The sequence below is a fragment of the Silene latifolia genome, chromosome X (assembly GCF_048544455.1).
Source record: "Silene latifolia isolate original U9 population chromosome X, ASM4854445v1, whole genome shotgun sequence".
Taxonomy (NCBI): Eukaryota; Viridiplantae; Streptophyta; class Magnoliopsida; order Caryophyllales; family Caryophyllaceae; genus Silene; species Silene latifolia.
The window spans coordinates 63,196,974-63,269,062 of record NC_133537.1 but is presented as its reverse complement, the minus strand read 5'-3'; the positions used below and the strand labels follow the sequence as shown (position 1 = coordinate 63,269,062).

Sequence of the window (72,089 nt, the reverse complement as noted above, 5' to 3'; positions counted from 1 at the left end):
CAATTGCATGCTTAATAGTAGAAATCCTTATCTCATAATGTTTATTGTTAAAGTCACCACCTTTAGTAGTTTCCTTGTTAAAATAACCATGAATAGTGAGTAGTCTTTTACTATGACTCGGTTTGACCCGACATGAGTAATTTCACTAATTGATTCTCATAAAGGCTAATTGTTGGGGGAAATTGGTGAGGGTAGTTTAGAGGAATGACATGGTTTATGGATTAATTTTGGGTAGTGTCGATTTGTAACCCTTGTCCACCAACGAGAGTTGGTTAGGTTGTAAATTGGATACCCGAAAATTGGTCTTATGACTAACCTAGGTTGAGACCGAAAGGGAGAACCAAAGGAGGGTACCTCTAGCCTAGCGTTTGAAATCGACCTCCGAGAGGAGGAGTGGAATGACCCGGAATACGATGAGTGCTTAGTGACCTTGAGACCAATTACTTGACCACCTTGGCAAAATGCATGTTTTTGGGGTAGTTGGGTGTTGAGTTAGGGATTCCGACCTTCAAACCCGAGAGGGGGGTTGGTGGGTAGAGCTAGTGTCCAATTATGAGCCCGAGAGGGAGTTAGTAGGCGAATTAGAGCCATCTCCCCCTTACCTTTCTACCCCTTAAGATTAGCCTAGGGAATTGTTATGTGAAATTACGAATAGTCGTGGGAGAACCGAGTTCTAGCCTTTTCTATCATTTGATTAACTCTTAATCTCTTTTAGCTTGATTTTACTTGTCTTGTTTAATTGCCTCTTTATTTGCTAGTTTAGTGTTAGATTACTACCATTACCCTATTATCATTTGACTTAGCTAAACTAGGGAATTAGAACCATTAGTAGTCTACCAACTCCTTGTGGGATCGACCCTCAAAAGTGTACAACGACAAATCGTGCACTTGCGAGGTTTAATTTGATAACCATCAGTACCACACCGTTGTCGATGGCTTTTACAATCGTGGCAGGATATTCGGGAACGGAGATGTAGGGGCCGAAGTGTGGTTTGGACCTCCATCTAACAAAGGTGCTCGTCGATCATTCTCTTACGCTCCTAGCATGGTTTCTCAAATTGCCACCTAAATGAACAATGAACGAGGTGCACGACTAACTCTTGAGGAACAAATGCGCATCACTCAATAAACAGTCCGTCTCCAAGCTGAGCAGATGGCAGCCATGCAAAAAGCTTTGGCTCAGATGCAGCAATCTTAACCCCCTCTCTCGTGCTCGGGTTTCCCCCGCCCTTTTCGTAGAGACGGCTATGCGGATGACGGGCATGGCTTTGGAGGTAGTAATCAAGTTGAGCCTCTAGGTAATTATTAGTATCGTCGCCTATGTTATTATGTTAGTCTTTATCTTATGTTAGTATGTTAAGGCTTTATCTTAGGTTAGAAACTTATGATTGTAGCTTAATATTTTAGTTGGTATGTAAAAGACATTGTTTTATGAGACGTTGTACAAATCTGACCTTTAGTTTCTATGTAACAACTTCGTTCTTCCAATCATGTTCGGTTTTCTATCGATAATTTCGTTGTCTACTCTTGATTCCCGCTCCTACGGTCGACATGAAAATGAATTCTCGCTTGGCGGTCGATGGTTGTATATGGTTTTTTGCAGGTTTGGTTGTATTCGTTTGGGGTAAAACAATGCATATTCGGCATTGTGGCTGGGCATCAAGCTGCTGTTTCCAGCCACTGCCTATAATTTTCCTGACGGAAAATCTGTCAGGAAAGTCAATATTCTGTTAACTTTTCTGACGGAAAAACCGTCAGAAGTTTAGGAATTCCTGACGGATATTCCGTCAGACAGACAACAAGTGTTGACTTTCCTGACGGATTTTCCGTCAGGAAATATTATTTCCTGACGGTTTTTCCGTCAGAAAAGTCAACATTTTGTTGACTTTCTGGCCCATCCTGGATGAGGGCTTTGACGAAATAACCGTCAATAAGCCGTCAGAAATTGGAAATCCAAACGACAAAACCATCAGGAACCCGTTTTTCATGACGAATCGTAGTGACGTCGATTACTGACGGAAAAACCGTCAGGAACCCGTGTTTCTGACGGGAAAACGCGTTACTAACGGATTATTTCCGTCAGTTTCCCGTGTTTATTTTGTAGTGAACCGTTGTTGATCCTATTATTTGGCGTAGTGTTATTGGCGAAATAATTTGTAAGTAAGGTGTCGATGATGAGATTTGGGGGATGGAAGACGTCGATGATGATGATGATGAAAAAAGCGTAGAAATGTGGGACGAAGAAATGAGAACAGATGGAAGAGATAAAGAGATGGAAGATACTAGAATGCCGAGATGTAAGACTTTTAGAAGATACTAGGGAGTAGTATTTTACAATGTAGAATTAGTTTGGAATTTTTTAGAATTATTTAGAGAAATTTGTTGATTACAGCGTTTTAAAAACCACTTTTTGAAAATTACAGCCTTATATAATTATTTTTGAAAATTAAAATTACAATCAAAACATTAACTCCGGCGGGAAATTGATGCCAATTTGAATTTTTGTGACTTAACTTCATTTTTTAAGACCAAAATACCCTTACCTTCAACCTAGACCTGGCAAATCGGGTCGGGTACGGGTCGGGTCAGTTTGGGTTGGGTTGGGTCATTTCGGGTCTGTCAGATATTTCGGGTCGGGTTGGATCGGGTCGGGTCATGTTCGGGTTTCGAGTCAATTTCGGGTAACCTGTTGTCGGGTCATTTCGGGTCGGGTCATTTTCGGGTATGGGTCATTTTGGGTCGGGTTGCTTTTGAGCTAATGGCTAAGCACTTAAGTTAGTACTATTTTGGTTAAGAATACTATTTTGCCAATTTAACTATTTACAAGGGACCATTGTAACCAATGAAACTATATTTATATATATATATAATATTAATATGACTTAGTACTAGTCGTTTCAGGTCACTTAAAGTCATTTGGGATCAGGTCAATTATGAATCGGGTCTTTTCGGGTTGGGTCACCTCGGGTCGGGTCAACATTGGGTCAGACAATGTTCGGGTCGGGTCTGGGTCGGGTCGGGTCAATTCGGGTTTCGGGTCATATTCGGGTCAAGCAAGTTCGGGTCATTTTCGGGTCTCGGGTCAGCTTTTTCGGGTCGGGTCATTCGGGTCTGACCCATTTTGCCAGGTCTACTTCAACCTAACCCCTTATTGTTCATCCCCAAAATTAGATTTCCCAACTCATGCATCTTCTCTCTAATTCTCCATTTCTTTAACAATATCACCTAATCTTATTCATCCCTTTTATTCAAATTCTACCATAATAAATTTAATTGAATTCTAGATCTATATTATTATTTCCATTTTCTTTTGTAATTAATTAGTGTTCTTATTATCATCAATTTTCCCCAAATTGAAAATAATTAGGGTTCATCATCAATTTTTCCCAAACTAATTTTAGACATAAACCCTAAAATTCAATTCAATCAATTGAAAAACAACAAATTTGGTATTGATAGGTTGGTGCCCAATTATCTTGACCTTTAGATGAAAATGGTTTTAATAATGATTTTAATGTATATACCTTAATTTTGAAAAAGAAGTTTTTACATTTTACTCATATACTCCGTATGTATTAATATTTGGGTTTTCGCTTATACTCCACCCTAAGTCTTTTTCCTTTATTTGACTTTTAATTAAAATATATCTCATAAAGAATATAAAAAATAAATAGATTGTTGTGCGTAAGCGTTGATACCCTCTTGTTTGGCCTCCAATGTGTCAGTATCCACTTGTCAATAATAGTACGATACCATCCGCTTTTGGTCAAGCCCTTACGAATTTACTCTTAGGCTCATTCCCTAAAGGCTCGTACTATTATATTTGGTGGACACTATAAACCATGATCAAACTAGATGATCATAATCATATGATTGTATGATGATAATATTGTTAATTGAATAACAGTAAAGTAAAGATAGGGAGAGAGATAGAAGAAAAAAGAATTTTATTATTCAGAACTTATGATTTTCTTACAAAGGGAAGAGTATATATACTAGACTATTGAATCAATGTTTGAGTTAGTTATAGTCAGTTTTATGCTAACAACTTTCCTAACTAACTTTTATCCAATAGTCTATATCCCCCCCCCCCCTCTCAAGATGGATTATCTTGATAGAGCTTAATGCCTAGCTTAGAAACAAAAAATTGATGCTCTTGTTTACCAAGTGCCTTGGTCATAATATCAGTGTAGATACCCGTATCCGTCGATATTGGAATTTATAGAGAACCCGACAAACACCCGATGATGATAGGACACATGTATTCTTTAGTTGTCATTGTCATTATTTGGAGCTCGTTTTACGATGTAGAATGGGCGTCGTCGATGAAGTATTTTATTAATTTAAATGATATTTAAATTAATGTTTTTTTAAGTGAATTCATTTATTAATTTAAATGGTATTTAAATTAATGTTTTTTAGTTAGTTCATTTTTTTATTTTAAATGATATTTAAATTATGGTTTTTTGGAGGTGAATTCAATTTATTTTATTTTATTTTGAATTTATTTTCCCAAGTTTATTTTATTGAAAATAAAATAAATAATTGATTTGAAAAATCATTTAATGAATATATTTGATTTGAAAAATCATTTATTTTAATGTGTTAATTGATTTGGAAAATCGATTTTTAAAGCGAAGAGAACTCGTTTTGAACATGTGTTTTTGAGCTCGATTTTAGCTCGGTTTTTGAGCCCGTTTCCTTTACGAATTGGCACGAATCTCGAGTACACTAACCAACCTAAGCCTCTACCCATCCACCCTTGTTCGAACCCCCTATCCACGGCCCAAATTCCATCCCCAAACACCCCCCAACCAGCCCGCGCATACAAACAGCCCCCCTGTTTTGCGTGATGAATCCCGAGCCCAAAACCCGCTCCAAATACCACCAAAACCCGTACCCATTAATCCTAACCCATTCCCCATCAAGCCTTGTTTGTTTCGTTTGAATGTTGCTAGATCAATCAACCCACATGCTAAATTACAACTTTGACAAAGTTAGTTTAGTTGCGTCTAAAACGACATAGAAATTGTTGTCACATGTTAGGGTTTAAAACGATGTTTGCATATCATATATCGTAGTAGCTATGACCTTGTTTGAACTCCGACACTTGACTTAGTAGAGGCCGTTATTGACGGGCGGGGTTGGGTGTCCTTATGGCCTTCCCAACACGTACCCTCACCCCTTACTCAAGATCTATGGTTTGTGGATCCGTCTAAATACCATTGGATTACGAGAGTCATTCAAATCGAGTGATATAGGGTACAAGTCTTTATCTTTAATCACTCGTAGTCGATTGGCTTTATGCTTTTCGATGAAAGGTGTAAAGTTGACTTGAACGGTTCCAAGTTCCCAAAAAACTTGGTGGCGACTCTAATTTGTCTTAATTCGATTCGAAAGAACCTCGAGTCGATTATGCCTAGTGTGGATCCCGCGGACGCAGCTCCCGAGGGCCTTGTCCACGCTTTGGCGACTCCTGGGAAAAGAGGACTAGTTACACTTTGTTTCTAGGGTCTTTTCCTCCGAGGTGAAACTTGAAAAGAAAGCGTTGGAAAGTAAAACATTACTCATAGTGCTACGATTCATGCATAAACCCTTAAGGACTTGCCGGGCCGTCCCAAATGTTTCTTCGTGATGCGTGGGGGCGACGTCCCACTATGCTAGGAAGCTGCACATTGCTCGCTTCCACTTCGCCTCGCGTGGTTCTTGATGGTGGGGACGATCTTCTAGGTACTCTACCTTAAGACACCTTGCTCTATAAGACCGCAAAAGGATGAAGGGCATAGACCTTCTTGTAGAAGACTTGCCGAGACTTAGAGATGTCTAGGAGCATACATCCTTATAACATGAGAATGACAATGTGCAAATTGTTTTCCCGAGTCTTTTCGAAATTTTCCATGTCCTTTTCGAAACCGAACTTTCGAACAACTTACTTTCAAAATAGCATGGTTTTAAAAACACGGAATGCTGCCCAAATAGGACTAGAATTTTCGGCCCAAAATGAGCTTTTATAGCCGGCATGCTGCCCATTTCAAATCTCATTTTCGAATCAATCTTTCGTTTTTCAAATTCAATCCAAAATATTTCTCGAACCTCAACCAAGCATGAAATGCGTCGAGTCGTGTCCGGGTCATGGCCGTGTTAGGCCGGGTGTGTTTCGTTCTAAGAGTCTAGAACATGACCCTGTTGGGTCACCCAAGCTCACCTCTTGGGCTTTGAGTCATGTTGGTCGACCATTTGGTCTAGTATAGTCCACAGAAACGTCCAAGCTAGGCCCTTTAGGATGTTTCACCTGAACCCATGGGCTATGTTAGCCCAATCACGGGTTTAGTCACACCGAGTCCGGTTTAGAATCGTGCTATGACAGTTTGAGTCATGTCGTTTTGCCGAGTCTAAAGTGAACCAAGGTCTAAATCCAACCGTGAGTCGAACCTTTGGTTAGTCAATCTCAAGTCGAGCCTTTGTTTGAGTCAAGTTGGGGTCGTGTCCTTAAGTGTGCAGGGGCTCTTACTTTAAATATTGACTCAGTACGGGGTTTTCTTGTAGAAAGGCCGCCAAAAACCCGACGTCAAGCAATGGAAGATGCTGTTAACAAGCTTACTGAGGCCGTGAACCTCATGATGACCCGAATGGATGCAATCGAATCTAAGGCGGGTGAAGATTCCCTCCACCACCGATGATCCGGAAAAACGGTTCAAGTTCATCGAGGACCGTTTGAAGCTCTCCCCGGGGAAGAACATTCACTATGAGAATGCTAGGGCCTATGCCCCGATTCAGATAAGTTGCCCACGAACATGGTACTCACCGACATCCCGAAGTTCAAGGGCACCGAAGATCCATCCACCATGTTAAGGCCTATAAAGGGTACTTAGCACCAAGGGAGTACCTGCCGATATGCTCTCTGAAATTTTCGCCCAATCTCTGGGTGAACACCCGAAGGCGTGGTTCTATAATCTTGACCTCAAGAACTTCCCCACTTTCGAAGATATTACGGTGGAGTTCTGTAAGCACTATGCTGACAATGTTGAGATTCAAACCAACATAAGAACTTTGGAGGTTATGACACAAAAGGAGAAAGAGGGCTTTACTGAATTCCTCGCAAGATGGCGCGCTGAAAGCGTGAAACTAGCTAAGAAGCCTGATGAAGTTGAAATGGTAGATAAGTTCGTGAAGAATTTACGACCTGTTTACCGTAATGCTCTGAAATACCAGAATTTTGGTTCTTTCAAAGAATTGATAAGGATCGGGATAAAGGTAGAGGACGATGTCCGAATTGCTGAAGCTGAGAAGCCAAAGGGATACCAAGGGGCTTCGTCATCTAAAGCAAAAGCGCCCGCAAGCCCCACTTTGTTGAAAACTCGTCAATCTCTTAGATGGACAGTCAAAAAGGCCTCCGCGCCAGGCTCCGAGGGTATTCACCGATATCGGGTGCACTTACGCCTATGCTCTCCAAAGGCTCATAGCCCAAGGAAAGCTGAAGCCTATTGGTCCAACTCCGGACCCTCCCGCTGATCAACAAGGTAAATGGTATAAACCAAATGCCTACTGTGCCTTTCATCAAGGGAAAGGCCATGATACTGAAAGGTGCTATCGACTGAAGCACGAAATCCAAGACATGATTGAGAATGGAACACTCCCGATCCCAACTGTTAAACCCAATAACATCACCAATCCATTTGGCGATCACGCCAACTTTGTTTCTGTCGAAGACAATGTCGATTATTCCCATCTTATCCACCCATGTCACTTGAAAGGGGTGTTTATCGGGAAAATATTTGTGGATTGCTTTGAATTCTCGCCAAACCCGAAGAATGAAATTCAAGTCGGGAGTCTTGCTCTAGAATGTACTCCTCTCGTTAACGAAGTTAATAAAAGACAATTCAGTTCACCAACATTTATCATCATGTAGATCCTCGGAGGACTACCTCGGGATGGAGGCGGACCATCAAAGGGATCAAGGACCGAGCGGGCATCTAAGCCGACAAATTGAACAAGAGAAAGCTCAAGACCAGATTTGAAAATTATGAGTCGGGATCTGTTTTCTTATCTTAGTCGAGTCGAGTCTAGAACTTTGTTTTTTTTTGAATTTGAGTCGTTTGTTCCGCGATGACCTAGGATGTGTCCTAGGAATCGTTTCTTCGAGTTTGTTAAGCATTTCTCATTCCAATAAAAAAAGTTGCAGTTTCGTTTCCAAATATGTCTTGTTTCCAATCCTCAATCATTCCGAAACATGATAAAACGCACAACACACTCAAAGGAATCTGTGGGGTAGAAATATGTCCTTTTTCAAAGTGTAAGGTACACTAGGATCCCGTGTTTGATTCCTTTACCTATTCCATGTCTGGTGGTAGAAAACCTCCATCAAAACCAATGCTTAACACAAGCCTTTAGATGATTCTATGATGAACCCGGACTAGCTCCTGGTTTCCCTATCGATGATGGAAGGCAAGCCCATCCCCACAAAATCATCCCATCTCGAAGAGAGAAGATATCAACCCGTTCTAACAAGGAATTGTTAGTTCCTACCCAAATTAGTTGGCGAAGCCCAGTTTTCAAGGTGTATCCATTTATGACTAAGAGAATGAATAGAAGATCATTTTCAAGGAGAGAAAAAAGATGAAAAAAAATGAAAAAATGAAAAAAAATGAAAAAAGGAAAAAGAAAAATGATGAAAGAAAAAGAAAAAGAAAAAAAGATGTTGAAGTTGAAGTTATTGCATAACGCTTTTGGTTGAATGTCGAAGTTACGGAAGCCAGAAGTCAGTCAAGTACCCATAGTTGAAGTTCAATGGGCGAAGCCCAAAAGATTAAGCAGTAACCTCTTTACCCTCTAAGTCCTTCCTGAGACAGTTACAAAGGGATAGTCGGGAATTTTGAGAATTATTCCGCTTGTATTGTTACACCCAGCCTTTAGGGTCCAGACATGGAAATTTGAACCCACATCATTTTCCAACCCATTTTGTACTCGGGTTTCATCAAACCTGAGACACCATTTCCAACCACGTTATAAGCCATAGCCCTTGGCCTTAGCACCACAAAACGAACCTTTAGAATGATGGTTTACCTTGCGAACCTATTTTTACCAAGCTCCACATCCCAAAAGATCCAAGCCTTTTACACCTAACCCCTAACACGGGATTTAACGGTACCTTACAGGCTAGAATGGGATACGACATGATACCTTAGGTGAAACCTTCGAGTGTGTACACACAATCAAAATGCCATGTTTATGCACCATGATCGAACTACGTCGGATTTGATTTCGCTCCACGCGAATACGTAGGCAGTCCTTCTGAACAAGGGATTCAATCCACTCATCAACCAAGTTGTCATCTTGTCGGTTTCTTACGGGTCTTAACCAAGTCCAAATGAAGCCACCTTTGTTTGAGTCGGTCTTAGCACTCGATGTAGGCTAGGATAAGGATATGGGTTCAGATGAGTAGTGTCAAGTCTCGGAATGAGCTTTATCTAACGGTTTAGGCAAAGATGATGAGTCATATAGATGTGGGTTTGTATTGGGAACAGAAAATATGAAAAACCTGCTGAAAAGAAAGAAGGCGTGGAACAAAAAATAGTAAAAGCCCGCTGAAAAGAAAGAAGGCGGTGGCAAGAAATGATGAATACTCGCTGAAAAGAAAGGAGGCGAGGAAAAGAGTGACAGAATGTTCCCAACAAGAGTGATGTGTGATGTCTAAGTGTTCTCATAAAATCAGTCTGTGTTTAGTGTCTGGGCGAAGCCAACGTTGTTGCTCTATGAGTTTAATCCACCTTGTCAATGCCAAGTGATCTTGATTCCCATGTGCCCTTGGGAGCACGCCCATGCCATACGATATCTCTGTCTCAAATCCGATGGCCTTGTGATTCCCGTTTGCCATCTTTTGGCGCCAGAATGGCCAATTTACCTTTCTACCCCCAACAAGTCAATATTCGAATTAAAACCCGTGCACACTTGCGGTTTTATTTTCCTTTTTTGTTTTACGGTAGCGGGCTACGCCCACGTTGTTTACGGGTCATACGGATTGTCTGAGTCGTATTTCATGCTCACTCATCAAGGTTCGATTTCAAAAAATTTCAAAATTTCAAAATTCCAAAAACTTTTTGCGAATTATGGATAGATGATCCAAGTAGTGGAATCTTCTTGGGTCGATGACCCAATCTTTCGAAATTCAAAATTCAAAATTCAATTTTTGAAGGGCCGATGGCCCAACATTCCAAGTGATGTCAAATTCAAACTTCGGGTCGATGGCCCAATTATTCAAAATTTTCAAATTCAATTTTCGGGTCGATGACCCAATCTTTCAAATGATCTAATTTTAGGATCGATGATCCAAATGTGCTTATGTGATGATTATTGCTAGTACGTTTTTGTGTTTCAAATGTAGCAGGATATGCTTCAACTGGGGGCTCTAAAGTCTTCGACTTTAGAGCCATTCGATTCAATACAAGAGTATGAAATGGAAGAATTCCGTAGCTGAAAGCAAATGATGAAAGCGGCGGCAACCTCCTTGGAAAGTCCCGTCCCATTCGGACAAGTGCCAGCAGATGATAAATTTTGGGCAAATGTCAGCAGATGATGAGTTTTGGACATACGCCAGCAGATGATAAACTTTGGGCATGTGTCAGCAGTTGCCGAACTACGACGCGGGTTTGATTCCGTCAGAAACGGATACGTAGGCGCCTAAGGATAAGGTTCAACTCACCATATATGCAATTTATGGGTCGACGACCAACGACGATAATTTGATACAACAGAAGCAAGAGTCAATCCCCAACGAAGTTTCAGGTATGATCTCTTCTTATGGCTGGCGAGCTTATATACGCAAGTCTAATGGACTATAAACGACCAAGAATCCTCGGTCGAGAGGGACTGGGGTATACTTTGACTTTCGTCTTGTCCAAGCCTCGGTCAAAGTGGGGCTCAGAGATACCCGTATCCGTCGATATTGGAATTTATAGAGAACCCGACAAACACCCGATGATGATAGGACACATGTATTCTTTAGTTGTCATTGTCATTATTTGGAGCTCGTTTTACGATGTAGAATGGGCGTCGTCGATGAAGTATTTTATTAATTTAAATGATATTTAAATTAATGTTTTTTTAAGTGAATTCATTTTATTAATTTAAATGATATTTAAATTAATGTTTTTTAGTGAGTTCATTTTTTTATTTTAAATGATATTTAAATTATGGTTTTTTGGAGGTGAATTCAATTTATTTTATTTTATTTTTGAATTTATTTTCCCAAGTTTATTTTATTGAAAATAAAATAAATAATTGATTTGAAAAATCATTTTATGAATATATTTGATTTGAAAAATCATTTATTTTAATGTGTTAATTGATTTGAAAAATCGATTTTTAAAGCGAAGAGAACTCGTTTTGAACATGTGTTTTTGAGCTCGATTTTAGCTCGGTTTTTGAGCCTGTTTCCTTTACGAATTGGCACGAATCTCGAGTACACTAACCAACCTAAGCCTCTACCCATCCACCCTTGTTCGAACCCCCTATCCACGGCCCAAATTCCATCCCCAAACACCCCCCAACCAGCCCGCGCATACAAACAGCCCCCCTGTTTTGCGTGATGAATCCCGAGCCCAAAACCCGCTCCAAATACCACCAAAACCCGTACCCATTAATCCTAACCCATTCCCCATCAAGCCTTGTTTGTTTCGTTTGAATGTTGCTAGATCAATCAACCCACATGCTAAATTACAACTTTGACAAAGTTAGTTTAGTTGCGTCTAAAACGACATAGAAATTGTTGTCACATGTTAGGGTTTAAAACGATGTTTGCATATCATATATCGTAGTAGCTATGACCTTGTTTGAACTCCGACACTTGACTTAGTAGAGGCCGTTATTGACGGGCGGGGTTGGGTGTCCTTATGGCCTTCCCAACACGTACCCTCACCCCTTACTCAAGATCTATGGTTTGTGGATCCGTCTAAATACCATTGGATTACGAGAGTCATTCAAATCGAGTGATATAGGGTACAAGTCTTTATCTTTAATCACTCGTAGTCGATTGGCTTTATGCTTTTCGATGAAAGGTGTAAAGTTGACTTGAACGGTTCCAAGTTCCCAAAAAACTTGGTGGCGACTCTAATTTGTCTTAATTCGATTCGAAAGAACCTCGAGTCGATTATGCCTAGTGTGGATCCCGCGGACGCAGTTCCCGAGGGCCTTGTCCACAATCAGCGAGCTGCAACCTAGTCCGGACATGCTGAGTATAGAGAACCCCTTCTAATTGTTTGTCTCTTACAAAATGACAATCAATGTTGAGGTGCTTTGTCCTCTCATGGAAGACAGGATTTTGTGCTATGTGTTGTGCAGCTCGATTATCATAGTACAAGGGTATTGGTAGCTTGATAGAAACTCTCAAATCATGCAGCAAACCAACCAACCAAACAAGCTCACTAGTTGTGTATGACATGCTGCGGTATTCTGCCTCAGCAGAACTCTTGCTAATTGTCACTTGCTTCTTGGTTTTCCAAGAAATTAGGGAGTTGCCTAGAAAAATGCAGTAACCACTTAAGGATATGCTGCTGTAAGCACAAGTGCCCCAATCAGAGTCAGTGTATGCTTGGATGTTCAGAGAAGAGTCTGCAGAATAGAACAGTCCAGCATTCACAGTCCCTTTCAAATATTTGACAAGATGTTGAGCTTCTTGATAATGGGGCTCTCTTGGAGAGCTTAAGAACAGGCTTAAGTGTTGTACACTATAAGCTATATCAGGTCTTGTTAAGCTGAGATACAATAGTCTACCAATGAGCCTTCTATAGACCTCAGGTTCAGGTAGCAACTCTCCCTGATCAATAGACAGTTTCAAACCCTTTTGCATTGGAAAGGAAGTAGCCTTACACCCTTCAAAACCAGCATCCTTGATAATGTCAAGGACATATTTCCTATGATTTAAGAGTATACCTGTTGCATTTCTTGATATTTCTAAACCCAAGAAATATCTCATCTCACCAAGGTCCTTGATGGTGAATTTCGGGTTTAATTCCATTTTGAGTAATTCCAGAGCATTTAAGTCATCTCCAGTCAACAAAATGTCATCCACATATACCAACACAATAGCTAGTCTCTGAGTATACTTGTCTTCTTTAGTGAATAGAGAATAATTTTGTTTGGACTGGACATAGCCAAGCTTAACCAAAAATTTAGTTAACTCCAGGTTCCATTGTCTGGAAGCCTGCTTCAATCCATAAAGTGATCTAACCAACTTACAAACCTGATCCTTATGAGCCTTGTTGTAACCCAAAGGTGGCCTCATATACACCTCTTCTTCAATGAATCCATGTAAAAAGGCATTGTTTACATCAAGTTGAAATAAGGACCATTTCTTTATAGCAGCTACTGCAATTAAAGTTCTCACTGTTGCAAATTTTGCAACAGGAGAAAACGTATGCTTATAGTCCTTATCCTTGACTTGATTGAACCCTTTGGCTACTAGCCTAGCCTTGAACCTCTCCACTGTGCCATCTGACTTGTGCTTTATTTTATAAACCCACTTGCTACCAATTGCTTTCCTACTAGGGGGCAAAGTAGTTAACTGCCAGGTATTGTTCTTCTCTAATGCTAATAACTCCCGGTCCATAGCAGCTACCCATCTAGGATCCTTACAAGCCTGAGTATAATAACTTGGCTCAACTTCCTTAATAACATTTGTTAAAGAAGTAGTATATTGCTCATCAAAGTCTGTGAGTTGTCTTATCACATCAGAATGAAAAGCTGAAGATGTGCATTGATAATCAGCTAGCTTGACAGTCTTTTGTCTTGCCCTTGTTGATCTTCTGAGAGTAGGAGTGACAGACACAGGTCTAGTAGGTACTATATTAATATTACTAAGTTCTGTATTAGTCTTAGGTAACTCAGAAAGAGTATTATTTTGACTAATATCTGAAGTATTAGGAGTAAACAAAAACTGAGAACTTTCTGTAATATTAAGATCTGTTAGAAAGTCTTGGGATACAATAACATTACTGTCAGTCTTATAAGGAAAGCAGTGCTCATAAAAAACAACATCCCTATTGACAAATACATCATGTGTATCAAGGTCATAGAGCTTGTAACCCTTCTGAGTAGGAGGGTAACCAATAAAAATACATCTCCTTGCCTTAGGTAGAAACTTATCTTTGACAGTAGGTGGTCTAGAAGCATAACATAAAGTACCAAAAACTCTCAAATTATCATAACTAGGCAAGGTTTTGAACAAAAGCTCATGTGGGGTCTTCCAACTGAGGACAGAGGAAGGCATCTTATTAATAAGAAAAGTAGCAGTCAGTAAGCAGGCTCCCCAAAATTTTATAGGTAAATGTGCATGAAATCTCAATGCTCTAGCTGTTTCCAAAAGGTGCCTATGTTTTCTCTCGACCCTACCATTTTGTTGAGGCCTACCTACTATACTTCTTTGGTGAATAATTCCTTTAGATGCAAACAGCTCATTGCACTGTGACTGAAAAAATTCAGTACCATTGTCAGACCTAATTATTTTAACTTTAGCATTGAATTGAGTCTCAACAAGAGTTAGAAAATTCTTGATCAAATGTGGCACCTGGGTCTTATGTTGAATTAGAAAGGTCCAGGTTTTCCTTGAGTAGTCATCAAGAATAGTCAAAAAGGATTGAGCTCCAGACATGTCAGGGTGTTTATAAGGTCCCCATAAATCCATATGAATGAGATCAAAACATTGAGTTGCATAAGACAAACTCTTATAGAAAGACAAAGAATGATGTTTAGCCAAAACACAAGTTTCACAATACAATTTATTAACACCTTGAAGTACATTATTATTTACATGCCTCAATTTTTCAACAGAAGAATGCCCTAGTCTGGCATGTAATAAAGCAATATTAACAGTTTGAACAGCATTAGCAATAGGCATACAAGATGTAGATGAATGTTTAACAAGTTCAGATGCCCTAATTTTATAGAGATCTCCAATTCTGATTCCTTTAGCAACAATAGCCTTATTTGAATGGTCCTGAAAGAAACATGAATCATCCAAGAAGGTAAAGTTAACTTAGAACTGGTTATTAATTTAGCAACAGATAAAAGATTGGCTCTGAAATCAGGAATGAGAAGCACATTGAAAAGAGTAATTTCTTTTGTCAGAAAGACAGTGCCAGTGTGATAAACAGTCTTAACAGACCCATCAGGAAGAGAAACAAAGAATGGACATTTTAATTTTTTAATATCATGCAACAAGGAGACATCTGAGGTCATATGATCAGATGCTCCAGTATCAATGACCCAATCTTTGCTTGGAAAGAAAACTGCAGTAAATTTGGTAGAAGACTTACCTGCAAAGTGAGTGTAAGATTGAGGCCCTGGATCACCAGATGAAGAAGATGTCCTATCACTCAATGCTTGCAAAACTTTAGTCATAACTGAATCAACAATTCCTTGAACCAGATCAGGTGACATTTGTGAAGCAGCATCTTTTGCAGATGTTTGAGAGGGTGGAACAGCCAAGACAGATGGATTGTATACTGAGACAGCAGGAGAGACTGTTGGAGGATACCCAAAAGCAGTAGGGTAGAATGGATTGACATTAGCACAATGTCCAGACTGTGGGACAGAAGCATATTCAGCATCTTGATTGCCACACACTTCTGCATTATTGACAGGTTTCTGTGGTGGTTTAGCAGAATCTGCAGATTTTGTCTTTCCTTTGGCTTGTTTAGCCTTCCAAGCTTTGAAACTGTAGCAGTTCTCAATAATGTGTCCCTTAATCTTACAAAAAAGACAAGTCTGCAGCTGAAAACAATCTTCAACCTTATGATTGGTCTTACCACATTGTTTACAAGGTGGATAACTAGTTGAGCTATCTTTTGGACGTTTACCCTTTGGATTTGTCTCAGTATTATGAGGGTTGACATAACACTTTTTAGCAGCATAAGCAACAGAATCAAGAACAGCAGTATGGGTACTATCATTGATAGTCTTCTGTCTCTCAATCTTTTGTAAGACTCCTAAAGCTTTGTTAATAGGAGGAAGGGGATCCATGGAAAGCAATGAGGATTGGACTTGCTCATAACCAGCATGTAAACCCATCAAAAGTTATATCAGTTTAGCCTGTGTCTCTCTTTCAACAAGACGTTTCAAGAGACTACATGTACATTTAGACATGATACCACAAGTACAATGAGGAATAGGGTCCATGTGATCAATATTTTCCCAAAGACCCTTGATCTTAGTGTAGTAATCAATCAAAGATGCATTTTCTTGCTTAAGATTGACAAGTTCCTTCTTTAACTCATAAAGTTCTAACACATTCAATTGACCAAAACGTTCAACAATTTCTGACCAAAGATGTTTAGATGAATTTGCATATTGAAAATGATCACGTAATCCTTGTACCATAGAATTTCTAATCCAACGAGACACAAAAAGATCACAGCGAATCCAGGAATTGTACCTCTTGTCATTCTTTTCAGGAATAGTGCATTCTCCAGAAATAAACCCAATTTTATTCTTGGAAAGTAATGTCTGAATCACCTCTCTCTGCCACTGACGAAAATTGGAGCCATCAAACAGATTCTCCGTTAACCTCAACCCATGTTGCTCAGTTGTAGACAAGAAGAGGGGATCATCATAAGGTGAAAAAAGTGTTTTTTGATCAGTTGAATCAGGAGTAGCCATGTTTGATCAGAAGAATTGTGTGATAAAAAAAGATGAATGGATAAAGATTTTAATGGGAAGTGATGAATATATTCAAAGAATTAGCAATGAATATATGAATTTGATGATTGCGGAAGCGAAAAAATTGTGGATCGTTATACCACTGATACCATATAAACCATGATCAAACTAGATGATCATAATCATATGATTGTATGATGATAATATTGTTAATTGAATAACAGTAAAGTAAAGATAGGAAGAGAGATAGAAGAAGAAAGAATTTTATTATTGAGAACTTATGATTTTCTTACAAAGGGAGGAGTATATATACTAGACTATTGAATCAATGTTTGAGTTAGTTATAGTCAATTTTTATGCTAACAACTTTCCTAACTAACTTTTATCCAATAGTCTATAGACACTTATCTTTACACGGTCAATATGTGACATGGGTTGCACCTAATACAAATGATTGAGACGGGGGTATATTAATGAAATGATCAATTAATGAAGTATTTTGTGACAACTTTATATAAAATTTAGATATATTATTTCACGAACATAATAAGGCCAAACAAATTTCTCCAATGTTTATGATAGAGTTTTGAAATGTAGTTTCTCCCCACCTTGATCCATCTCATGCACCCATATGCAACTATTTGTCTTAATCTAGTTGATTGGTGCTTAATTTGATTTTTCTATGCTTTACCCTACTCACTTTTAATTTGATTTTCGCTAACAACTATCCTCGACGTGGTCGTTTAATTGCCATTCTACATTTCTACTCCCCATTAACTCATTATTTAAGCAATTAGTCTGGTGGTAGACGGGTATATCCGTTTAAATATATAGACGGGTTAAATATGTCACCACTTTCATAATAAGACAATCTCTACCATTCTACTTGTTGTTTGTCTTATTATGAAAGTGATAACATATTTGACCCGTCTACAACTTTAGACGAAATAGTGTTCGTTTAAAGTGAGATTTTGTGTTATTTAAGCTGCATTAACATATAGTGTTGCTCTGGCAATTTTATTGTCATATTAAATAAATATTGGTACATAATTGACAAGATATTAACTACGAGTATTGATTAGGGCGGAAATGGAGTAGTTTTGAAATGATTAACCACGCAAAAATCAACGGATTCTCCTAATTAATCAAAGAGATTCTCTCTGTACATGCATTTGATATTATTAGTGTGTCAGAAGGGAGATACAATAGAATCATGGGTATCAATAGACGATGGATTATCAATTCGACTTACCAAACACTTGATTATTATGTGCTTTATAGTAAAGATCGCGTTGAAATTTTGAAAATAAATGGACTAATGCATTATGCATGGAGGTTAATAACGGGGTTACTTCCAACTTCCAACTCACAACGGTTACTAACATAACTTCGGTGATAATACGGTTGTTGATAATTTGATTGGGACTTGCGAGTATTTTTTTCCGAAACATATTAAGTTAGGACACCTCTTAAATGGTCTAAGGATCTTCTTCCTTAACTGGAAAAGTCTGGTCCCTTTGGTACTTATTTAACAAAGGAACTAGGGGATGCAAAAATTATAAGTACTTCGTATTGTTGGGTTCCTTTAATTGATGATAACATGTCCATTTAATGTGTGCTATCTTAGTTTACTTTTTTAGGATTTATGATTAAATCAAGCTTGGATTAAGAAGTGTTGAATTGTTGATCACCCAATGTATTGAGTCCTAGGCATCATCTAATGTACAAGTTAGAAAGTAGAGTATTTTAAAGAAATAGAAACAGTCAAGGCCACTGTTACTTTCACAAGTAACAGCAGCCTGTACCGTTGCCTTGATTCATAACACCTGGAACTTCTTCTTATCTTTCAAAAGTCATTCACGTGTCTTGCATTTTAAAAGATGACTTTCAGATTTTTTGCAAGGATTTGGCCTTCTAGAAAAAGTGGTTTGAGTAATTATCATTTCAAATTGTTTCCTCTTTGTGCAAGTTTGACTCTTTGGTCTTTCATAAAATAAGGATTGATTTTTGCCATTTTTGTGAAAGCTTGTCATCATGTGACTTGTTTTCCACCCTTTGTTTTCTGAAAACTTATGATCTCTTTTGGATAATTTCAAACACTCTTTCTCTCCTTTGCCTTTTGAATAAGAACCCTCTTTTGTGCAAGTTTGGGAAGTTGTTGAACCTCATCACATGTGATGGTCCTTGATCCTTAAAACCCTAACAACCCACCTTGCTTACTCTCCCTATAAAAGGCGTGCCTTATCCCCTCAAAACCTTAAGACTTTTTCTGAGATTTCATCTAAGTTTGCAAAATTGTTTTCAAAGCTTAAAAACCGAGTCTTTACTTTGCAAAGCTTTTAAAAGTCTTCAAGTGTTACAATCATGGCTACTGTTACTTTAATATACTAGACTCTCTCACTTATGAACCGTTGATCTTGTAAAGTTGTCCATCTCAATTCTTTTTAAGAATAAGCTAGTGGAAACTTGATCCTTATAACGTTCTAAGTTTGTGTGTAGAGTTTAGGACGGAGTAGTCTTTAACTCTTTGGCAACCGGAGTAGGTTGCGAGTTGACTTGTTCTAGAACGGAGTAGTTCTTGAACTTGTGTCACAACCGGAGTAGGTTGTTGTCTTTTTATTGTACGGGTTTTTTAGTAGTCGGAGTAGATCACTAAAATTAATCAATAAAATGTAGATTGGACGTAGGCACTTGAGTTCTTGCCGGACCAAATCAAAAATCACGTGTTTGATTTTATTTGTTTTATTCCGCTGCTCTTTATTTCGTTTGCATTTCTTTTACTTAACTTTTGAAGTAACAGTTCCACATACTGTCACATTTGGTCTGCAGTCTGTACTTCATGAACTGAGACAAATAGCTACAGTCAGAACAATGGTTACTTTCATACTTCAGCAAACGTCCATTTTAATACTCGTTAAATTTCTCGATATTATTCGAAGTATTCTCCTATCTCCTTTCATCCTATAACTTACTTTAAATCAATAAAGTTAAACTTAAATTTTTAGATAGTACCTAATTCACCCCCTCCCCCTCTTAGGTACTTGAATCCATAAACTCAACACGTATTACCGTGTAGTCTCTTTGTATTTCGAGCACCGCTCATCATAGAGATAACAAGTTGAAGTCCACCATTAACAAAGTGCAAGAATTCTAGACACGGGCAACTACATTTGGTACTTGAATCCATAAACTAAACAATTGGTATCAGAGCCTCGTGCTCTTGATCGAGGCTAATCGCCTTAGAGTTTGATTCGTGGGTAATGGATTTCGAGAAACACTCTAAGATCCCGGTCTTTACCGGTGCGAATTTTGGATGGTGGAAACTCAAAATGGAACATTACATCAAAAGCATAGACTATCAATGTTGGAACATCATCCAAAATGGACCTCTTGTTATTGAGGAAACCGATATCTTAAACGGTTTCACCAAAACGAAAGAGGAAAAAGATTACAATGAAAATGACTTCAAACTTGCCGAAAAAAAACTCCAAAGCAATGTCGATTCTTGAACGTTGCGTTGGTGAGGGGGAAGTTAGTCGAATTTTTGGATGTCCTACGGCAAAATCTATTTGGGATTCTCTTGTACTTGCCTATGAAGGGACATCCCAAGTGAGAAAACACCGTGTTGAGCTTCTCATGCAACAATATGAGATGTTTAGAATGTCAAAGGACAAGTCCATAAATAGTTTTTCTTCACGTTTTTCTTGTATTATTAATGAGCTAAAGAGTCTAGGAAGGAATTTCGAGTCTGAGGACAACATTCGAAAAATCCTTCGTAGTCTAACCTCTAAGTGGCAACCCAAGGTCACCGCCATAGAGGAAGCTAAAGACTTGTCAACCCTATCTCTTCATGAACTAATGGGATCACTAATGGCTCATGAGTTTAATCTCGACAAGCATTCTAGTGAGTCCTCAAAGGGAAAGAGTCTCACCCTCACATCCTCTCCAAGTGATGGAGAAGATGAGGAGGAAGACGAGTTTGCTATGTTCTCAAGAAATCTAGCCGGGTTAGTCAATGGTCAAGGAAACAAAAGGTTCACTAATAATTACTCGAAAAAACGCTTTCCTAAGAAACGACCTAATTCCACCGTGGGATGCTTTTAATGTGGTGATAAAACTCACCAAATTAAAGAATGTCCCAAGTGGGATGACATCAAATCAAAGGAAAAAATAGAAAAAATTAAAAAAGACTATAAACATAGAGTCATGAGTGCTATTTGGAGAATGTCCGACTCCGAGGAAGATGAGGAACTCATCGAGGAGGAACTAAAGGCTAAAATGTGTCTTACAAGTCATCTTAAGGACAAAGTCTCAAAAACCTCAAAAATCGAACACCTAAGATGCCTCATGGCTAATCCCGATGACTCCGAATCCGATTCCGACAACGAGGTAAATCATCTAAAGGCCAAGGCTAGAACTTACTCCAAATAGAAAGTATGTAAGCTTCTTGACCAACTTTTTGATAAGTGTCGGTTTCAAAATGATAAACTTGAGGTAATGCAAAATGAGATTGAGGAAATTGCTCAAGAGAACTTTAACCTTAAAAATGAACTAAAAGCAACAGACAACGTCACTGTCACCTCTGAGGCTTATGATGAAGTTAAAAGAGTCAACAGGTTGAACAAACATTTGACTAAAGAATTAGAGCGTCTTAAGATGACCCCCACGGACGTCTCTGACCTTGAAAATGTCAACACTACCTTGGTGATGCAAGTTTCCTCACTAACCAAGGAGCGTGATGATCTTTTGAAGGACAAAGATGCTCTCGAAAATGAAGTCTATGACCTTGTGGTTGAGATTGTATACCTAAGAGAAACAGTGTCTGGGACTGTTGCTTCTGACAAACATTTAGACAAGTCCAATGAGAAAATTGAGTGTTTGGTCAATGAAAACAAGTGTCTAAAAGGTGAGGTAGTTAGTCTCAAGAAAGAAATAGAGGTTCTTCATGAAAGGCTTATCTTTCTTCAAAAGGGTATGCCCGAGTGTAGCACTTCTAGATCTACTCCTCATCATAGATCCGATGAATTCGTTGATCTAAACAAACGTCTTGATGAGATGACATCCAAGTATGAGGAGTCCAAAGAAAAGATCGGATATATCGTGTCTAAACTCAATAACCACACCCATGACTTCATAGTTGAGAAAAGGTTGTCTATAGAAAGTGTAAACAATTATGAACTCAAGAGGGAAAAAGAAAAGAATTTGCATCTCCTCTCTAGAGTCAATGACTTGACCAATGAACTTATAAATGCTAAAAACATCATTGAAAAATGGGAGGGAAGTCAAACTGCGTTAAACTTTCTCACGAGTCAAACCGAGAGATGTAGCAAAGTTGCTGGTTTGGGCTTCAAATGGAACAATCAGACAGACTGTTGCATCCAGAAGCCTAAAACTGATTTTAGAAGAAGGAAATACGTTGGTCTTCTCGAATACATTATTTACAACAATTGTGGTAAGAATGGCCATGTCTTCAGTGCTTGTAGAAAAAGATTTGATGACATTAACAAGAACATCAAAGTAATAAGGCAAATATGGATTAGGAAAGACACCGTAAGATATGTTGATCACAAAAGGGGACCCAAGTTTGTTTGGGTTCCTAAACTCAAAGTTTAATCTTGTGTAGGGCTTGGTGAGAGGCGGCCGCAATTGGTACTTGGATAGTGGATGCTCTCGTCACATGACGGGTGATAGAAGCCAATTCCTCTCACTTAAAGCATACAATGGTGGCACGGTAAGGTTTGGTGACAACAAAAAGGGTGAAGTAATTGGCATTGGAAAGGTTGGTAAGTCACCATTACTTTGTGTCGACAACGTGCGGCTTGTCAAAGGTTTGAAGCATAATCTCCTTAGCATTTCTCAACTTTGTGATAAGGGTAATATTGTAGAATTTAGTGCTAATGTGTGTCGAATAATTGATGCCACTACTCATGAATTAATCCTCGAAGGAAGACGTGTCAAAGACGTGTACTTAACTAATTTGAACACTCTATCCGGTCATACCATGTCTTGCATGAGTGTAATGAACAATGATCCTTGGCTATAGCATAAAAGGTTTGGTCATGTTAGTACTAAAACTCTTAACACCCTTAAAAGACTTTACTTAGTTGAAGGCATTCCCAATATGAAGTTTGATTTTGATAAGTGTGTGATGAATGTGCTAGAGGCAAACATGTTAGATGTTCTTTTAAATCCAAAAGAATTGTGAGTACATCTCAACCTTTACAACTTCTACATATCGACTTGTGTGGACCAATGAGAACTAGAAGTAGAGGTGGTAGTCGTTATGTGTGTGTCATTGTTGATGATTACTCTAGGTTTGTTTGGGCACTCTTCTTAAGCTCTAAGAATGAGGCATTTGATGAGTTTCTAATTTGTTTAAGAAAGATTCAAAATAAACTTAATTTAAAACTTGTTTCAATAAGAACCGATCACGGAACCGAATTTGAAAACTCATCATTTGGTGCTTATTGTGATGACAATGGTGTAGACCATAACTTCTCGGCTCCTAGAACCCCACAACAAAATGGTGTGGTTGAAAGGATGAATAGGACCCTTGAAGGTATGGCTAGAACAATGTTATTATGTAGTAAGTTGCCTAAGAACTTTTGGGCCGAAGCGGTAAATACCGCTTGCTACATTCATAATCGTGTCATGATAAGGAGTATCTTGAATAAAACTCCCTATGAACTACTACGTGGAAGAAAACCCAATATTTCATATTTTAGATGCTTTGGAAGCAAATGTTTTGTTCATAACAATGGTAAAAACAACTCGGGTAAGTTTGATCCACGTAGTGATGAAGGGGTGTTTATTGGGTACTCCGATCATAGCAAGGCCTATAAATTTTACAATAAACGAACCATGTTGATTGAAGAAAGCATCCATGTCATTTTTGATGAATCTAGTGTGCTTGGACAGGTACCAAACGTGGAATAAGATGATGATGATGATGAGTTTGAGATTGGTCTCGTTCGAAAAGATTTCGTGTTCGAGGAAATAGAAGCTCCCAACGCTGATTTGCAACAGCCATAGGAACTGTTACCTTCAAAGGAAAGCTGCAACTCAGGGGGAACACGTGGCACACCTGCTGCCGTTTCCTCTCTGGATGCAACAGACCTAACGACTGTTGCCTCCACCTCCAGAATTGATTCAACTCAAAACAGTGATGATGAAGACCACTCTAAGCAAATGGAAACAATCCACGAGACTCGATGTCACTGAGGGGGAACAAGAAACTATTGTTCCAAAGAAGTGGAAACATCAAAGCTCTCATCCACTCTCTAATCTCACAAGCGATCTCAACTCTGGAATTCAAATAAGATCATCCCTCAACAATCTCGCTCATATCAACGAGTATTGTGCCCACAATGCCTTCCTTTCTCAAATCGAACCCGCCAAAGTAACAGTCGCTCTGACTGATGCAGATTGGTTTCTTGCCATGCAAGAAGAACTCAATCAATTCAAAAGAAATGAGGTATGGCACTTATTCCCTAGACCGCCTAATCATACCGCCATTGGTACTAGGTGGGTCTTTCACAATAAGCTTGATGACTCGGGAGAAATTGTAAGGAACAAGGCTAGGCTAGTGGTGCAAGGTTATAATCAATAAGAAGGTATTGACTACGATGAAACCTATGCACCGGTAGCTAGACTTGAAGCCATACGATTACTTATAGCTTTTGCGGCTCACAAAGGCATTAAACTCTTCCAAATGGATGTTAAAACCGCTTTCTTAAATGGATATTTGGAAGAAGATGTCTTTGTAGAGCAACCACCGGGCTTTGAGGACAACGATTTGCCTAACAATGTTTTCAAATTAGACAAAGCTCTTTACGGTTTAAAACAAGCACCTAGGTGTTGGTATGATAGATTGTCTAAATTTCTTATTGAAAATGGTTTTAAAAGAGGCTCCTTTGACAAAACATTGTTCTTAAAGTCACAGTCAGCTGAACTGTTGGTTGTCCAAGTATATGTTGATGACATTATATTTGGTGCAACAAATGAACTCCTATACTTGTATTTTTCGGAACTAATGAAATCGGAGTTTGAAATGAGCATGATGGGTGAGCTAGGATTTTTCCTTGGGCTCCAAAGCAAACAATCAAAGGATGGAATCATGATTCATCAACAAAAGTACATTAAAGAAATGCTTAAGAAATTTAGGATGACAAATGGTAGGTCTCATGATACACCTATGGTAGCCGGGTCCAAATTGGACAAAGATGAACTCGGTAAGAATATTAGTGAAAAGGTGTATAGAGGTATGATAGGCTCACTTCTTTACTTGACCGCAAGCCGTCCCGACATTCTCTTTAGTGTTTTTTTATGTTCTAGGTTCCAAGCAAATCCGAAAGAATCCCATTTTAAAGCCGTTAAACGAATTCTTCGGTATTTGATTGGAACACAAGATCTCTACTTATGGTATCCCTTACATTGTCCTTTTGATCTCATAGGCTTTACGGATGCAGACTATGCAGGGTGCACGGTAGATAGAAAGAGCACCTCCGGAATTGCTACATTCTTGGGTCCTTGCTTGATTTCTTGGGGCTCAAAGAAACAAAACACGGTAGCTCTTTCAACGGCCGAAAGCGAGTATGTTAGTGCCGCACATTGTTGTTCTCAACTCCTTTGGGTAAGACAACAACTCCTTGATTTTGGCATTATTTTTGACTCCGTTCCCATAATGTGTGATAATACGAGTGCAATAAATATTTCCAAAAATCCCATTCAACACTCTAAAACCAAACATATTGATATTCGTCATCATTTCATTCGTGATCATGTGGAGAAAGGACATGTTAGACTTATCTTTTGCAAAATCGAAAATCAAATTGCCGACATTTTTACTAAGCCACTTGCAAGAGAACATTTTGAGAAATTTAGACTAGAAATTGGGTTAATTAATTGCTTGTAATTTTTAGTGTGAGTCTGACTAATTTCTCTAATTGATTAAACTAAAATGGACATATGTTATTAAGTGTTCTACGTGCATCCATATCATTTTTAGACCGAAAATTGACACCATACTCGTGAGTCGATAATCACTCAACCTCATATCTAAATTTACATTTATGTTATGCTACCTTGCGTTTGATTTCGAGTGATCAATTCAATTTATTGGGCCAACTACCCCTACTTACCTCATTTATTGATTGGGCCAATCATCCCTTTAACCCCCCGTCCAAAATCCCTCAACTCACAAAACCTTTCACCTTCCACTCCCTTCATTTCACCTACCCTATAACTCTTTTACCCACCATGGTCAAAACCTCTTTTAACACCGCCATTCCCATCAAACCCGTAAAAATTACCAATCCATCTCCATTATCTGACCCACCAACTACCTCCAAAACTATGCCACCTCAAAAAGACTCCATCCACAACTCCATTACCAACCCCTAACCCAGAACCTGTAAACCCTCATCCAACTCCTCTCGCCACTATTCCTCCAACCACGGTCCCATCTGACGACGTTCCAATCTCCACCATGGTTGGGCGTCGAACTCGAGGTGGCCGCAAGAAGGGTACTACAGTCTCAAGCTCCTCCACCGAAACCGTCACTGTGGATATTGATGATAATGAAGAAACTCCATGTGATCTAAGTGTGAATTCAACAAAACCTGCTGATTCCGTTCCGATTCCGGCGAAGAAAGTTAATAAAAGAAAAGCAACAGTTACTGAATCCTCTTTACCCCCAATTTCAGAGAGTGTCGAGCAAAGTGAAGTTGACCCCGGATCTACTACTCTCAATCAAACCATTGATCCACCAGTTGAACCATCCCTTGAACCCTCTTCTAAAAAATCCAAACCCTCAAAGAAAAAATTGGTGTATCTTTCCCCATCAGATTCAGTGTCACTCACCTCCAAATGGGACATGGCTCGTATTTGGGAACAACTTGAAAGCTTGGATCTTCCCACCTCTATCTACAAAAATTGTGAATGATTGATGTCCCCTAAAGCTATTCACTCTCCTCGGGTCTATAAACAGTCCTGGTTTGAGTCTCCTGCCTTTCACAATGTAAGAGACATGATTATGGCTCAAGGGTGGGAAAATCTATTGAAGCTTCGTGAACCCGTGTTTGTCAATGAAGTGGTTCAGTTATTTGCAACGGTCCGAGTGGATAAGTCGGGTGATTTTCTCATGGCTAAAGTTAATGGTAAACCGCTTAAACTTTTTCAATCTGATTTTGCTACTGCTCTTAATGTCCCAACCGGAGGTTATGACAATCTCCCTGCTGAAACCTGGGTAGCCCTTCCTTATGCCTCACCCTTAGCCGTTGCCAAAGTTGTTTGTCCAAAAGCCGTAACTTGTGGTCCCATTAGTAATACCTCCATACCCCCTCCTCTCCAATTAATCTTCAACATGCTTTGTCGTTCTCTTTACCCTTCGGGTGACCGGGGAAAATTATCCATAGCCTAACAATATCTCATATATCATATTGCAACTCATAAAAAGGTTAATTTGATTGGGTTAATGTTTAAGCGCTTTGACCTTATCTCGGCCAAACTCCGTAAACCCTCCACTAGTATGCTTCATCTACCCTATGGAATGTGGTTGTCAATTGTGCTTAAGGCACACGGGGTATTAGTTAGCTCTAGCATGGGGTCCTTGGACATGTGTGATATAATGAATGATGGTCAAATGGGAAAGATGCTTATCAAAGTGGATAATGATGAACTGATTTCTGTGAAAATTAAGTCGGAACCAGAGGGTGGGTCGTCTAGTCAAGTTGGAACGGGTAGTTTACGGGAAATTCTCCAAGCCATTGCAGATTTGAGTGCTTGGGACAAGCACGATGCTAGTCGAAAGGACGTGGCTCTCTCGGCTCTTACATCTACTATGGACGTGATTCGTGGTGAAGTGGATATTATTTCCACTCTTGTCTCAACTAAGGAGCATGGTGATGATGGTTTAGCCGACCCGTTGGATGATGACCCCTTGGGTGATGGCTCAGATGGTGACCAAGCCTCCTCTCCTTGAACCCTTTACCCGTTTAAACTCTTGCCTATCTTTGCCCTGCCTTTTTCTTTTGTCTCTACCGAATGATCACTCTTAATTTCTTGCTTGGTGGTGTATGTTAAACTACTTTTAGTCTTGGTGAACTATGGTTAGACTATGTTTAAACCGTATGTTTGTGTTGGCCTTGTTATCTTGTCACGTTTGTGTGTGTCTTTTTGTGTTTTCTTATGCGTGCTTGCTCTTGAATGCTTTTGACATCCCTGCCCTTTTGATGATGTCAAGAGGGGGAAAAGGTAAACTCATGCTCTTAATCTCATTGCATATTAGTTAACTCATAACTAGGCCTAACCTTCACACTTTTACTCTTGTTTTGGGGCAATGTAAATTTGCCATGGTAAGTTTGATTTAAGTCCTTGCTCCATAAGGTAATATAGTTCCTTCTCTCATATGATCTTGCTTGATTAAATCTTCAAATAAGTTGTTTACATTCGTTTTAGGGCTTGTCATCATCAAAGGGGGAATTTGTTGGGTTCCTTTGATTGATGATAACATGCCCATTTAATGTGTGCTATCTTAGTTTACCTTTTCAGGATTTATGATTAAATCAAGCTTGGATTAAGAAGTGTTGAATTGTTGATCACCCAAAGTATTGAGTCCTAGGCGTCATCTAATGTACAAGTTAGAAAGTAGAGTATTTTAAAGAAATAGAAACAGTCAAGGCCACTGTTACTTTCACAAGTAACAGCAGCCTGGACCGTTGCCTTGATTCGTAACACCTGGAACTTCTTCTTATCTTTCAAAAGTCATTCACGTGTCTTGCATTTTAAAAGATGACTTTCAGATTTTTTGCAAGGATTTGGCCTTCTAGAAAAAGTGGTTTGAGTAATTATCATTTCAAATTGTTTCCCCTTTGTGCAAATTTGACTCTTTGGTCTTTCATAAAATAAGGATTGCTTTTTAGCCATTTTTGTGAAAGCTTGTCATCATGTGACTTGTTTTCCACCCTTTGTTTTCTGAAAACTTATGATCTCTTTTGGATAATTTCAAACACTCTTTCTCTCCTTTGCCTTTTGAATAAGAACCCTCTTTTGTGCAAGTTTGGGAAGTTGTTGAACCTCATCACATGTGATGGTCCTTGATCCTTAAAACCCTAACAACCCACCTTGTTTACTCTCCCTATAAAAGGCGTGCCTTATCCCCTCAAAACCTTAAGACTTTTTCTGAGATTTCATCTAAGTTTGCAAAATTGTTTTCAAAGCTTAAAAACCGAGTCTTTACTTTGCAAAGCTTTTAAAAGTCTTCAAGTGTTACAATCATGGCTACTGTTACTTTAATATACTAGACTCTCTCACTTATGAACCGTTGATCTTGTAAAGTTGTCCATCTCAATTCTTTTTAAGAATAAGCTAGTGGAAACTTGAACCTTATAACGTTCTAAGTTTGTGTGTAGAGTTTAGGACGGAGTAGTCTTTAACTCTTTGGCAACCGGAGTAGGTTGCGAGTTGACTTGTTCTAGAACGGAGTAGTTCTTGAACTTGTGTCACAACCGGAGTAGGTTGTTGTCTTTTTATTGTACGGGTTTTTTAGTAGTCGGAGTAGATCACTAAAATTAATCAATAAAATGTAGATTGGACGTAGGCACTTGAGTTCTTGCCGGACCAAATCAAAAATCACGTGTTTGATTTTATTTGTTTTATTCCGCTGCTCTTTATTTCGTTTGCATTTCTTTTACTTAACTTTTGAAGTAACAGTTCCACATACTGTCACATTTGGTCTGCAGTCTGTACTTCATGAACTGAGACAAATAGCTACAGTCAGAACAATGGTTACTTTCATACTTCAGCAAACGTCCATTTTAATACTCGTTAAATTTCTCGATATTATTCGAAGTATTCTCCTATCTCCTTTCATCCTATAACTTACTTTAAATCAATAAAGTTAAACTTAAATTTTTAGATAGTACCTAATTCACCCCCTCCCCCTCTTAGGTACTTGAATCCATAAACTCAACACGTATTACCGTGTAGTCTCTTTGTATTTCGAGCACCGCTCATCATAGAGATAACAAGTTGAAGTCCACCATTAACAAAGTGCAAGAATTCTAGACACGGGCAACTACATTTAGAGACCGTTAAGACCATCCCCAAGCAAAAGGTCGACTTAATCGGGTCAATTATAATTTTTACTCTTAATCACCCCTTATTAACTTGATCCATTTTCACCCTCCCAAGAAGAAGGTCACGACCTGGGTCAATTAATCCAATCATTTTCCACTTTCCAACATTTCTAATCATTTCCAATCATTTCCCACATTCTCTACCCCACTAAAACCTCTCTCCCCTTTTCCAAATTAATCCCCAATTTTTTTCCCAATCAAGATCTGAAATCCTAATTTCTCTCCCTTCATGATTTCAATCGATTTCGATCCTTTGTTCATCAATCGTTCATTCCATTCTCAGCCAAATAAATCTAATAAAGATCTTTTGTTCAATCGTTCATCCGATTTCGATTTCGATTATTTGGGATTATTTCGATTTCAATCCTCCATTTCATTCACCAAATAAAGATCATTTATTTCAACCAAAAAACAAAAATACACCTTCATTTCTCTCGATTTGGGATTATTTTCGCGAGATTGATGAAGGTTGATCATTTTCGCCAGATTTTTGGGTATTTTTCGGTTGATTTTCACCAGATTTTGGATCGTCACCGTTCATCATCCCAATAAATCTTCATCTTCCCCAAATTAATTTCTTTGCCCTTCGATCTTCCCCATCATGAACCATCATTATCGTACAACAGGTAAGTTGAGTATGTTTGATAAGGAAATCAATTTTATATGTACTTAAATTTTAATTTAGACATATTAGATCTGAAATTAAGTAAGATTATTAAAAAAAAAAAAGTATGTCAAAATACATCAAAATTGAGTTTATTTTGTACACAATTAAAAAATATAGCCCTTTTTAAAATATTTGTATTTTTTTCTTGTTTTAATTTAATTTATAATCATAATTTAATTTTGTTATTAATTCATTCTTTCCTTTTCTCATTTTGACGGAAATGACAGGAAGCAAGGGATGCTTTGGCAGAGGATAAAGCATACATTTTCTTGCAATTGTCCTTTTTTGTGTGTCCAACCAACCAGAAGATGACACCTATTGGGTCACAAACGAGGTCAATTTGAACAAACAAGGGTCACAAACTGACCTTCACTCACCTTTTCAATCCTTGGATCACCCTAATCTTTTCCTTAAATGTGGATTAAGACGATCTTCCATAAATTGACCCCCCCCCAAATTGACCTTGCTTGGAGGTGGTCTAAGAACAATCACCAATTTAACAACTACTAACATATACTTCCTCCGTACCAGACCAATGGTAACACTTACTATAAACGGACGTACCACACCAAAGGTAACATTCCTTATTTGACCCACAATATTACCAAGTTATCCTCATACATATTTGATATTTACACAAAATGTCATTACATACCCCACCTATCAACCCATAATTAAACCCACAATTACATACCCCACCTATTTTTTCCCTCTTTACCCTTACTTTTTCCACTTTTTCTTAAATACTCCGTTTTTTCCTACATTACCTTTGGTGTGGTACGGAGGGAGTATAACCCAACAGAAGACTGATATTAGTCGTCAAATCGAATGTCGGGGACCTTTTACATTGACATCTAATTTTGAGTTGTAAAAAAAGGTAGTCTAATTAAAGAGAGCATCCTTCAAGGGGCTGACCGGGAAGCAAAACAAGCAAACAAGAAGAACCTTTATAGGTTTAGATGAGAATAAGATTGTAAGAAAGGAGATATGACACGACGTAAATTGGATACATACAGCATGGGAAATAGATATGCTTAGATGGCCGACTAATTATTTGGGCTTTATACAACAACTCGATCTCTCTTTTATAATAAAGTCTCACTTAAATTTCCCACCATAAACTTCTCATCAATGCAACGTTATTCCTTAATCAAAAATATTCACTAATTAAAATCTTTTTAATTAAACATCATCATCAACAACTATTCTTCTTCTTCTTCTCTATTATTCTGTTTGTCAGTCCAAGGGATTATTGCTTTGATTATGGGGACACAAATTAAATACACTTCAATTCATATGTTGCATTCTAATTTCTAAGGTGTACAAATTAAAGCCAAGGTTAGCTCATTAACTCACTTATCTTTTTGTAATTTATTTATGCACGTACACAATTTAGATGGCTAGGCTAGATGCATATACATACACACATTAATTAGTTTTGTATGAGACTACTATATGCACCCGACAAACTCATAAACCATATTATCAAATAAAACATACTCCTCCGTTCCAATCATTATTTTTTTGCCTTTTTTTATATTTTATTTGGGTATTTTTATTTTATGACGGAACAAGTAGGCGGTATTTTTATTACAGAGTATATGAGATGAGACACTTGTATTTACATATGGCAGTATATATGGTACATTCTGATTTCTGACTTACAAATGTCACTATATTATAATTTTAAAAGTAATACTCCTTTAACAACATAGATTTTTTTTGTATCTTTTCTTATGCACTAGAACTAGAATACATGCTGGGAGTCTTTAATTAATACAATATATTTAGCTAGTGATGTATTAATAACTACTCTATCTATACTTTATTGCTTAAAAAATGTTCATGTAAAAAACAGCTAAAAACACAATACTCTAGAAAACAAGCTTTCATATTGGATGATTATCTTTGAAGACCATTCCAAACTCAATTACTATGTGGTTTATTAGGGTCGGATAAGGAAATTAATTAAGCTATAGAAACAGAACTCTCTTCATTTCAACTAATAGTTCAAGTTTGTTTTATTCATGTTGGCTACCATAAAAAAAAAAAAAAAAAAAAAAAAAAAAAAAAAAAAAATAGTTAACCTTCCCTTAATTACCAGGTTCATTACCCATTTATATGGTTAATTAATTAATTAAAATAAAAGGCTAGGGCTGTAATAATTAGGGCTAAGCAAAAATATACAATACGGTTTTTTTTATACGGATACAATACGATACACGGTTCTTATTATACGGTTTTCCGTATATACGATACGGATTTCTGTATATACGATACGGTTTTTAAGAAACCGTACCATATCCAGTCGGGGAAAATGAAAACCATATATACGGTTTCAATAAACTAATCAATCGAAATGCTACACGGTACACCACACACAACTACATAGTACACAGTTTGGAGTTTATTATCCTCTCTCCCTCTCACTTCCCCAACCCCAAATTTTAGATCCCCAATTCCTCCGCCAATTCACAATCAAATCCCCAATTTATCAACCCTACTTGAGCAACTTCTGCCACACGAAGTCACAAATAGTTCTTTTATCAAGATTTATTGTTTGTTGTTGTTTGATTTCCGTTTATACTTCACTTGTTTTTTTCGTTTGATACTTTGATTTTTGTTTGTATTTCGATTTCGATTATTCGTTTGATTTTCGCTTTATTTTGATTTTCTATTGTAGCTTTATTTGATTTAAGCAAAACCGTATCCAGATTTCGTATATCCGGTTTAACCGGGTACCCGAAAACCGTATACCCGGTTAAACCGTATCGTATCCGGAACACAAAAAATGGTATTTTAAAAACCGTATACCCGATACGGTTTTCAAAACCGTATCGGATATACGGATTTGCTCAGCCCTAGTAATAATGTAGTATGGAGTGTGGTGTCTGATGGGCTTTGCATGGTGGTTATCCACAACAAATTCCCATGGCTCATGACTTGAGTCATGGGTTTGGTAAGTGGCAGTCCATGTGCTTTTCTTAACTAAGATATACTCCCTCCAATTTTCTATTATCTTCCCTCTTTCCTTTTTCACAAAAATTTAATTATCTTCCCTCTTTCTTTTTTTGGTAAGTTTCATTCATTTTTATTAATTTTTCTCTCCTAAAAAATCAACAACTTTCATTACTTATCTATTCTTTATTCATTATTCATTCTTTATCGTACTTGCTAAATCCCGCGCATTATTTTACTTAATCCCGCACATTTTTTCCATTTATTCCATCTATACCCCTCTCATTTCTCACCCACTGAGAAAGAAGAGAGAGAAACAAAAGAGAGAAAAACCTAAAAAATGAGAAACCCCAACCAGCATCCTAGCGCCGCCACTCTCCACCACCGTCCCAGCGCCGCTGACTACCTCTCAATACCCCTATCTCCGCGCCGACCACTCCTCCATACACTACCAATCGCCGCCGCCACAACCTTCACTACCAATCGCCGTCAACGTAAATGAGATGTACCGAATACTGAATGTTCAGTTCGGCATCTTCGAGTTCATTTTCAATCTCTGCTTGTGAGACCATCGTAATTGATATCTAGGTTATTGTTGTCAGGCAATCAGATGGGAAAGGGAGACTAAAGACAATTTGTTCTCATTTTTTGCATAAGAGTATACGAAGATTAACTCAAATTAATTAAATTTTGTATTGTTAACTGTTCTGTTGGGTCTTAGACTCTTATGGCAATTGAATTCTGGGTTACTGGCATGTCCTTGATGTATTTCTTGCAAATGTTCAATGACTTAATGGCGTGACTTTTGTGAGCATTCTTCTGCATTAATACTCAAAAAATACTGTTCTGCAAATGACACTAAAATCTATAACTGCGGTTAATCGACGTCCATCCAAACCCTAATTTTAAAAATAAACCGATTAAAGACGGTATTGAAAAAGTTGATGATGAAACGGAAAAAAACATGTGATATGCGCGAATTGCAAATCTGCAATCTATCATTGTTGAATTATTAACGAATTGGTTAGATTTTGAGAAAAAAGGGGAGAGAACTCTTTCTAATTGTCTTTTAAGAACAAAGGGCGATTATGGAATATTAGGAGCAAAATGCATTGGATTTAGTAAACTAGTGCGCGGGATTTAGCAAGTCCCTTCTTTATTATTTTCTCTCACATATAAATTTCACAACTCACAATACTTTATTCTACTTTATTCCTTCTTTCTTCCCTTTCTTAATTTTTGTGCCCAAAAGGAAGGGGAAAATGAAAGAAAATTGGGAGAAGTATACAACTAATGTTTTAAGAGAAATTAGCCGTGTATTATTAGTCTCATTAAAGTGCGATAACATCGGTCTATCTCTGTCATCAATGACGTAATTAAACTTTGATCCTAAGTTTTTTTTTTTTTTTTTTGAAGAAAACACCCCGAAAGGTATTAATTCATTAACGATAAATCATAATCCGCTGCCGAGTTTGCACACGGAGGTAACATAGCTGACCACATCGTTTTACCGACTGTTCTAGGAACGACATGAGCTAATGCATGAGCTACAGAGTTATTAATACGACTAGTATGAGACCAAACTACCGACTGAAAACTATTACAAAGCAATAAAATATCATCAACTAAAAGCGAAAAGGAGCTTCTCCCGCTGCGTTTGTCCTTGAGTGCATCTATGACTTGAAGACAATCGCTCTCCACCACCACTTGTTGGATGCCCCTCGTCTTAGCCTCCTCCAATCCATCGTGAACCGCCATCGCTTCTGCAAACTTGGGGTCCCATTCCTCCTCTCGAACCACCGTTAAACCCCACATCACTACCCCTCGATCATCTCGACATACCACCCCCGAACTCACCCCTTCTCCTTCCTTGACCCCCGCATCCACATTGATTTTGACGTAACCACCCATAGCCGGCCTCTAACCCTCGTTCTCTTGCTCCCTTCTATCCACCCCCTGCCTGCCCACCCTACCTTGCCCCTCAATTTCACCAGAAGCAATCTCAGCTAAAATGTCTCGCGTGCGTTGAACAATACGTGCCGGGTCCAACACTTCCTTGTCAAAAATCATTTTGTTTCTGTGCTCCCAAATAGCCCAGCACCCAACCATGCACTTCCCATACTCCCCTACCTCCAAACCCCTCCATAAACACTCCACTCATTCACGCACTGCCCCCGCACACTCCGCTCCATCCCCACCATCATTCAAGTCCACCCCCAACGCATCCCACACCCATTTAGCCACACTGCAATCTCGGAAAAGATGTAAACAAGACTCGGGATTATACGAACAAAAATAACAAGGGGTAAGAGACTCACCTCGCACTCGAGTTGCGATGTTTTCCAATGTAGCCAAAGCTCCACTACACAGTTGCCAGAAGAATAATTTGATGCGAGGCCAAACCCGAACTTTCCACAACCGATTCCAAAGCCACCGCTCCTTCTCCCAGTTCGACGGGCCACCCGACTCATATAAGTCCCCGACAATACTCGCATAAGCCGTCTTCACCGAGTATTCCCCTTCTCTATCCAAGAACCAGTACCACGAATCCTTCGGCTCATTGGGGCTAAGGCGAATATTAAGGATCCTCTTAACTTCAAACGGGAGAAACAGCTGATTTAACATCGTCACATTCCACCCCCTACCATGCGGCTCAATCAGATCCGCCACCATTATCAGCTCATTACCCGGTCCACAAGGTGAAATAACCTTCCCACTATTCGATCCCACCACCCAGGCATGTCCCCACACGCTCGTATCCTTCCCGTCACCAATTCGTCTACGTAGCCCCCGCTCCAAGACACTCCGAGCACCCATCATACTCCTCCATGTGTAGCTTGGCCTATACCCCATCCCCGCACTCATAAAATCTCCGGTATGATAGTAACGAGCCTTCATGACTCGAGCCCACAAACAGCCCGGGTCCGAGATGAGCCGCCAAGCTTGCTTTCCTAGGAGCGCATCATTGAACAGCTCAAAGTCGCGGAAGCCCATCCCCCCTTCACATTTCGGCCTGCAAAGTTGCTTCCATGAGACCCACGAGATACCTCTCTTCCCTTCTCCATGCCCCCACCAAAACCGAGAGACCATTGACCGGAGCTCGTTAAAAAAATTCGCCGGGATTTTGAATACACTCATTACATAGGTAGGGAGTGAATTGGCAACAGCCTTTATAAGAACCTCCCTACCAGCCCTAGACAATGTTTTCCCACGCCAACCTTGTAACCTTTTACTCAACTTGTCACGAATGATATCAGTGAGAACTTTTTTGGATCTCCCGACAACCGTAGGCAAGCCTAAATAACGCTCCTGGACCTACACCTCGCTCACACCCAACTTACCCACAACCCCGTCTCGTCTCGCACGTGGAACCCCTCTGCTAAATGACACCGTGGTCTTATCCAAGCTGACTAGTTGCCCCGACGTAGCTTCGTATCTCCTCAAAATATCACTCACCACCTCCGCTTCATCCTCCGTTGCTTTCACAATGAAGATGCTGTCATCCGCAAAGAATAAATGAGAGATAGTAGGAGCTGTAGCTGCTACCCGCAGCCCATGCAGAGAGCCTTATTCAATAGCCCGTCGCATAAGATTAGATAATGCCTCCGCGCACAGAATAAACAGGTATGGGGACAAGGGATCCCCTTGGCGTAAACCACGCTCAGGCCGAAACCCCTCCATCTGAACTCCATTGATGAGAACCGAAAAAGAGACAGATGAAACACATTTCATAACCCGACTAATCCACCCGTGGTCAAAACCCATCACCTCCAGAACCCGTCTCAGAAACCGCCATTCGACCCTATCATAGGCCTTAGCCATATCAAGCTTAATCGTCATGTGCCCCTCAGCTTGTCTTAAACTCTTCATATGATGAAACATCTCAAAAGCAATGAGTACATTATCAGTGATAAGACGGCCAGGGGTAAAAGCACTTTGATTTTCGGACACAATTTCACCCAGAAAAATTTTGAGACGGTTTGCTAGAACTTTTGAGACTAGCTTGTACACCACATTACACAAACTAATAGGTCGAAAATCTCGAATTTTATCCGGCGCTTTCTTTTTAGGGATTAGAACGATATTAGTCTCATTAAAATCTCCCGGATCCAATTCTCCTCTTAAAATTCCCAAAACCGTGGCAATCACATCCGACCCAATAATATGCCAAAAATATTAGAAAAATAAAGCATTCATACCCTCCGGTCCCTGCGCTTTTAAAGGATGCATTTGATTCAAAGCTTCGACCACTTCTTCTTCTCGGTATTCTTGTCTCAAAATCAGGTTCATACGCTCCAAAACTCGTCCCTCCAGCCCTACTAACACATCATCAAATTCACTTGGTTGTGTCGAAGAGAACAACTGCCTAAAATAGGCCGTAGCCACCCCCGCAACATTATCGTGTCCAGCCCGTTCCACCCCATTATCATCAACAAGCATGCCAATATAATTTTTCCTCTTCCTCTCCCCCGCCCTATTGTGGAAAAATTTAGTATTTCGATCTCCATCCGCTAGCCATAGAGCACGTGATCGTTGTCGCCAATACTGCTCTTCTTGTCGCCAAAGAGTAGCAATCTCAGCAACAAGTTTTTTCCTATGTCGAATCTCCTCCTCAGACCGATTACCTGCAGTTAAACGAGCCAGCTGACGATTTTTGCGTTCGATCATGTACCCAATTTTCTTGATGCTTGATTTTTTCCATTGGTTTAGTTCACGGGTGCAAGCTCTAATCGCTTCCCCCAATACACCACACCCTTTATCCACCCCACGTCTCACTGCCTCCTCACATCCCTCCTCCCCAATCCAAATCTGCTCGAATTTGAAACCCCGCCTAGCTGTCTGTGCCGCCACTCGGTTATCCAGGCACAGCTTGATTGGAGCATGGCCAGACCACTCCCGCGTTAAATGGAACAACTTCGCGTAAGGAAAAATATCTAGCCACGAGGTCGTGCGCATCGCCCTGTCAATCATACTCTGCCTGTTAGCTTCTCCCGCTTGCCCATTGTCCCAAGTAAATTGGTACCCCTCCCAACCAATATCCTTGAGCCCACAATCACTCACAGCTTCTTGGAAGTTATTCATTTGCCACTGCGCTCTACTCCCTCCTTTCATCTCAATCGAATATAATACTTCATTAAAATCACCCATACATAACCACGGAAGATTAGATTGCCTACCCAGAAGTCGAAATAACTCCCAAGATAAGTGTCTATCCGATACAGATGGCCATCCATAAAAACCCGTAACTCGCCACTCCCCCCCCCCCCCCTTCTCTAACCGTCATATCAATGTGATGGAGTGAAGCCGTCATGAGCGTACAATCTACCTCCTTCTTTCACATAAAAGCAAGACCACTAGCCCTCCCCATACTATCAACCTCAATCCCATAATACCCATCCAATTTCTCTCTCACTCTCCTCATATCACGACCACACAACTTAGTTTCGCACAAAAAAAGTATGGTCGGGGCCTCCCTCCGTACAAGAGCACGAAGATTATTTACAGCATCGGGGTTGCCCAAGCCCCGACAGTTGAGACTTAGGAGATTCATTGGGCCCGGCGGGGTTGAGCTCCCTCAACCTCCGCCTCAGATATCAAGACGCCCTCGTCTGTAGTAATTTTAAGTTTCTTGCTACCAGCCTCTCCCACTCCCTCACCCCGTACTTTTTTCCCTATTTCACATCTCCCACCTCCTTTACTCATCACAATAACCTCCCTCGCCATTCGCGTCCACTTCCCAGTCCCCTTTTCCCCCATTTTACTTCCAGTTCCACCCCCCCTCTTCTCGCCTGAGCCCCGTTACCTGTACACCCGTGGTGTCCTCCAGCCGTACCCCCTGCACCTCATCTCCTCCTAAAACATCATACCCCATAGTTGCCCCATCTCGGTCTAGAACAGTATCAGCCTCTGTTTCCATACCCGCAGGAAGTATCACCCCTCTCTCCCCTCCCTGCTCAGATTCAGGCACCCTCTCCCCCTCCCCTTCCTTCCCTCCATGCGCCTGATTCTCTGCAGAAACCCCATTCCTTTTCATTTTGAGGTCAATTGCAATTGCTTGAAGCTTGTCAATCATCTTTGCTATATCGAATTCGCTAGCTTGCTTTTTTTCTGATTCGAAAACAGTGCTCAAGTCCCTCCTTGCCCTACCCGGACCCTTGCTGGTTGTTTTCGTTACCTTCCATGGGGATGCTCTCAACCAATCCCCAAAGCGCAACTCCCCTTCCTCATATGGCCCCTCATCGCAATCCTTCTCGCCATGCCCAATGTGCCCGCATCCATAGCAATATAATGGGAGTCGTTCATATTTTACATCGAACTCAACAACCCTACCCCCCTTCATTTTAATTGGCACGGTCGATTTCAAGGGGGCACGAACATCCTGCAGCACTCGTATACGTACCGCCCTGTCAAGTTTGTTATTCGGCCCTACTTCCATGGCAATATAGGACCCTAAAGCAGCACCTATTTTCTTTATATTTGTCTCACTCGATCTCCCCGCAATTGGTAAGTCATAAACCCTTGTCCAAATTGGGAAGAAAAATAGCGGGACATCAGTAATCTTACCTTCACAATTTGGTTCATTGAAGCACCATAAGAATTTGTCGAAATGCCATGGTTGCCCCTCGAGAACGTTTGCCTTATCTCGCTCACACCCAAATCGAAAGACGAAAACTTTCTCCTTTGCATCGATGATATTTCCTGCCATAGGTTTTGTAGGGTTCCAAAGTCTAATCATAGATTCAATGGCAGCTTTCGCGTTGATCGACTTAGAAGCCCAAATTTTCCCGACAAGTAGCAGTTTCTCCTCCCCCTTTTCATCGTCGAAGCCTTCTTCCCATTCAAATATACCATCCTCTCCCTCCGTTACCTCTCCCCTCGGCCGCTTTCCGTCACGAATGAGGCCTCGCATCGAACTTTCCATCTGTCCCTGTATAGAAAAACAAAAGCACAAAGAAAACAAAGCAAAATCCTTCTCCCTGCGATCGAAATCGAAAGAAAAGGCCTCGAGTAAGAGGAGAAATCTAAGGAAAACGATAGACGAAACCCTAGGATTCTCTAGGAGCCCTAACTGTAAAGTTTTTCCCTAACTTTGATCCTAAGTTTTGATGAAACATGGAGTATGTACGTACACTAACAACTTAATCTACGTAAGATTCTCCTAGGTTGCACGTACGTAACCAGTTAAGACTTACGACCGCGTGCCATTAACAAACATAATTGCTCGTATACTCCACCTTTTCATCTATAAATCATTAATATGGAGTGATTTAGAATTTTAGATGCTAAATAGATAATAGATTAGTTTTATTCTTATTGAAAAATGCTTTTAAAAACTAGAACCGATGGATATAAAAATTGGTTCTTAAAACTAGGGTTAATTGAGTTTCAGTTTAATTTGGGTTTAAAAATAAATTGGTTTTGTTTAGATTGAATCTGAACAGATTTTTATGATTGATGCCCCTTTCTAATCCAAAACAGTTTGAACCATACTTATCTAACTTAGGGTACACCATACTTATATATGCCTTAATGAGAGTTCGAGTGACATAACATTAATATTACCACACATATTAAAACATTATCATTTTATATAATAATTAAACTATAAGAGAATCTACATATGTCACTGTTATTTGACATTGTATATAACATCACTAATTCTCATATAAGTTATGTCTAATATCATATCCCCTACACTCCGTACATAAAATTTACAAAAACTTAGTAGTATGTAATTGCTATATACTCCCTCTCATCCAAACCAAAAGTTACATTTAACTTTATTACGCTTACTGAGGCGCGTTTTGCAACGTGAATATCTTTAGTTACACATTATTAAAAATTATAAAAATTTGATATTCTTATAGCATTCATGACGATGAATTAAACAAGATCTCGCATGACTATGTTTTCTCTTATACATTACTAATAATATCAAAGATTCTCTACAATCATGAATAGTACCAAAAAGTCAAATGTAACTTTTGGTTTGGATGGGAGGGAGTATTACACAAGTTTTTACCATATCCTACACACTTTGTCAATTTTTTCCAATTCTACCCTTTCTTAAAAAAAAAAAAAAAAAAAAAAAAAAAGCAAAAATCCTAAAACTACCCAGCCCCTTCCCCGAGACCTTTCCCCTTCCCCTAACCACCTTGACCACCCTTCACCCAGCCCCAATCCCTCGTGCACAACCCCAGCGCCGTCGAGTCGTCGATCGCACCGCCTTCCCCAACTCCCACGCATTACCCTAATTTCATTCTCCAATTCCTGCCCGTCTGATCGGTGGTCTACGGACCCGACCCGAGTCATCGCCGGTGGTCTGTGGGCCTAACTGTCGCCGTCACCATTGTGTCGTCGAACCCACCCTCGTTCCCAACCCCTTGCAAGTCGATCCTACTCCCCTGCCTAATTCCCGCGCATCGGATCGGTGGTGGTTTGCGAGTCGTCGCCTGTGGTATATAGTCATATATCATCGTCGTCGCTGGTGTCTTGTGGGTGTGTGCTTTCGCTGGTGGGCTGTGGGCCCGCGCCGTTGTCTGTGGTCTGTGGCTGTGCGTAGTCGCCGTCGCACGGTGGTCTGTGGTGTCCGCTTTATCTCTATTCTAAACTATTGTTGGGTTGTGTTTTAAAATGAGAAGGATAAAGTAGAAAAAGACGGAAATTTTGTGTGGGGTTAAGTAAAAGCTTGTGTAGGAAATAGCAACTCCCTTTACAAATTCAAATGTCTTTCGTCCATCATACTACCATTCTTACACGTACGGAAGTAATTTTAAAAGTAAACATCATCTAAAATGATTTTAGAGAAAAACATCATAAAATCATTGATTAAAACCGTTTATAAACAAATCCATAGAAAAATTTAGCACTTTAAGACCATTCTCAAGCAGAAGGTCAAGCTAACTGGGTCACCAACATTTTAGCCCTTAATCACATTTTAATTATCTCGACTCACTTACCCCTCCCAAGCAAAACGTCACCACCTAGGTCTTCAACCCAATCATTTTTCACTTTCTAATCATTTCCCACATCCACTAAAATTTCTCTCTTACTTTTTCAATTAGTACTTTTACTAAACAAATTAGTTGACCTACCAATGAGATGTGGACACCTATTGGGTCACCAAAGAGGTCAAGGTGAGCAAAAAAGGTCATAGATTGACCTCTTTTTGCTTTGGCCTCTTTTTGCTTTGGCCATCCCTAGGTAGCACCAAAACGGACACGGACACGACACGGACACATGACACGACATCTCTTGAAATTTAGGACGTGGGACACGTCATTTAAATTTAATAAAATATATATTTTATAGTTATTTATGTGCGATTTTATTTTTGAAAAAGTATTTGAATATTAAATTTAAATAAGTGAAGGTAAAACTTGACGTTAATTATAACTCATTCTCATTTCCAAAACCAAAACCAACTTATAATCAATCTATTTCGACTTCTCATTACTAGTTTAAAGAACATCATTTAACGCTAATTCAATTTATTTCCCCACCAAATTCAACCATATAACAATTCACACCATTTACCTTAAATTCAACTTGATTCCGTTTGAAGGTGTGTCCAAATAGCATGGACACAGCTCAAAATACCATGGACACGTGTCGGACACGCGCCCAAATAAAAGATGAAAGTTAGACACGGCTTTACAAGTGTTCGACACGTTTTGACGTGTGTCCGACGAGTGTCGTGTCCGACACGGGAACGCCGATTAGGAGGAGTGTACGTGCAACCTAGGGCTATCCCTTAGGACTGCTAATTTATTGCCTTAATCATAATTAAGGTGACCTTATCCTTATTGGTGACCTTACTTGGACATGGATTAACATTACCCTAATATATGAAAAATGATAAATACAACCTAATGGGTTGTATTTAAAGAACTAAATGAGAAAAAAAATTCTTAATATATGCATTAATTGTATTGCCTTATCTGTAACTTAATCTTCAATTCCTAAATTAACACCAAATATAAAAGATATTAAATGTTTAAATATAGTCTATCAAGTTGTATTTAACATCAATTAGTATTCTCTCCATTTTCCAAAAGAAATGGAGGGTCCATCTTTTATCAAGGGTCAAGATTTCATCTCACGCTCATCTAACGGTCTATGTTTTCAATCGATAAATAAAGGAAAAATGCAATAGAAAAAGAGGTCTAATATTATATTGTAATGTGAGAGGAAATGGACAAGAAATGAAGAGAAATAGAGAATGAAATGGAGAAGATCTTTGCTCATTTAACATTACCATATACTCCCTCCATTCAACTCCACTTTGCAAGTTTTTCTTTTGCGCACTATTCACAAGCGGACATTCAACTTCAATTTTCTCTCGATATATAAGTGAAAATATATTCATGTGGGATCTTATTTGATTCGCCTTTAAGAGTACATTAAAAATATCTAACTTTTATAATTTTTGCAAATACACAGCTAAAGATATTTATCGTGTAAAAGCTGCGTTGACAAACGTGATAAAAGAAACTTGCAAAGTGGAGTTGAATAGACCGAGTATGTATCACCATTCTCGTGACAAGTTCAGCATGTCTCATACTCACATGAAAAACCACAAACAACAATAACGTACTTTAGAATTTCCAGTTAGTCTTGCTGAAGATGGGTCCGAACAAGTGACGGGTAATGTCACTCACAAAACGGATAGGGGGGACAAGGTGGGGGCACTCCCATCTGCTTCCCTCTCTTCTCTATTTGGGTCATTTGTGAGAGAAAATGGTATCTATCACTTCAAAGTGACGGATACGTGTCGTCTTCAATGAGATTTTGTGTAGAATTTCATATGACATTTTACAAAAAAAAAAAAAAAAAAAAAAAGTTTCACATGACATTACTGTCATCCTCCGTACAACATTTGTTTGTGTAAATACAGAAGTCTGAAAATTATTTACCTGAATTAACATAAATCAAAGAATGTTTCAAGATAACCATACAAGTATATGAAAAGACACCCTCCATTTTATTTCTAGAACTGTCAGTAATTTACAGTACGGCAATCTGAAGCAAATTTTTAAAAATGAATTCCAGTACAGATCTACAGCTAAATAACTCCATTAATGTCTTATTTTTGATTAATGATGAAGAACATGTTAATTACAATCTAAACTTAGATAGTTAGATATGATTGTTTCTTAAATTATAGTTTTTGCATGAACAGTTTATTAGTTTTAAAAATTTTAATTTTGCTCAAAACCCATTTAATATTTGCACCTTAATTGAATAAGGAACCCAAAAAAAAAAAAATCAAAATTAGTTGAGTTTTACCCAATTTGAGATTAGGGTTTTGAGAATTGGGAATTTATTAGTGATAAGGGAATATACCCAATTTGAGATTAGGGTTCATAAATTTGTGGGTTTTTAATTGAATTGAAGTACATTCATCCCCCTTTATTCATCAAAGAACTTTCCTTTCTCCGCCATTTTCTCTCACTAATATAGTTCAATGCAAAGCACTTGAAGGTGGTAAACTGTGAGGTGTTTGTATTTTAATGGTTAAGAAATTTTGGGGAAAAATTAATATATTTGACTTTAATAAAATCCCTCAATCATAGGAGGGTCGGTGCTGTTTTTTATGGATTTCTGCAAATCCGAGGTAAACAATTACCCCCTTTGAACTTGTTTCTTGTTGGTTCATCTTTTAATGTCTTAATTAGTGCATTACACTTCAATTAGTGTTCATACATATCCGTAATTATTGTGTAAGACTGTCCTACGGTATAAAACGATCTTTTTTTATACTGTACATATTAATACTCCCCTGATACTGTAGTAATGTGTTTATTTATATATATGTTCCAATTTGTTTATCAAGTTTTCGTCATTGGGATCTTACGCATAAAAAGAAGCTTTAGAAGAGCTAAACATCCTCTTAAACACTGATTAGTAGTTTAATTTAAGTGTTCAATTTTTTTTGTAGACTCTGGGAAATATACCGCGGGAGAGTTGCCTGGTTTTCTCCTGGATTTTAGTAGAGAAATCTGGCTTAAATGTTGGGATTTTGTAGGCAAGTTGCTATATTTGGGGGGTTGTATTTGAATTTCAGTGACATATAAGTAGAGCAAGAGTTCAAATTTGATTTTGAGGTGGGATATAAGAAAATAATGGAAATGCAAGACGTAGTTGAACGTGCTGATGTGGAAGATGTGTTCTTTGATTCTCTAGATCTCTTTTCAGCTGAAGATAATCCTAATGTTCATAATAAAGCATTGAGGTATGAATTTTGGAGGAATGAGTTGAGGAGTGTCAAGGAGCGGCGAGATAGTTTCTTGTCGGAAATGGGATTTGTTGAGTCTAGTCCATTGTCGAGTATTGATGATTCTAATTCAGTAGAGACCGGTTTAGAGCCAATGGTGGAAACCGGTGAGTCTATTTCGAGCTCTTGTTCATCATCCAGAGATCAGGCTAAATTGGTTGTAGATGAACCAATGAGGCATGATATGGGTGTTACTGAATATGAAGATGATACTTTGTTGCCTTCAACATCTAGTGGTAAATCTCACAACAAGAGAATCGGGCAATGGTGGAAAGAAATGACGAGGAAGAGGAACGGGATGAGTGGAAGGTGTAAATCTAAGGTGGAGAACGGAAAATACATGAAAGTCCATTTGAACAAAAAAAGAGTGAAAGAGCTTAGTGCCTTGTTTGAAGCACAGGAAATCAAAGCTCACAAGGGGATTATTTGGAGTATGAAATTTAGTCCAGATGGTCAGTACCTTGCAAGTGGTGGCCAAGATGGAGTTGTCCGGGTATGGCGGGTTAAATCCGTTGATTCATGCCCTGATCGATTTCCGGAGGAGGTAATCACCAAAAGGGACGGAAAAGTTGGATTCGGAAGAGTTAAGAAAGTGAAAGTGCCAGTTGTAATTCCTGATAAAATGTTTCAAATTGAAGAACATCCTTTGCATGAATTTCATGGCCATGATGGCGATGTTTTAGACCTGGCTTGGTCTCATTCAAACGTGAGTTTTTTTTTTTTCCAACTTGGTATTTATTGAATTTAATAAAGCTTCTTTCATTTGCATTTCTATCAATAGATATCTTAATTCTTAACTGTTTTTCTGACATGATGTTCAGTATCTCCTTTCATCATCCATGGATAAAACCGTCCGGTTGTGGCATATTGGATCAGATACATGTCTCAGTACCTTCCTTCACACTGATTATGGTGAGTACGGTGTTTGTGGTAGCAGTGCGTCTTGTGTGAGTCAGTCTTACCAACCCGAATACTTGTTTATTCCTCATTGGTGAGCTGGTCTCATGCATAAGACCGTCTCATCTAAGTTTTCGTGTATTCTTTCACACTAATGTTGCTAATTAAGCTGCTTTATTGGGTGATAACAGTGACATGTGTCCAATTCAATCCCGTTGATGATCATTATTTCATCAGCGGCTCCATAGATGGGAAAGTCCGTATATGGGGAGTGTCAACAAGGAGGGTCCTCGACTGGGCTGATGTCAAAGATGCCGTCTCAGCCTTGTGTTACCAGCCTGATGGACATGTATGTTTCAACTTGTAAAAAAATCCTAAATTTGTTCCCTTTTAAGTATGAAATTCTTCCAGAAATTAATCTGTCCATCCTTTTTACCTGCAGGGATTTGTTGTAGGTTCTCTGATGGGCACCTGTCAATTTTATGAGACAAAAGGTATATATTCCACCATCATAGAACTCAACTTTAATCACTTTCGCTGCCCACGACTTGTGGAATGTGTCCGATCATACGTATCTGATATTCTGCTGGATGCTGTTGTAGGTAATCTGGTGGAGCTCAGTGCACATATTCAAATTCACAGTAGCAAAAGATCATTCACCAAAAGGATTACAGGGATACAGGTTCGTATTAAATTAGAATACCTTTTGTTCTTTTCAACTTTCAATGATTTCTCATTATTCCCGGTCCATGATGTTCTAAACTCATTATATCTGGTTTCTGCAGTTTTTCACTGAGGATTCGCAGAAAGTCATGGTTATGTCAGAAGATTCTAAACTCCGGATAGTTGACAAGAGTGGTCTCGTCTGTAAATATCGAGGTAGGGATCCGACATATTGGTGTCTCCTATTATAAGGTTGAAAATGCTTTTTCATTACACTTCTCATTGGAAATGAATTTGTGGGTATAACTAACGAATAAGTATAGTTTGCATCTTATGTCATTTATTTCTAATAGGCAAGAATAGGAACCCTGAATTGACAGTTTAATTCCATGTACCTTCTTTTCCTGGCACACATCATTATAGTTTTTTCCAATCAGCCTCTTGAAAGACGGTGTTTTGTTTGTATTATATTGTGAGGCCATCTATACATCCATAAATCTACTAACTGAAAAAGTAACTACCTCGACCTGGTTAATTTTGGGATTAAGCCTCAGTTGTGATGAGTCTTATGAAGGTTTGTGAATTCCTAAAATGGAAGATACGCGAGTAATGTCCCAAATTAAGTTATCAGAATCGCTTTGGTAGTAAATAACTAAATACTGATATTGATAGGCTAATCAACTCATCTAAATTCTTTGAAATTTCTCATTTCAGGTATTCCCAAGTCAGGTGGTCAAACCTCGGCATCATTTTCAATCAATAGAAGACATATTGTTTCCATGGGAGAGGATTCATCTGTTTACATGTGGAATCATGATGAACCAAACATATCATCATCATCATCAAGGCATAAGAAATCTAATCGCTCTTGTGAACGCTTCACCTCTGAAGGCGTTTCTGTCGCAGCATCGTGGTCTGGTACTGAAACCAAAGCAGTGGGTTCAGCCGTGTGGAGTAGTGAGCATGACGCTTCTTCTACAGCCCAAGCAGCACTTGGTTCATCCTTGAGTAGTCTGTTCTCAACGAAGAGTTCTGCAATATGGCCTGAAGATAGGCTCCCCATCTTCAATGTACCACATGAGGAAAGTAAAAGTCCAGCAGCTGTTTCTTCGGCTTGGGGGCTTGTGATAGTAACAGCAAGCTGCGATGGGATGATCAAAACATTCCATAATTATGGCCTCCCTGTCAAGGTTTAGAAACGTTTGAAGGTGCAGGACGAACCAAACCCGTGTTATTTGTAAAATATGGTACGTGCGACGCACTTCGGTGTCAGAGTTACAGTTGTCTTATGGAGCCATTCCATCAGCAAATTTAGTGGGTAAAGTCATTGAGCGATGTTATTCAATCTTCCCTGGACGTACGTCACCACAAAAAAAGAAAAAACAGTTTTGGGAAAATATTTATGTTTATGATTTCTGGATATATTATATCATGTTGAAAGTAGCGTCTGTCGAGGCACACAGCTGTAATTCTGCGATGTAAAGGGTGCTTGGGTTGTTAGTGGACAGAGGACTGATATGTCCCGCAAAACAACCCATCCTCAGAAAAACTGTTAGGCAGATAGTGTAGAATGTAGATATCTTCTAGCTCGTCTTCATTTTTCTAGAAATTTGCAGAAGTGAGACGAGTTCAGTGTTTATACATGGATTTTACTGATATGTTGTGTATAAGCTAGCTGTACGTACACCTGTCACCTTGTATATGCCAATTAAGCAGTGATGTTACATGTATGAATTCTTGTGCTCGGTTTTGTGAACTTCCTCAAAAAAATTTAGTGGATTCTCAACATATAAATACTTTAGTATATTCAACACTTTAGTATATAATACTTCTCACTTGACATTGTTGAGGCCATGATGAGCTCCTATTTCTACACTTGTTTGGCATCATTTGGAGCTCATTGGTAACGGTTTTTGACAATTTCAACGTCATTTGACCAATTCCGAGTGCTTTATCATTTAGCATGGTTTCTAATGAAGACTGAGGTGCCAAGATACGAAGAGAAGCATCATAGGAAGGGGCAAGAACAAGCATTGAAAAAACATCATGAGAAAGCCTTCCAAGGATCAAGAAAGCAACGATTGACAAACGCGTTCCAGGGCCTTTCTCGCACGGTGCGAGTTTCCAGACTCCGGAACTCGCACGGTGCGAGTTTTCTGGGTTGGTTCTGTTTTGTGTTACGGGCTTTGCCCATGTTAAGCCCATGATTATTAGGTTATGTTAGGCTATATATAGGATGTTTTCCTCTAGGTTAAGACATCTTATGTGCATTTTAATTAATCAAGTTGTAATTCTGGGAATTATTCATCTTTTTGATTGGGTTAGATCTACTATGGAGAACTAATCTCCTATTCTTAATCCGGCTCAAAGGTGTAATCTTTGGTTGTAAGACTACTTAATCTTTCCTTAATTTTCATTATCATTATTAATCCTTTGTGTTTATTGTTTGAATTTTGGAATCCTTGTTTATATTGAGTAATTAAGTGTAATACCCAGGATATTCAAGGACTCTGTTGACCGACCCTGTTGACCAAGACAGACAGTAGGGATGAATGGGTGAGGGATCAGGCTTATAACATGAGCTTTATAGGATTGCTTACTCGACCTAGCAGAGGCTACTCGGCCGAGTATCCCCTATACTCGACCGAGTAGAGCCTACTCGGCCGAGTACTCCAGTACTCGACCGAGTATGGCTGCTGTCGACGCGTTAAAATAAAACGCAAGTTCGCGAGATTCATTTCATTTTCCATTTCTTCGACAGTCTCTTTCTCTAACCCTAGCCTACCTCCCTCTCCTATCACCCCATCTCTACACACTCTAATGTATATAGCCTAAACCTCCACCATGGGAAGGACGAGATTCGCTTAGGAAGGATGGCGTGCGTGGTTGTTATCTATGTCACCGTCGAGGCGCGTTGTTAGGTAAGTTTCCGCCTTGTGTCTCTTTTGGGTAGCTCATTGAGGATAGTTGTGTAATAGGAAGTGGTTATCGTTGTAGGATGCGTATTGGAGTCTTGCTTGGCTGTATATGGATGTCTTTCATGGCTTGTGACGAGGTAGGGTTTCCCTACTCAGTACTGCTAATTGATTGAGATTGTGATTGTTTCATAATTATTGTTATCTGCTGATCATCGAAGTATGGGTGTTGGTGTGACGGTGTTGGTGTGGAGATGTTGTGGCAGCTGTGATGCTGTGTGTGTTATGATTGTGGTGGAGTCACTTGCGGGAGTGGCTTCACACCCTAGTTCGCCCTCTATAGAACCCGCCACGGGAGGGGATGTGCACATTAAGGGACAGGGATTGTCAGTCGCTCGTTGATGAGCTGGACTAGGTGGGATCGGCTGCGCACCCACTGGCGGCGAGGATTACCTGTTGCGATGGGTAATCTGGCAGGGCTACACACTTCGGTGTGTAGTCGGTTACTGGGTGAGATCGGGAGACTGGGTTTGGAGGATGATCAGCTGGTTACATTGTTTCTTTGTTCTACTTTTGATTATTCAGTACTGACCCCGTGTTATTTTGTGGTATCTGCGGTGATCCATTCGGGGATGGTGAGCAGTTGGCTTAGCAGGTGCTGTTCTTGTGGCTGCTAGAATTGGAGGGATCGAGTCATCACGCTTTTGGTCTAGAAGTGTTGTAATACGAGTGTAGTAGTTCTTATCTTTATAGAAGGATGTGTGCAGTTATTGTAATACTCCGTATTTATGAGTCTTCGGGTACTCTATCGAGTAGGCCTTACTCTGTCGAGTAAGGGTAAGTTGCGTTTTAGAAAAGTTTCTGACCTGTTGGGTACTCGATCGAGTAACTAGGATACTCGATCGAGTAAGGGGTACTCGATCGAGTACCTTGGGTACTCGATCGAGTAGCGGTTTTCTGAGGAGTTTTCTCGGGTTTTGTTAATTATGCGATTAAGATATATAACCTTCCGCCATTGTTTCTAAATCACTTTTGCAAAACCTAATTTACTGTTTAAGAGAGAAAGCAAGCAAGTTCACCATCTTAATCGCATTGTTAGCAATTCCCGGAGTTTGGAAGGTCAGTTCTCATCGTTGATTATACCGTTGAGTTCCTTGCGTCGAGGGTAAGATCTATGTACCCTTTTTATTGTCTTTCCTTTGTTTTGGTTAAACCCTAATTTAGGGATTTGGGGGTTTATGTGTAGTATGTGATTTGGTAGCGTTTGTATGTTGTATGATAGGAGGAGGTTTCATAGAGGAAGCTTTTTGATACAGCAGTAGAGATCGTCTGATAGTGTGCTTTCCAGGTAGGATTTCCTACTCAGTATTAGTCCCATAATGGGATGATTGTTGATGTGTTGAGATTGATTGTTTGATATAGTAATTGTATTATGATTGTGATTGTGATCGTTGTCTATGGTTCTCGAGGCGTGTCCTCGGCTGAGTGGGGTCACTTGCGGGAGTGGCTTCACGCCCTAGTTTCGCCTTCTGTGGAACCCGCCACAGAAGGGATGTACACATTAATGGACAGGGTTATCGCTCACTATGTGGAGCGGGGATTTGGTGGGTACGATGCGGTCCCCCACGCAGCGGGGCCGGTCCAAAGTGGACGATCGGTGATTGAGATGATTGGATTTGGCGTGATTGTGTGTGTGTGACAGTTAAGCTGTTTGTTTATCTTATTGTTAATATATATTGAGTTGTGTGATTAGTCGACCCGGTGTTGTTTTGTAAACTGCGGTGATCCATTCGGGGATGGTGAGCGAGATATTGAGCGGTATGAGATGAGTCTTGGGATAGCTGGGATTGCCACGACATGATGATAGGAGTCTTCCGCTGTAGCTTATTAGTTTATTTACATTTCAGTTAGAACAGTCAGTTTGAGAACATGTATTACACTTTTGGTTTGGTTTTGAGAATTGTAACTCTTCGCTAAGTATTTATATTTAAACGTTGTTTCTTCATTGTTTGTTTGATTATCATTGCCTCGGGTAACCGAGATGGTAATGTCTTCATACCTGAGTGGTCCTGGTAAGGCACTTGGAGTATGGGGGTGTTACAAATGGTTCACTGTCCTGATGAGATGAGAGTGGAACAAGTTGCGTTCTATCTGAGGGAGGCAGCTGGCAAGTGGTGGGATACAGTGAAAGTGAGTGCTAAGGAGATATATACAAACCAAGGTTTACCTGCTATACCTTGGGAGGAGTTTCGTAGGGCTGTGAGAAAGGAGTTCGTACCGGAGCATGTGAGGAGTAAGTTGAGAGAGGAGTTTGACAGTTTTAAGATGACCGAGATGTCTGTGGCCGAGTACTACGAGCAATTCAATGAGAAGTCTAGGTATCTTTGAGGATATGGGTTTGAGTGAGGAGAATCTGGCGTTGAGGTTTGAGAGGGGTTGACCCCTAAGATTATGGATAAGTTACCCGTGAGAATCCTTACGATGTTAAGGAAGCTTATGAGAGGGGGTGGGAGAGCCGAGAGGTTGGTGGAGATGGCTCGGGAGAGGTCGGGTGGTGAGAAAAGGAAGTCGAGAGCGAGGTGGAGGCCGGTCTAATCACAAGAAAGGCAACCACAATCGATCTAAGGGGTTTTCTTAAGGGTCGGGGTTCGATCTTTGGGGCTTCCTTTGGGCGTGGCCGTGGAAGTGTTAGTAGTAGTTGGGGAGTGACCTGCTATATTTGTGGTGGTGTAGGTCACAAGAGACATGAGTGCACAAGTGCACCGGATCTTTCCGGAGACTGCGCAGCTACGCGAGCAACGAGACCGGCCGGGTCATGGCCAAACCGGGAAGTCGAGTTACCGAGTGGAGGCAACCGCAACGGCGGTAATTCTTATCAGAAACCACCAACGAACAACAACAACAATCAAGGGTCGGTGCTAAGCCGACCACATCGCAAGATCTTGTCCGGGAGGTGGACGGAAGACCAGTGGAAAGTTATTCATGATGGAGAAGAAAGCAGCTGAGGAGGATGCTCACGTTATCACCGGTACTTTCCTTGTTAATGGTATTCCTACCTTTGTTTTGTTTGATTCGGGGGCTTCTCAGTCGTTTGTGTCTTCAAGTCATGTTAAGCGGTTGGGTTTGAGGGTATATGAGTCTGTTAGTGAGCAAGTTTTTATACCTTCGGGTGAGTCTGTATCATGTAGGAGGTTGTTTAGAGATGTATCTATGATAGTTGGGCAAGTTGATCTACCTGTAGACTTGCTAGAATTTCCTTTTGACGGTTTTGAGATGATAGTCGGGATGGATTGGTTAGGAAAGTATAAAGCTAGGATAGACTGTCATCAAAAGAAAGTGTCTTTAAGAGGTCCTAAGGGTGTTAGTGTGTCTTATCGTGGGTTTCTAGTCAAACCCAAAGTTAAGTTGATTGCAGCTGTCACCTTGAAGTCTTATCTGAGGAAGGGATGTCCTTTGATCTTGTGCCATGTGTGAGATGACCGGATAGAGAGTCCGACAGTTGATGAGATACCAGTGGTGGGAGAGTTTGCCGACGTTTTTCCTGACGAGATTCCGGGGTTGCCACCGAAGAGGGAGATAGATTTCACCGTTGAGTTGAAGCCAGGGACGGGGCCAATCTCTAAGGCACCGTACCGTATGGGTCCTAAAGAGATGGAGGAGCTCAGGAAGCAGTTGGATGATTTGATAGAGAAGGGATACATTCAATGTTGTCAGGATCGGGATTTTACTTTGGATCGATGGGGAGGGTAGGATCGAATCGGTAGAATCGGATCGTAGAATCGCAAGATTCTACAAACTCACTAAATATAATTTTTTATTTGGTAAAAACATATAATTGAAAATCAAAACACTTATTTATTACTTCCTCCGTTCTCATATGATCTACCCATTTGTTGAATATATGAGTGTAGTATTTTAATGAAATGGGTAGATCATATGAGAACGGAGGAAGTAATACTTATTCATAAAATATTGGTAATTAATGATTTTTGTATCATTGTATGAACAACTTACACGAAATTGGGGTTTTACGCTGTCATTATATAAAAATATATATTATTTTTCTTATTATGGAATCGGATCGTAGGATCGTAAAATCGTAGGATCGTATTATGATCTCATCTCTAGAAATTTTCAAATTAATAGGATCGTAAGATTCTACAACTATGATAGAATCGTAGGATCCAGGATCGGTCAAGCATTTTTGGATCGTAAAATCGTAGAATCGTTGGATCGAATTGCGATTCTGACAACAATGGATACATTAGACCAAGTGTATCGCCGTGGGGAGCACCAGTTCTTTTCGTGAAGAAGAAAGATGGGAGTCTGAGGTTGTGCATAGATTACAGGGAGCTAAACCGAGTGAAGGTGAAGAACAAGTACCCTTTGCCAAGGATAGACGACCTGTTTGATCAGTTGAGTGGTGCATCAGTCTTTTCTAAGATTGATTTGAGGTCGGGGTACCATCAGGTGAAGATTAGAGTGGTGGACATACCAAAGACAGCTTTCACGTCGAGGTATGGCCATTATGAGTATGTGGTGATGCCGTTTGGGTTGTCTAATGCACCGGCAGTGTTTATGGATTTGATGAATAAAATCTTCAGACAGTTCTTGGACCAGTTTGTAGTGGTATTTATCGATGATATCTTAGTCTATTCTAAGACTAAGGAGGAGCATGAGGAGCACCTGAGGATCGTGTTGCAAACGTTGAGGGAGCATGAGTTGTATGCTAAGCTGTCCAAGTGTGAGTTCTGGTTAGAGAAAGTTGCTTTTCTGGGGCATGTGATCTCTAAGGAGGGAGTGGTTGTGGATCCGGCGAAGATTGAGGCAGTGACAAAGTGGGAAGCACCAAAGAATGTTGCTGAGATCAGGAGTTTTCCGGGTTTAGTGGATACTACGGACGGTTCGTGAAAGATTTCTCCAAGATAGCTAGACCTATGACAGCGTTGATGAGAAAAGAGAACAGGTTTCGTTGGGATGAGAGTTGTGAGACGGCGTTCCAAACATTAAAGGAGCGTTTGACCACAACTCCTGTCTTAGCATTGCCTGAAGGGAGCGAGAACTTTGAGGTTTATACAGATGCCTCAAAGAATGGGTTGGGATGTGTGTTGATGCAGAATGGTAAAGTGATTGCCTATGCTTCTAGGCAATTGAAGCCTTATGAGGAGAACTACCCTACTCATGATCTGGAGTTGGGTGCGGTGGTGTTTGCTCTCAAGATTTGGAGACATTACCTTTATGGGGCGACCTTTAAGGTATTTTTCGATCACAAGAGTCTCAAGTACATCTTCACTCAAAAGGAGTTGAACATGAGACAGAGGAGGTGGATGGAGCTGATTGGCGATTATGACATGGAAATCATCTACCATGAAGGGAAGGCCAATGTTGTTGCTGATGCTTTGAGTAGGAAGAGTGTACATTCTCTGCGTATGCACTCTATCTTTGATGAGGCGAGAGATGAGGTAGCGATGTTTGGGATACATATGATGCGAAAAGGAGATGCCATGGGTGATATGACAAGATACAGCTTGAGTTTTATGATGACATTCGAGGTAAGCGGACGTTGGATCCTAAGATAGTTGAGTGGAGAGTTGGAGTAGAGAAAGGGATAGTGTCCCGATTTTCTATTCATAGAGATGGTAGTTTGAGGTTTGATGGTAGGTGGTGTGTTCCTAATGATGAGGAGTTGAAAAAGACAATCATGACGGGCGCATTGTACACCATACTCGGTACATCCAGGTGGTGACAAACTATACAAGGATTTGAAGAAAACGTTTTGGTGGCCTGGGATGAAGAAAGAGACAATGAGTTTGTGTCCGTTGTTTGACATGCCAGAGAGTTAAAGGGGAACAGCGACGACCACAGGGTAAGATTCAGTCTTTAGAGGTACCTGAGTGGAAGTGGGAATCCATTTCCATGGATTTTATCGTGGGTTTGCCAAAGAGTCAACAAGGTAACAACATGATTTGGGTAATAGTGGATCGACTGACCAAGTCAGCTCACTTTGTTCCAATGAAAGATACATGGACTAAGGCACAATTGGCTATGGCCTATCGAAAGAACGTGCTTAAGTTACATGGAGTCCCTAAGGACATAGTGTCTGACAGAGATGCGAGATTTATATCAAGGTTTTGGAAGGAGTTGCAGGAATCGTTGGGAACAACTTTGAAGATGAGTACAGCATTTTATCCTGCGACAGACGGACAGACTGAGAGAACAATCAAGACTCTTGAGGATATGTTGCGAGATTGTGTGATGGACTTTGGTGGTAGCTGGGAACAGAGGTTGGACTTGATAGAATTTTCTTATAATAACAGCTATCACACTAGTATTGGCATGGCACCGTTTGAGGCTTTGTATGGGAGGAGATGTAGGAGTCCAATCTATTGGGACGATAGTGCTGAGGCAGTGGTTTTAGGACCAGAGATGGTGCATGAGATGGTGGAACAGATTAAGATGATCAGGGAACGGATGAGAGCAGCTCAAGATAGGCAAAAGAGTTATGCAGATCTACATCGCGGGACATAGAGTTTCAAGTGGGGGACAAGGTTCTTTTGAAAGTGTCTCCTATGCGTGGGGTTATGAGATTTGGGAAGAAAGGCAAGTTAAGTCAGAAGTTTATCGGGCCTTATGAGATCTTAGAGCGAGTTGGGGAAGTTGCATATCGTCGGCTTTACCAAATGCGTTAGAGAGAGTGCATAATGTGTTTCATGTATCGCAGGTGCGGAAGTATGTGAGTGATCCGTCACATGTGTTAGAGGCGAGAAACTTAGAGCTAGATGAGTCCTTATCATATCTTGAGGTGCCTAAGCAGATTCTTGATCGAAAGGTTAGGAAGACTAGGAGTGGTGAGACAGTGTTGCTTAAGATCCTTTGGTCTAACCACGAGACTGAGGAAGCTACATGGGAACCAGAGGAAGCTATGAAAGAGCGATACACGTTTCTGTTTGATCAGGTATGTATTGTTACGGGGACGTAACCTTGTTTCTTTTAGGGGGTTAGGAGATGATCGCAAAGAGTTTTAAACCGTTTTTATACCCTTTTTGTATGTTGTGTCGGTATGTTTGTCGGGATGAGTTGGGTTAGTACCATGTTTTATGTTGGGTTTTGTTTTGCTAGTGAGTCGGAAGCGTTGGGGGAGTACCTTTGTTTAGTAGTGGTTTGAACTTCGGGGACGAAGTTCTTTTTAAGGAGGGAAGACTGTAATACTCCGTATTTATGAGTCTTCGGGTACTCTATCGAGTAGGCCTTACTCTGTCGAGTAAGGGTAAGTTGCGTTTTAGAAAAGTTTCTGACCTGTTGGGTACTCGATCGAGTAACTAGGATACTCGATCGAGTAAGGGGGTACTCGATCGAGTACCTTGGGTACTCGATCGAGTAGCCGGTTTTACGGGGAGTTTTCTCGGGTTTTGTTAATTATGCGATTAAGATATATAACCTTCCGTCATTGTTTCTAAATCACTTTTGCAAAACCTAATTTACTGTTTAAGAGAGAAAGCAAGCAAGTTCACCATCTTAATCGCATTGTTAGCAATTCCCGGAGTTTGGAAGGTCAGTTCTCATCGTTGATTATACCGTTGAGTTCCTTGCGTCGAGGGTAAGATCTATATACCCTTTTTATTGTCTTTCCTTTGTTTTGGTTAAACCTTAATTTAGGGATTTGGAGGTTTATGTGTAGTATGTGATTTGGTAGCGTTTGTATGTTGTATGATAGGAGGAGGTTTCATAGAGGAAGCTTTTTGATACAGCAGTAGAGATCGTCTGATAGTGTGCTTTCCAGGAAGGATTTCCTACTCAGTATTAGTCCCATAATGGGATGATTGTTGATGTGTTGAGATTGATTGTTTGATATAGTAATTGTATTATGATTGCGATTGTGATCGTTGTCTATGGTTCTCGAGGCGTGTCCTCGGCTGAGTGGGGTCACTTGCGGGAGTGGCTTCACGCCCTAGTTTCGCCTTTTGTGGAACCCGCCACAGAAGGGATGTGCACATTAATGGACAGGGTTATCGCTCACTATGTGGAGCGGGGATTTGGTGGGTACGGCTGTGGTCCCCACGCGGGGATCGGTCCAGTGGACGATCGATGATTGAGATGATTGGAATTGGCGTGATTTGTGTGTGTGTGACGATTAAGTGTCTGTTTTATCTTATTGTTAATATATATTGAGTTGTGTGATTAGTACCGACCCGGTGTTGTTTTGTAAACTGCGGTGATCCATTCGGGGATGGTGAGCAGATATTGAGCGGTATGAGATGAGTGCGGGATAGTGGATTGCCACGACATGATGATAGGAGTCTTCCGCTGTAGCTTATTAGTTTATTTACATTTCAGTTTGAACAGTCAGTTTGAGAACATGTATTACACTTTTGGTTTGGTTTTGAGAATTGTAACTCTTCGCTAAGTATTTATATTTAAACGTTGTTTCTTCATTATTTGTTTGATTATCATTGCCTCGGGTAACCGAGATGGTAATGTCTTCATACCTGAGTGGTCCTGGTAAGGCACTTGGAGTATGGGGGTGTTACAGTTATGTTGTATAAAACACTTTAATGCATCATAAATGTTCTTTTATTGTCCTATTTGATCTACTTCCTCGTGAAACCGAGATGGTGACACCCTCAAACACGGGAATGGTCCTTGGTAAGGCATTCTGGTGTACGGGGGTGTTACAAAGTGGTATCAGAGCCGACGATTTTGGAACCTGAACCAATGAATCTAATGAATGTAGGGTGTCAATTAAAATGAACCTGGTGTATGTGCGTTGGGAGCCCCAGCCGATGCTAGATTTTGGGTGAGTAGGCGCCCTCATTTCAAAATCATGGCCCCATCGAACTTAAGCCAGACACGGGATAAAGGGTAGCTAGTAGGAGTCGTTGATTGCTTAGTGATGGTGGTTGTGTGCATCTATGTTTATGATAATGTGTGTCAAGGTGTGTGTGAAAAAGTTTAGAGTGGGTGATGGAATTGTTGCGATGTGCGATCAGAGGTAAGTCAATCAATTTGTTTGACGATGATTGCGTTGTGCGTTGATTGCTGTCTTGTAAATGTGGTTAAGGTGTGTACCTTGTGACTAGCGGAATCTGTGATGATGTGGTATAGGAGCTAAACCTTGCAGGTACAGTAATCAATTGCTAAGTATGTTTAAAGGTGTATTGTAATCGTTTCATAGCAAAGTGAGGAATGAAGGTAGAAATGATGATCGAATTGATAATGGATGTACAAAATTCGTGTTGATGTGTGTTTATGTGGTAGGATAAGCTCTAACAGTGACGAGCTGGTTGCACAGAACTCCGAACTATGCTATTTGTTTTGCAGGAACAAAGAAAATTTCAATTCCGTCTTCCTTCTTGAACACTCGACCGAGTAGGAATTTGTACTCGACGCGACCGAGTAGACGATACTCGGCCGAGTATGAAGGTGCTCGACCGAGTGTCTATTTTGGTGACAATTAAAATCGCTACTGTTCTTGAAAACTCGACCGAGCAAGAGGAATACTCGACCGAGTATTCAACACTCGGCCGAGTATGCCTAATACTCGACCGAGTACTGTTGTAGCGGGACTTACACGGGTTATACAGAAACCCTATTTTCGTCCCATTCTTTCTTATTTCCGCCTCCCATCTTCACATCTCCTTCTCTCTAAAACTCCATATTCCTCCTTCCTCAAACTTTTTGGGTAAATTCTTAGTGTTCAACTTGTTCTTACTTGCCCCAAATCAGTTTAAGGTAAGGTTTTAACCCAATTTCTTCCTTTGTTTTCAAGGTTATGGTATGATTTTATTATTTTCTCGAAATTTCTTTATGGGTAACTGAAATTGAGTTTTATTCATGTCATACTTGGGATCTAATTGTATATAAACCTCGATTATACCATTATTTGAGCAATTTCTTGATTTAAGTTGGATTTTGAGTTCTAGGGTTTGCTAAAATCGATATACCTTGTCCTTTGTTTGATTATCAAACTGTCTTAAGCCTCTTGATGTTGGAAAAAGGTGTTTTTGAGTAAAGTAGTGGTGTTTGAGTAAAATACTTAGTGATTTGCTGAGAAAATTGCCTTAAAAGTTCGTCTCAAAATTTTCATACAAGTAAAAATAGTCCATCTATTGTAAAGTTTTGGTGTGCCTGGAATCTTTGTTAAAGACTTGTCTTTTGCAGCATGGTGAAAACCAGAGGTCTACCCAACAAGAGGACCCGTACTAACGTCCAACTTGAGACGGGCCAATCAAGCGGTGGACCCGTAGTTCCACCGGTGGAGGCATATCCATCGATAGTTTTCTCTGATTTCAAGCAACGCAAGGCCTTTGTAGCCTTGATGAAACGTCCTTTCTGACCTACTCGGTGCGTAAACCCCGAGATTTTAGAGACATTGGGGATTAGGGGAGATATAATTCATATGTTTGAGATTCTGGGAATGGAGGGGTTATATCACTTAAGGAAGAAGTCCTACCCCCATCTGACCTTAGAATTCCTGAGCTCGTATGAGTATGATAAGAAGGAGAAGACCGTCTCCTTCCGCCTCATGAATGAGGATCACGAGCTGACTTTGGATGAGTTTGCGGGCCATCTGGGTTTGGAGGAGGAGGGGACGGGATACCTGAGTGATGTTGCTAAGAACAGTGGTGCTCCTTTTTACCTTCCTTTCTTGACTGGCCGACCTGCTCTTAGTGCCAGTGCTATGCTGATTAATGATGTGCAGCATGTTTCCCTTCGTATGTTCCTGAGGATGATGACTTGTTTATTGTATGCGAGAGATGATGTGAGTAAGCTTAATTCTCATGAGGTCATGTTACTTATGTCTTACCTTAACTTGCACCGTAGGAAGCCGGTTTATTATAGTGCTCCAGGGATAGTGTGCTCTAGTCTGGAGCGTATGGCACAGTTTGAGACCCGACACATTGCTTGCGGGGCCATAGTGACCCGCCTAGCTCAGCGACTGGCTGATTTTGAGGCCCCACCTCCTGAGGTGGATGAGTATGTGGAGATTGTTCCTACCATGGACGCCCAGTATTGGCGTCAGAATAGGTGGTTAAGGAAGTTGGATGACGGGTCTTATGCCTGGAGGGTGAGGGGATCTATGTGGATGGTACTTCCTAACCCTTCCCATCTCCCTGTTGTTGACCATTTGGCTGAGTGGGAACCCTGTGCTATACCTAGGCCTGAGCCCTAGACCTATCTGATTGATCCTACCATTCTTTTGGACCTACCTGAGCCGGTCACCGTGCCTGAGGGACAGCAGTAGGCACCTCCCCCACCTCAAGAGCGTCATAGGGTTAGGCAGTCTAGGATAGACCCGGTCATACCTGAGCCCTATTACTCCGCCCCTGACTTCTACCCTTACCAGTACTCGCCCTACCCCACAGTGCACGACCCCAGGATGCAGCCGAGTGACTTGGCTTAGCGGATCTCCACTACTTTAGTGCTCCGCAACATGCATGAGATGGTCTATAACCATGGCATAGGGACACAGCTAGCACAGCCTGTCTGGTGGAGAGGACCGGGAGTGGACACGGGGGTCTTCCACAGCTACAAAGTTGTTCCGGGTTACTGGAGGCCACCGGAGGAGACAGACTTTGGCTGCCTCGCGGGCCCATGGGGAGCCAACTACGGCAGGCAGTTAGGAGGGGATTACTCAGCAGCAACAGGCTTTGAAGGAGTGAGTAGTTCAGGTGCAGGTACTTCTGGTGCAGGTGGTGACGATAACATGGAGGAGGGTCCTGGTTTTTGATCTTTTGTTGTTATATTGCTTGGATTAGTTTCTTTTGTATTGGATTTATTTCTTTTGCGTTGGATGTTTATTTCTGGATTTATTACTTACAGTTGGATGACTGTACCCGGCCATAAGGCCGTTACTTATTTTAGCTTATCGTGTGGAGACGTATCGGATTTGGTTATGTTTGGTGTCGTTGTAGAGAGTTTGGTTGCAGGCTAATTTGTGAATGCATTATGTGATTTGCGTCTAAAGCTCTCTGCCTGTCGCAACTCGACCGAGTATAGACACTACTCGACCGAGTAGAGCTTACTCGGCCGAGTATACAAACATACTCGACCGAGTAGAGCTTACTCGACCGAGTAGACATTCATACTCGGCCGAGTATTACTGTTGCAGGGACCATGACGTTTGATGATTACGAACTGTAAGAGTTATGTGAATAATTGTATGACGGAGTGTGTGGGTGTCTTATAGGGTCGACTAGCGTAATCCATTCTCTAAAATAGGCTACGAACATGTTACTGGTATGTATGCGTTTGGATAAGTCATATTGCTATAGTTGCAATAAAGGAACTTAACTTGTTCAAGGTGCCGCATGAGTCTATATACGATAGTGAATATTAACGGAAAGTGTGAGTTGTCACGAGTCTTATATGTATAAATGTTCGGTTATTTAATGCAATCTTTTGTGGTGTTAATGTTTGGCTACAATTATAAAAAGTCCAACTGGATGAGAGAAACTGGTGGTCGGTATATGACTAAAACAACAAGCTAATGAATAAAGCTGCTATCATTCGATGACATCAACTTTAGATGTACATAGAATACTTAGTTATCGACACTTTTGTTACTATGGATCACATTTGGGTAATGTCGTAGGTTAATTTTTGTAACATGCTTTAAAGTTAATTACAGTTGTGAGTAATGTCACAGTAGGATGGATGTGTTTATTGTGGGAACGGAAGGTAATTAGTGGTGAACTTCGGGGACGAAGTTCCTTTAAGAGGGGAAGAGTAATGTCGCAGAAACAAATGACGGAATTATGCCTGTATTACTTGAAATCACATGTATGTTATGTATCACATGTATGTTATGTATCACATGTATGTTATATATCACATGTATGATAGTATTCGGTATTGCATTCGTGTTTCATATTATTGAAGTTACATTTACGTATGCTATGAAATTGTATCTATGTGAAATTTTAAAATTTTAAGTGATAGGAACGTGTATCGAACAACTCACTAGGGATGTGTGGGACGTGTACTTTTGTGGTCATGTATGGTTACTGGTCATTGTGCTGCCTTTACCAAGATGGTATACAAAAAACATGTGGTAGAGGATAAGAACATATTTCGCCGTGAGTCGATGAAAGGATTATTTTCCTATATATGTTGTGCGTAATAGCTGTGGTATTATGTTCGTGGTTTGAGTAATGTGGTGTGGCGGTAGTGTCAGGATGGTTTGAGTTCGTACGCCTTTAGGTAGGTGGATGTCACAATGCGTAACTCTGAGGGGAGTGGCGTGTGGGCTGAACTTCGGGGACGAAGTTCTTTTAAGGGGGAAGACTGTAATACCCAGGGTATTCAAGGACTCTGTTGACCGACCCTGTTGACCAAGACAGACAGTAGGGATGAATGGGTGAGGGATCAGGCTTATAACATGAGCTTTATAGGATTGCTTACTCGACCTAGCAGAGACTACTCGGTCGAGTATCCCCTATACTCGAACGAGTAGAGCCTACTCGGCCGAGTACTCCAGTACTCGACCGAGTATGGCTGCTGTCGACGCGTTAATATAAAACGCAAGTTCGCGAGATTCATTTCATTTTCCATTTCTTCGACAGTTTCTCTTTCTCTAACCCTAGCCCACCTCCCTCTCCTATCACCCCATCTCTACACACTCTAATGTATATAGCCTAAACCTCCACCATGGGAAGGACGGGACTCGCTTAGGAAGGATGGCGTGCGTGGTTGTCGTCTATGTCACCGTCGAGGCGCGTTGTTAGGTAAGTTTCTGCCTTGTGTCTCTTTTGGGTAGCTCATTGAGGATAGTTGTGTAATAGGAAGTGGTTATCGTTGTAGGATGCGTATTGGAGTCCTGCTTGGCTGTATATGGATGTCTTTTATGGCTTGTGACGAGGTAGGGTTTCCCTACTCAGTACTGCTAATTGATTGAGATTGTGATTGTTTCGTAATTATTGTTATCTGCTGATCATCGGAGTATGGGTGTTGGTGTGACGGTGTTGGTGTGGAGATGTTGTGGCAGCTGTGATGCTGTGTGTGTTGTGATTGTGGTGGAGTCACTTGCGGGAGTGGCTTCACATCCTAGTTCGCCCTCCGTGGAACCCGCCACGGGAGGGGATGTGCACATTAAGGGATAAGGATTGTCAGTCTTTCGTTGACGAGCTGGACTAGGTGGGATAGGCTGCGGTCACCCACTGGCGGCGAGGATTACCTGTTGCGATGGGTAATCGGGCAGGACTACACACTTTGGTGTGTAGTCGGTTACTGGGTGAGATCGAGAGACTGGGTTTGGAGGATGATCAGCTGGTTACATTGTTTCTTTGTTCTACTTTTGATTATTCAGTACTGACCCCGTGTTGTTTTGTGGTATCTGCGGTGATCCATTCGGGGATGGTGAGCAGTTGGCTTAGCAGGTGCTGTTCTTGTGGCTGCTAGGATTGGAGGGATCGAGTCATCACGCTTTTGGTCTAGAAGTGTTGTAATACGAGTGTAGTAGTTCTTATCTTTATAGAAGGATGTGTGCAGTTATGTTGTATAAAACACTTTAATGCATCATAAATGTTCTTTTATTGTGCTATTTGATCTACTTCCTCGGGAAACCGAGATGGTGACACCCTCAAACACGGGAATGGTCCTTGGTAAGGCATTCTGGTGTACGGGGGTGTTACATTAAGTGTGATTTCCTTGTTGCTTAATTAATCAAATTCCTTAATTTATTGTTGTTGGGATTATTAAGTGTGATTTCCTTGTAATCTCATCTTTGCAACACCTTGTTATTATGCTAATGAATGTGATTTCTTCTTGGCTTAATTAACAAGTAAAAGATTACCTTGTAATTAGGCATTAATCGTGATTTCATTGTGTCTAATTACCCTTGTTGAATCTCTAGTGCTTTTATCTTCTTATTAATTTAACCAATGTATGTGATTTCTACTTGGTAGGATTGATAAGTTGGGTTATTTGATTAAGTGTGATTTCCTTGTCATTTGACCATTATTAAGGAGATTTAGAAGATTAATCTTCACAATAGGGTGATAATATATAATTAAAGGATTGATTGAGTGGTTTTATCAACTAAAGTGCCTCACTTTATTGAGTCGGATTAAGTTTTCCTTAAAATTGATAAATTTCCATCTTAAAACTTGCTTGTTTGATTGCTTGCTACATACTCTTGTTTGAATATTGCTTTGCTTTTGTTACTCTTGAAAACCAAACCAAACCCCCCCCCCCCCCCCCTTTTTCATACTTGTTTGTTGTTTAATTTGTCACAATTGTTCTAATTGCTCTCTTGATTTCACCATTGCAAAACCCCCCTTCTCTTGGGTTCGATCCCATTACTTGCTACTTTACTAGTTTATAATTAGTATTAATTAGTACATATTGTGGTATATAAATTGTTAATTTGGCCGTCTTAAATAGCGACGTTTTAGGCGTGTTAAATTTTGGCGCCGTTGCCGGGGAAGGTAACGGTTTTGCTAGTGTTTTTGTTGGTGTTTTTAGAATAGTTGTGTTAGTTAACCTTTGTTCATTGTTGTTAGTGTCTTGTTCATTACTTGTGTGAACCTTTTTGATTGTGTGCTCTTGTGTAGAATTGATTTTGGTCAATACTAGGAACTCAAGTGAGCCACTTTTTCCATTCTACCCGGAGATTCAAAGATCACTTGCTTGGATAGGAGGAGGTATTAGAAGAGACCCCCCGATTATTGAAGAAATTAATCCCGTCGGACAACAAGACCAAGAGGAAGATAACACCGTTGCTTTTGTTCTAGAAACCGAGCCACAACCCATAAGAATCATCATGGGGGATGCCGAAAAACCACCAAGACATGACCTACATGAGGAACCACGTCCACCAAGGCCTAGGACCATCAAAGAACTCACTACACCGGATCTTACACGAGTCCCCTTGTGTTTTTCCTTTCCGGCCTTGGCAGAAAATGCCACCTTTGAACTCAAGTCCGGGCTCATCCACCAATTTCCCCAATTCCACGGACTTAGCACGGAAGATCCTAATAAGCATCTAAACAAATTTCATGTGGTTTGCTCAAGCATGAAGCCTAATGGGGTTACCGATGAGCAACTTCAACTAAGAGCCTTCCCTTTCTCATTTAAGGACGCGGCAAACGATTGACTTTACTATCTCCCCACCGGGAGCATCACTACTTGGACTCAAATGAAGAGGGCTTTCCTAGAGAAGTATTTTCCCGCTAGTCTCTCCTCTCAATTGAAGAAAGAAATAAGTAATGTTGAACAAATGGATTGGGAGAACTTGTATGAGTATTGGGAGAGGTTCAAACAACTTCTTGCTAGTTGTCCATACCATGGGTATACCGACCACGATCTACTCTTGAACTTTTGTGGTGGTCTCCTTGAGGATGATGCTAGGATGTTTAAGGCCGCTACACAAGGAGGGATTGAATACATGTCGGTCCAAGAAGCAAATGAGTTGATTGAAAGATTGGTTGGAAGTTCTAGGAATTTCGGGAGGAGAATTAGGAAGGCAAGTGTGGCATCTTCTTCAAGGCAAAGCTCCAACCATATGGAGGAAAAAGTTGATTTTCTTACCAATTTGGTTAAGGAACTTTGTTGAACCATATAGCTTATATGTTTATGTTTTGATGATGTCAAGGTGCTTTACATTTTATATACTTGTTGCGTATAATCGTTTGTCAAGTGTTTTAGAATTAACCTTTTACGAGCAACAAAGAAGATTGTGACAATTGCATGTAAAGTTTAAGCCTCTATTCAAAGATCAAACGATTCTAGATTCATTCAAGAAGTATGTGAAGACGGAGTTCGTCTAAAGATTAATCAAGCTTGGATGATGACGTAGCCTATACTCGAAGATCTCCTTGAAGATTAGAATAGTATAGGTGATTATCTCGTAATGATAATAAAGAATGAGTTTCTTGATTTGGTAAAGTTATAGCTTTGCAGCTATAACGTTACTAGTCAAAGAGCTCAATGTTATAGCTCCCCTACTATAACATTGAGATGCTGAGTTTTTACACACGACTTATAATTGTTTCGAAAATTGTTTTATAATTGTTTAAAGTTTATTTTAAATATTTTAATGAAAGTATTTATATAATATAGCCCGGTTTAGTGAGGAGTTGGGCTTTGTATTGGACGTTAATTAGTAGTTGTAATGGATCAACTTATGAGTTGGACTTTGCTACTAATTAGGGTTTCAACTTAGCCTCTCTTAAAACCTAAATTCTAAATCATATGTTAAGGCTAGGGTTTGCACGAGTCACGAGGCATATGAGTCGTGACATCTCGTGTTATCTAGGGTATATTAGGTAAAGATTTTATTCTATAATAATATCTTTACATATCTTATATATCTTACTTAATATATTTGTTTATGATAAAAGATATTTTTGTTTTAGGAAATCTTATCATGATCTTAGAATTTATAGTGAAGATAATATTTGAATAAATTATATTCTATCTTTTGGAATATTTTTTATTACCTTTTAAGGCTTTTAGAAAAGAGATAATAAGAAGATATGATTTGTTTTTATATCTTATTATTTCGGCTATTAGGGTTTGTGTAAAACCGTGTAGCCTACTCCTTCCTTCCCTATAAATACTTTGTTATTTGCGACATTTAAAATAGAGACCTTAAGCATAAAAATTGATTTCAACTTTGCAAAGCAAACCGTGTGTTTTTCAAGAAATACCGTTTTGTTATTTTGAAAGGTCGTGTGTTTTAAAACTCGCATACTTGTTCTTATTTTATCGTTATAAAATAATAGTGCTTAGTTGATTTCTTAACTTGTTCATTAACGTGAACCTTTGTTAGAATCATTAGTACTTTCTTATTAGCGTAAGTTAGTCACTCGAGTATTTAACGGTACTCATTGCGTTACAGCTAGAGTTAGTTGTACGAGTTGGGTTAGTAAATTTGTAATCCGTAGAAAGGTACTAAATTTATTAATCGAGAATAGTGGACGTAGGTTTCGACTTGTGAAACTGAACCACTTCAAAAACCGTGTGTCTCTTCGTTCTTTCGCTTGCTTCGTTTATTTCGTTTACTTCCATTAGTTGATTAGTTAAAGTTTAATCAATAAACTTTAAATAATCAATTACACACACATAATCAAAAAAAGCTTTCAAAAGTTTTAAATCCTCAATTCACCCCCTCCCCCCCCCCTTGAGTATTTTGGATCAATAGACTCCTCAATTGGTATCAGAGCCTCGTGCTCTTGATTGCTTAACCGCAAAGAGGCTGATCTATCTTGTTTTTCATTTATCTTATCGTTTTATATTCCGCTGCCTATCACGTGATAAATGGATTCCAAATATCTCAAGTGTCCCGTCTTTGATGGGAAGAATTACGGATTGTGGAAAAACATGATGACTCACTATGTGAAAGGTCACGATTGGGAGTTCTGGAGGATTATTCAAAACGGACCGCACAAAATTCTTGTGGCATCCGAGGAAGGCACTACCTATGAAAAGAAAGAAGAGGACTATGTCGAGGCCGACTACAAGAACGCCGAAAAGAACTCCAAAGCGTTAAGTCTCCTGCAAAACGGAATGACTTCTACTGAGTTTGATCGTTCTCTTCATGTTCCACGGCCAAGGAGACATGGGATGGGCTCGAATTAGCTTCTGAGGGTACTTCCATTGTTAGGAAGCACCGAATAGATTTGCTTATGCAAAAATATGAGCTATTCATTATGGAGCCTAATGAGTCCTTAGATAGCATGTCTGCAAGGTTTTCGAGCATCATAAACGAACTGAAAAACCTAGGTAGGAAATTCAGTACCGAGGACATTTCTAGAAAGGTTCTTAGGAGCCTTACTAAGAAGTGGCGTGCTAAGGTCACTGCAATGGAGGAATCACGAGATCTTGAAACCCTTTCCTATCAAGAACTCATTTGTGCTCTCATGGCCCATGAAATTACTCTTAACAAGGATGACGCTGAACCAAGTCGCAATAAGAGTATGGCCTTAAAGAGTGGAGAAGTTGACTCTGAAATAGAGGATGAAACTGTTCTGTTTGCACGCCGTTTTAAAATAGGATATTTCGAAACAAACAAACAAAATCATCCTACAACAACAACAACAACAAAATGTCCAATAAGAAGGTTACTGATTCAAAGTCATCTTTCGCAAATAGAGGATGCTTCAAGTGTGGAGAATTTGGTCATATGATCAAAGATTGTCCAACATGGGAGAAGATAAAGGACAAGACAAAACGTGAGAAGACAAAGAGAGAATTCAAACAAGTTATGATGGCTTCGTGTTGGGGAGACCTTGACTCAGAAGATGACGAGGAATCTGAAGACGACGAAGTGGCCAACCTTTGTCTCAGCAGTGTTAGTCTTGACCTAATCTCCGACAGTGACGATGAAAGCACAAATTCTCAATCAAACTATTGCTTTCTCGGAGAATCAGACGAAGATGACGATGAAGAGGTAAGTTATCTTGAGCTTAAAAAACGCGTTAAGAAAATGTCTAAAAGTGCTTTAGTTAAATTCTTTGAACAATCTCTTGATAAGTGTCACGAACAGGATTTGGAATTGAAAGATCTAAAGGAGCAGATTCTCGAAATCGCGGAAGAAAATCATACTCTCAAGGCTAAAGCTAAGAAGTTGAAATCTAAAGTTGTAGCTGAGAAAGCTACAACACTAGATTCTACTATGGCTGAAAAGAAGGAATTAAAGTCTAAAGTTATAGCTAATGAAGCTATAACTTTCGACCTAAAGCTTAACATCAAGCACCTTCAAGCCAAAATTATAGCTAATGAAGCTATAACTTTAGAACTTAGAAAAGCCAGAGAACTTTTGGAAACTAAGGTCACATCTGATGAAGTAGTGATCTTAGACCAAAAGAAAGAGATAGATTCTCTTCTAAGGCAATTGAAGGAATCTAAGTCCGATATGATCAATGTTAAGAAACAACACACCGATGTTGTGTTCATTCTTAACAAACGATTCCAAGACTTTCGCGATAACTTTAAAAAGGACAATGATGTAGATCACACGAAATGTCAAGACGAAATTAAAACCCTAAAAGACCTACTTCTACATGCTAGAAAGGTCCATGATAAGTGGGAAGGTAGCACAAAAGTCCTAAACTTCCTAACCGAACAATCAGACAATAATATGAAGATGGGGTTAGGACATGAGTGCTACAGCCGTAGAGATCACTCTAAATGCAAATCAACACCTTCGGATTTTGATTTCAGAAAAAGGAAGTATGCTGATCTTCCTGAATACCTGATTTGCAATTATTGTGGTCATACAGGTCACATCCAAATCAATTGTGTCAAAAAGGCTCATGATATACGAAAAAATGCCGAACATGCCAAAACTGTTGACACAGTTGTCGAGGATAAGGAAACCCCCACTAACGAACCTAACGAAGAAAGGAACAATAAATTTCGTTGGTTCTATGACATGGCCTTTGACTACACTAAGAAACCTAGCACTTCACAAAACCCTTGTCGATCTCAACCTAGTAAACCTTCTAACAAGGGAAATAGTCGTGAAAGACCTAGAGAAATTCCTAGACCTAGAAAAAACCCTAACCCTAGAACTCCTCCTAAGCCAAATAAACCAAGGGTTAGAAAAACGGTTATTAGACAAGTTTGGATTCGAAAGGACTTAGTTTATAGAGTAACTAATCATAAAGGACCCAACTTAGCTTGGGTACCTAAAAACTGTATCTAATCCTTTCTGCAGGAAGAAGTGAAAGAAAACAATCAATGGTATCTTGACAGTGGATGTTCAAGACACATGACCGGAGATAAGAATCTATTTCTTTCACTCAAACCCTTCAACGGAGGCAAAATGACATTCGGGGATAACAAAAAGGGAAAAGTAATCGGCGTTGGCAAAATCGGAATCTCTAAGTCTCACGCGATCAGTGATGTTTATCTCATGGACGGTCTAAAACATAACTTGTTAAGCATATCTCAACTATGCGACAAAGGTAACAAAGTAGTTTTTCATACTGATAGTTATCGCATTATTATTGAAGGAACTAGCAATGTTATTCTTGAAGGCCACAGAAAAAGAAATGTTTATATGGTAGATTTAAATGCCGTGCCTACTAACTCCTTTTCGTGCATGAAAGTTACACTTGATGATCCTTGTCTATGGCATAAACGTTTTGGTCACATTAGCTCACTAACCTTGAATAAACTCAAGAAGTGGGACTTGGTTGAAGGGTTAGCTAAGATCAAGTTCGACCAAGAAAAGATGTGTGACACGTGTGTAAGGTGTAAACAAGTAAGATCATCATTCAAACCAAAAAGAGTAGTAAGCACAAATCAAGCCTTGGAATTAGTACACATGGATTTATGTGGACCAATGAAGGTAAGGAGTAGAGGAGGATCCAGGTATGTCTTCGTTCTTGTAGACGACTACTCAAGGTATGTATGGCCTATCTTTCTTCATTCAAAAGACGAAAATTTTGAGGAATTTGATTGTCTTATGAAACGTGTTCGAAACAAATATAAGACTAATCTTGTATCTATTCGTACGGATAATGGCACCGAATTTCATAATCAAACTTTTATAGAATATTGTAGAGTTAATGGTGTAAGGCACAACTTTTCTGCACCAAGAACTCCTCAACAAAACGGTGTCGTTGAACGTATGAATAGAACTTTAGAAGATATGGCACGTACAATGCTCTTGTGTAGTGGTTTACCTCGTAACTTTTGGGTTGAACCCATTAGTACTTCTTGCTACATCCATAATCGTGCTATGATTCGACCTATTCTTAAGAAAACCCCCTACGAACTCCTTAGAGGTCGAAAACCTAATATCTCCCATCTTCGTTGCTTTGGGGGCAAGTGCTTTGTGCATAATAACGGTAAAAACCGTTTAAGCAAATTCGACCCTAGAAGTGATGAGGCGATTTTCATAGGATACTCAGATCATAGCAAGGCTTACAAAGTCTTCAATAAAAGAACTCTTTGTATTGAAGAAAGATTCCACGTTA

General features: G+C 39.9%; 5 protein-coding genes across 5 annotated transcripts; 1 reads left to right on the top strand and 4 right to left on the bottom strand.

The window, feature by feature from the left end:
- Positions 1–14,752: 14,752 nt before the first annotated feature.
- Positions 14,753–16,903, bottom strand: LOC141621420 (uncharacterized). Its single transcript, XM_074437946.1, has 2 exons — positions 15,309–16,903; positions 14,753–14,989 (listed from the first exon to the last, which is right to left on the bottom strand). The coding sequence occupies exons 1-2, from the start codon at positions 16,060–16,062 to the stop codon at positions 14,976–14,978; spliced, it is 768 nt and encodes a 255-aa protein (XP_074294047.1). The 5' UTR covers positions 16,063–16,903; the 3' UTR covers positions 14,753–14,975.
- LOC141617479 (uncharacterized) lies at positions 16,069–16,650 on the bottom strand. The gene has a single exon (XM_074434676.1). The coding sequence runs from the start codon at positions 16,648–16,650 to the stop codon at positions 16,069–16,071; it is 582 nt and encodes a 193-aa protein (XP_074290777.1).
- A 17,942-nt stretch (positions 16,904–34,845) lies between the features above and the next one.
- LOC141617478 (uncharacterized) lies at positions 34,846–35,322 on the bottom strand. The gene has a single exon (XM_074434675.1). It carries the CDS (start codon positions 35,320–35,322, stop codon positions 34,846–34,848), a length of 477 nt encoding a protein of 158 aa, XP_074290776.1.
- Positions 35,323–35,568: 246 nt separating this feature from the next.
- On the bottom strand, positions 35,569–38,559 carry LOC141617477 (uncharacterized). The gene is made up of 4 exons (XM_074434673.1): positions 37,611–38,559; positions 37,025–37,409; positions 36,731–36,907; positions 35,569–36,637 (listed from the first exon to the last, which is right to left on the bottom strand). The coding sequence occupies exons 1-4, from the start codon at positions 38,557–38,559 to the stop codon at positions 35,569–35,571; spliced, it is 2,580 nt and encodes an 859-aa protein (XP_074290774.1).
- A 5,778-nt stretch (positions 38,560–44,337) lies between these two features.
- Positions 44,338–48,918, top strand: LOC141623348 (WD repeat-containing protein YMR102C). The gene is made up of 8 exons (XM_074439460.1): positions 44,338–45,028; positions 45,353–46,394; positions 46,510–46,600; positions 46,777–46,934; positions 47,028–47,079; positions 47,188–47,267; positions 47,371–47,464; positions 47,963–48,918. The coding sequence occupies exons 2-8, from the start codon at positions 45,537–45,539 to the stop codon at positions 48,442–48,444; spliced, it is 1,815 nt and encodes a 604-aa protein (XP_074295561.1). The 5' UTR covers positions 44,338–45,028; positions 45,353–45,536; the 3' UTR covers positions 48,445–48,918.
- Positions 48,919–72,089: the final 23,171 nt, after the last annotated feature.

Bases quoted from the DNA above. Each gene is read 5' to 3' on its own strand.
- LOC141621420 (XM_074437946.1), bottom strand. From the start codon at position 16,062: ATGGGTTTACATGCTGGTTATGAGCAAGTCCAATCCTCATTGCTTTCC.
- LOC141617479 (XM_074434676.1), bottom strand. From the start codon at position 16,650: ATGGCTACTCCTGATTCAACTGATCAAAAAACACTTTTTTCACCTTAT.
- LOC141617478 (XM_074434675.1), bottom strand. From the start codon at position 35,322: ATGGGTGGTTACGTCAAAATCAATGTGGATGCGGGGGTCAAGGAAGGA.
- LOC141617477 (XM_074434673.1), bottom strand. From the start codon at position 38,559: ATGGGTGATTTTAATGAAGTATTATATTCGATTGAGATGAAAGGAGGG. The intron at 37,410-37,610 runs GTATGAATGCTT...TGTACAAGCTAG, and splicing joins AAAAGCGCAGGGACCGGAGG to TCTCAAAAGTTCTAGCAAAC. The intron at 36,908-37,024 runs GTGCGCGGAGGC...TGCGGATGACAG, and splicing joins TCCCCATACCTGTTTATTCT to CATCTTCATTGTGAAAGCAA.
- LOC141623348 (XM_074439460.1), top strand. From the start codon at position 45,537: ATGGAAATGCAAGACGTAGTTGAACGTGCTGATGTGGAAGATGTGTTC. The intron at 47,080-47,187 runs GTATATATTCCA...ATGCTGTTGTAG, and splicing joins TCAATTTTATGAGACAAAAG to GTAATCTGGTGGAGCTCAGT. The intron at 47,268-47,370 runs GTTCGTATTAAA...TGGTTTCTGCAG, and splicing joins AAAGGATTACAGGGATACAG to TTTTTCACTGAGGATTCGCA.